The 72,089-nt window shown below is 36.0% G+C and overlaps 1 pseudogene; it reads left to right on the forward strand.

Annotated features, from left to right (window-relative positions):
* The first annotated feature begins 28,094 nt into the window (after positions 1-28,094).
* On the forward strand, positions 28,095-59,445 carry LOC136406564 (patched domain-containing protein 3-like; annotated as a pseudogene).
* The last annotated feature ends 12,644 nt before the right edge of the window (positions 59,446-72,089 follow it).

Consider the following 72,089-nt stretch of genomic DNA (forward strand, 5'->3'; position numbering starts at 1 on the left):
GAAAACCCTGATTACAAATGCCATTTTAACAACTAGATTGCCGAACTCAACAAGAAATTAGGTATTGGTTCTGCCAAATCAGTGTGAACTGGATAAATTACATCACTGGATATATAAGAATAAGCAAATTACTTATTTTCATTCTATGACCATTAAAGAACATGCAACCATCATTTGTCCTTAGGGAAATGCAAATAAAAATCACTATGATACCACTTCATACTCACTGGAGTAGCTAGAGTTAAAATAAGTTATATAATAGCCACTGTTACATGTGTGGAGAAACCAGAATAATAATATTCTGGTCCTAGTGACAGCTCCTAACAGACTGAACTGGGGTTGGGTTGCATTTTTCAGGGATTTGGCATGGTGTTAGGGCCTACTTGGACTTGGTGAACATGTTAAGGACACTACTCTTTTATGGATTCTTGCTGCATTGGCCAAGAGTTTGCTTAAAGGCTTTAATCACTGTAAAAAAAAAAATAGAAGACTGGATAAAGAAGATGTGGCACATATACACCATGGTATACTATTCAGCCATAATAAGTGATGACATCGGATCACTTACAACAAAATGGTGGGATCTTGATAACATTATACAAAGTGAACTAAGTAAATCAGAAAAAAACAAGAACTGCAGGATTCCATACATTGGTGGGACATAAAAACGAGACTAAGAAACATGGACAAGAGAGTGGTGGTTACGGGGGCAGGGGGAGGGAAGGAGGGAGAGGGGGAGGGGGAAGGGGAGGGGCACAAAGAAAACTAGATAGAAGTTGATGGAGGACAATCTGACTTTGGGTGATGGGTATGCAACAGAATTGAATGACAAGATAACCTGGATATGTTTTCTTTGAATATATGTACCCTGATTTATTGATGTCACCCTATTAAAATGAATAAAATTTATTTATTAAATAAAAAAAATATTCTGGTGACAGGCCTATAAAATAGGCAACCACTTTGGAGAATGGTATACCAGATTACTAAAGGACTAACACACAGAGTTATCAGGAATTTCACTCTTCAGTATATATTCAAAAGAAATTACACATATACCACACAGAAACTTATACACATATATTTATGATAGCATTACTTATAACAGCCAAAAGATAAAAACAATCCAAATATCCATTAGTGGATGAATGGATAAACAAAATGTGTCAAAGCCATATAATGAATATTACTCAGGCATGAAAAAGGAATGGAGTATTGATAACACACCATAATAGATGAATCTTAAAAACATTATTCTAAGTGAAGAAAACCAGTCTCACACACACACACACATACACACATAGACACACACATACCCACACACACACACACACTATATGATTTCAATAACACAGAAGTTCAGAATAAGTAAATACATAGAGACATAAACTATATTAGTGGAACGATAAAATATAGACTGAAAAAGAGAGGTAAAAGCTGAAGTGTATAAGGTTTATTTTCAGGGGATTAAAACATTTTTAAATTGACTGGTGATGGGTGCACATATCTGTAAATAAACTAAAAACCATTGAATTGTACATGTTTAAGTTGTGAACTGTATTGAGTTACATCTCAATAAAGCTGTTAAATATTTTAATTAAGAAATGAAAAAAGTCATATGACCTATTGCATTTCCCATGATTAAATCAGTTCAAATTTCTGCACAACTTCAGCAAATGTGTAAACTTTATAGATCATATTTTAAAGTACTAATTTCACCCCAGCTTTATTTGAGTCCCTTATCTACAGTATTGTTTCCCCCAGTTTCAGTTAACCACAGTCAATCATTATCTGAAATATTAAATGGAAAATTACAGAAATAAACAAGGTGTAAAGTTTTGCCTAACCAGGAGGTAGTGCAGTAGATAGAGCATTGGATGGGGGTGCAGAGGATCCAGGTTCAAAACTCCAAGGTTGCCAGCTTGAGTGTGGGTTCATCCGGCGTGAGCACAGGCTCACCAGCTTGAGTGTGAGGTCACTGGCTTGAGCAAGGGGTCACTCACTCTGCTGTATCTCCCCACCCCCCGTCACGGCACATATGAGAAAGCAATGAATGAATAACTAAGGTGCTGCAATGAAGTATTCATGCTTCTCATCTGTCTCCCTTCCTGTCTTTCTGTCCCTATCTTTCTCTCTCTCTAACTCTCTCTGTCTCTGTTAAAAAAAATTTTTAAAACGTTGTAAGTTTTAAATTGTGCACCATTCTGAGTAGTGTGATTAAACTTTATGTTGTCACTCTCCATCCCACCCAAGACATGAATCATTCCTCAATCCAGCTGCTCCCCACTATATATACTCCACACATTTGTCACTTAGTAATGATCTTGGTCATTAGGTTGACAGTCACAGAATTGCAGTGCCTCTGTTCAAATCATCCTTATTTTACTTAATAATTGGCCCTGAAGTGCAAGAGTAATGACATCGCCAACTCAGTTACGCCAAAGAGAATCCATAGTGTGCTTCCTTTAAGCAAAAGTAAATACAGCACAGGGTGTTTTGAGAGATATATTTTTATTACAGTATATTATTATAATTGTTTCATTTTATTATTAGTTATTGTTTTTAGTATCTTACTGTGCCTAATTTAAAAATTAAACTTAATTTTCAGCATTTATGTACAGGAAAATACATGGACTACAGGGTTTTGTTCTATCAGCAGTTTCTGACATCCACTGGGATCTTGGAACATATCACCCGCAGATAAAGGGGCACTACTGTATTTTCCATTTTCTTGCCCTTGTCTTTTTTCTCTCCTACCACCCATCTTTTAAACTTGATTTGTTTATTTATTTTGCATCTGTTTATTTTCTAGGTAAACTTGTAGTATACTGTCTCTTTTTTGGCCTGGAATAATTATATCATTATTAGTTAAAGTTATTAATTTAATTAAAAATTCTTCTTTTAACTAGTTGGTTTGGGCAAGTTGCATGTAACAATGAATACCAGATTTACACTTCTTTTAAAAAGAAAACAAAAATAAATTCATATAAAATTTTATGTGTTGTTTTCCCTATTTAAAAATCTCATCTCAGTTTAATTACAGAGTAATATTTTTCTTTGTGACTAATATTTTAAGAGCACTGATTATGTCTGTGCTATCTCGGGGAATTCTGTACATTTAAAATGGGAGGACTATTAAAACATTTACTTGAAGCAACTATTAACTTGAAGAGAAGATTGTTTAAACTACAACTATTTTTACTGTATTCTTAAATACATTCAAATTTTGTAAGATAAAAGATAACTTTATAATTTTGATTTTTTACTCTATGATGGTAAAGCTTTTTATATTATTCAGCCACTTGTGTGAGAAATGTTAACACTATTGAAAGTCCAGTTATCATACTCCCTTGGCTGGTTTATAGCTGTCTTCTTCAAATGTAAAGCCATGCAAGTTCATCATTTTTTATCTCTTCCTCTTACATGTGGTTCCGTTACACATCTGATTTTCTATTTTTGCTTCCTTACAGAGATCCAAGTTACCTGAATAAGCTATGAAATGAATAAGTAAATGAAAAACACTTAAAACCACAGGTTTTTATTGAAGCTGTTATATATAAAACCTTACTTTTTGACAAATTCTAATCATTCTGAAGAATTTGATAGCTCTGTCATATTTTTACCTTCTCCCTTTCATCTCCTACAAATTAATATGATGAAAAATACTATTTTTTTTTTAATTTACAATAGCCAAGTCTTAAAGCTCGTACTAAAGCCTTTCTGCTTCTAGGATAACTAACTACATAATTTCTGATATCGTAGAATTCCTCCTAAAATATTTGAAATATTAAATATAAAATTAAAATGCACACAGAAAATTATTCATTGCATTCTAATTATTAAAAGAAAATTGTTAATTAATAACAAATTACTTTATTTTATAGTTTTAATCTTCATTCTTACAGTTGTCTTCCTAGTCCCAGTCATCTTCATTTCATATCCACATTCTTGATTCCAATTATTCTAGTTACATTAATAACAGAAAAAATTTCCTTAGTCAGAAAAATGTCCCTAAACCCAATGTAATAATTTTATTCCCCTCCTTATAAATCTAAATAGTCATTTTGAAACAAACCATTTATGCTTTATTTACTCCATTACCTTTAAGCAACCTGTAATCCCTAAAATTAAATACAAAATTTTGCATTTTTATACATATGCATTGTTCTGGAGAAAGATTGGCACAGTCTTCATGAGCTTATCAAAAGAATTCATGACATCACCTCCAAAAAGTAGTTCACTACTTGTATATGTCTCTATAGTCCCCGCACCTCTACACATATATTAATGTATACCCCACATGGCCCCATTGTTCTTCTTGGTCCCACACCTAGAATGGCCTCCGTTCCCACTCCTCTATGCAAGTTCTTTCTTCCTCCAGGACACACAGTAAAGCACCGCCTCCTGCATGAAGCTTATTCCAACTGATTCTCAATTTCTATTACCCTTTAAATAGCAGCATTCTAGTCGACACTTAATTATTCCACTTATGATCAAATTATCACTTTCTAATATTTGAGACATGTATATTGGTTTTATTTTACCAACTAGATTGCATTATGCCTATTTAATTGCTTAGCATACCTTTTTCAAGCAGTCAGATGAACAGGTGAACTCCCAGATAACAGTAAGCATGTTACTTCTATGTCCATTTCCAATGTCTGGTATCATCCCTAGTGTCTAGAGAGTGTAGAGATGCCTTAAATGTGTGATACATAGAACTATAAATGTCTTAAAAGAAATAAAACATCTCATTATTTTGCTTCCTTAAATTATATAAGGATCCCAAAATACATGTATTTATAAATTCTTTAAAATTGTTGAGAAAATACTATCTAAGCAATTTCTTACATGAAAAACAAATAAAGACTAAAAGGATCTTACTTCAGTCATACTGTAGTATATCTCAGAAGTTATAGGCCTAAATGCTTCAGTCTTAAAGAAGGTGCATATTTCACAAAACATTTGAAATTGTAAAGAAAAATATGGATGGCAAAAAACAGCTCAAAACCTTGGTTTTGTGGAGACTGTATCCACATTCCTCACTGATGATATCAGCCTGGTATAAGTGCCAAGTTACCAGGCACAAAAGAATGTTTTTCACACTGTTTTCTTTTTGACCTGCACGGAACATTTGGCCATCTCAAAAATGTTGCTGTAGAGTTCTACAGCTTCCCAGGTGTTGAAGCTTGAGGTCTACTGGCCCTTCAAAAGACCATTTAATTAAATTGTCTCATAAATTCTTTCCTTCAAAGTCCCTTGAAATTTAGATGAGAGGTTCATAAATACTGCTGAGTCATCAGATTCAATTTAGTGCCTTTGTTTGTCTGTTGTTGTTGTTTTTTTTCTTTTAATACAGATTTCTAGTCCCATCTCCAATTGCTTCTGATTCAGTAAAATTGAAGTGGGTTTCAAGAGTGTATTTCACAGAAATTTTCCCAGGCACGTCACAGTCAAGATTGAGAACTGCTGATCTAGATTACTAGGCAATAGAGTGCTAGTGTGCCCATTTCAGGGATCCTCAAGTAGACCTTGTTCAAAATACACACATTCAGGCTCAACCCAAAGAATAGTCATATAACAGGCAAAGAGTTTGGGTGAAAGTATCATATTTGTATGTTTTAAATAAAGCACTATAGGTAATATGGAAACACCCAAAGTTAAAAACCTCCATCATAAAATTTCAAAAAAATAGTTGTTGAATAAATCAAAGAATTATTAGGTACAGATTCCTGTGTCTTTTGCCTCCTTCTAGTCTTGCTTTTGATTTGTAACAGTGCTTTCTCTCTATTTCTTGTTTCCAGTACAGAATGTTCCTGCACAAGTACTGGTCTCTTCATTCCTTGGAATATGATGACAACAGAGACCACAGTTTGACTTCCATAGATATTTCCTTCATGAAGCCAGAATTTTAAATGTTAGTGGATAATGCCATGCTTTAGTCCTTTCTCAAAGGTATACTGTATTCTTCAATGAAAGCATTGAGGGACCTCAGCTTTAGAAGATATCTTGGAAAAAAGGTATGGCTTAATCCTCCCTCAAGTCCAGCATCAGTAAGCAGGTACTTAAATAATATACACCCTTACCATATCATCCACTTATCAAATGACAGTCTTAAGATTTGGAATGGGGCAGGGAGGGGAGATTGAGCAGAATATTCTGGAATTGTGTATTTTTAACAAGAATTTTCAGGTGATTCTATGATTAGAAAACACTGAGCAAGAGGAAAATTAAAGTCAGGCAAGATATAAAGAGAATGTAGAATAAATAACTGGTCTTTAATCCAATAGATAAGGAAAAGCAAAGAATTACCACATTACTTAATACAGATTGTAAGTCATTAAAACCATGCCTAAGATGTAAAAAAAAGGAAGATAGAATTTCTCCAGAGCATATGGAATTGCAGTTAAGAAGCACAGCTTTGCCTGGCCTGTGGTGGTGCAGTGAATAAAAATGGTGGGCCAGGGTGCACTGGTGCGCCCTAGAAGATTTTCAGGTGAGCCCTATGGTATTACAGAGAAAGATGTGCCTGTTGGGAACAAAAAAAACAACAGGGTTTCTGGAGTTTAGATTTTGGGGGACAGAGGTATGGGGAATTGGCTGTAAGCTGACAGTCTGCCCAACCCCCCACCTCACTTGCCTAATTAGGTTGCAAAAGGCTGTTAAGCTGTGGATTGTTTACACTAGACCCCATGTTCCCCAGAAAGACTGGAGGCAAGTTTCTTCTATCCTTTATTTGTGTAAAGTTAAGATGATATGTATGGATTTTCAGGAAACTTGTCTGCAGAAAGATCAATTCTTAGGTTTGAAGATAAAGAACTGCTATTACTGAGACAGTTGTGGATAATGGCGATGGAGTAGGTTGATGTTACAACTCCCACCTCTCGGAACCAAAGTGGATTACAACTTAACTTAGGAAGAATCATCTTGAAAAACCAACTTTGGACTAAATTAAAAGGAATCTGTAACCAAGCATTACTGAAGGAACCACACTGAGCTGGTAATAAAGGGGGAGACTCAGAAAGGGCTTCCCTGCTCCCAGGAGTGAGCAATGGCATGGTGTGTCTCTCACGGCAGTGGGGGGAGTTCCCGGAAAGTTGTGGACCCCCAACTCTAGAACCAGAACCCAAGTCTGGAGCCCCAGAGATTACAGGAGGTATACAGACAGCACTTAGCTGAAAGGAGCACCAGGTTATTGTCAGTGAGAGAAAGAACTCTCATACCCAGCATCCGTCTTAAAGGGACTACGCAGAAAACCTCATTCACAGCCACTTACCTGGGGGAGCGGGAAGCACCGAGAGAACTGGAGTTGCAAGAAGAGAGAGTAGTCTTGAGGGCACAGGGAGAGACTGTGGGGGACAGCCACACTGACCCCTGTACTGAGTCACTCCCCAAACCTAAATTGCCCATTCTTCCTGGGAGAACCAAGCCAGCAAAAGGAAGCAATTACCCCTGCTTACCAAAGGCTCTCATGCTCCAGTCAGTGCAGAGAGAAACTTAGAAGCAGAAGATTAATCAAGAACACAGGATTTGAGTGCTGAGGTCTCAGCTACCTAGCCCCCTTAACCTAGTGAGTACCCTCCGAAGGGCAGGAGGGCCTGGCTGTGGCCGCGGTCATGGAACTTGGCCTGCGTGGTGGCTGGGGGCAGAGCCCAGCAAGGCAGCCCACGGGCGGTGGGGGGGAACGAAGCCTGGCAGCCTGCACTATGAAGGAGAGGGGAACTGTCCCACACACCCGTGGTAGTGGAGCCCAAAAGCAGTCTGCGTCCGCCTGCGGGTGACAGAGCCCAGTGAGGCAGGAATTCCCCCGTGCTCATGCAGTAGCCCAAGCTGTGGCCCAAGAGCCTGTGCTGGTGGTTGAGTGTCTGAGGAGGTGGAGGCATAAGGGACCAATAGAAATACCTCACCTCAGGAATACAGAGGCTACACACACTGGCCTGTTGTAAACAGAACAAATGGGGGAAAGAATCTATCTAGTAAAAGAGAAATGTAAATTTAAAGAATAAAATGGCAACTACATGTCAATAATAACCTTAAATGCAAATGATTAAATGATCCAATCAAAAGACATAGGGTAGCTGCATAAATTAAAAAACAAACAAACAGGACTTGTACATATGCTGTCTACAAAAGACCCACCTCAAAACAGAAGATGGACATAGACTGAAAGTAAAGGGATGGAAAAAATATTTCATGCAAATATAAATAAAATAAAAAAGCTGGGGTAACAATACTTATATCTGACAAAATAGACTTTAAAACAAAGGCTATAGAAAGGGATAAAGAAGGTCACTACATAATGATAAAAGGAGCAATCCTACAGGAGAATATAACCATTATAAATATCTATGCTCCTAATATAGGAGCATATATATATATATATATATATATATATATATATATATATATATATATATATATATAAAGCAGATTTTGATGGATATAAAGGGCAAGATTTACAGCAATACTATAATAGTATGGGATTGCAATACCCCACTAATAGCACTAGATAGATCCTCAAGAAAGAAAATTAACAATAAAACAGCAGCCTTAAATGACACACTAGAGCAACTGGATTTAATAGCTATCTTCAGAACCTTTCAACCTAAAAGAGCAGAATATACATTCTTTTCAAGTGCTCATGGTACATTCTCTAGGATAGATCACATGTTAGGACACAAAAGGAGTCTCAGTAAATTTAAGAAGATTGAAATTATATCAAGCATCTTCTCAGATCACAATGGCATGAAACTAGAAATCAACCACAATAGAAAAACTGAAAAACACTCAAACACATAAAAACTAAACAGCATGTTATTAAATAACAAATGGGTTAGCAAGGAGATCCAGGAAGAAATAAAAAAATTCCTTAAAACAAATGAAAATGAACATACAACACTCAAAATTTATGGGACACAGCAATAGCAGTCCTGAAAGGGAAGTTTATAGCATTACAGGCATACATTAAGAAGCTAGAAAAAGTTCAAATAAACAATTTACCCCTGCACCTAAAAGAACTAGAAAAAGAACAGAAAGTAAAGGACAGAGAAGTAGAAGAAAAGAAATAATAAAAATTAGAGAAGAAATAAATGACCTAGAGGCTAAAAAAAATACAGAGGATCAATGAATCCAAGAGCTGGTTCTTTGAAAAGGTAAACAAGATCGATGAACCTTTAACTAGACTCACCAAGAAAAAAAGAGAGAGGACTCAAATAAATAAAATTAGAAATGAGAGTGGAGAAATAACAACTGACACAACAGAAATAAAATATATTGTAAGAAGATATTATGAAGAACAGTACGCCAAAAATTTAGACAACCTAGGTGAAATGGACAAATTCCTTGAAACATATAATCTTTGAAAAATCAATCTGAAAGAATCAGAAAACCTAAACAGAACCATTACAACAAATGATACCAAAACAGTTATCAAAAAACTACCAAAAACAAAAGCCCTGGGCCAGATGGCTGCATAGGAGAATTCTACCAAATATTCAAAGGAGAACTAATACCTATTCTTCTCAAGCTATTTCAAAAAATTCAAGAAGAAGAAAAACTTCCAAGCTCCTTTTATAAGGCGAGCAAATTCTGATTCCAAAACCAGGCAAAGACAATACCAAGAAAGAAAGCTATAGGCCAGTATTACTGATGAATTTAGATGCCAAAGTTCTCAACAAAATATTAGCAAACTGGATCCAGCAATGTATGAAAAAATCATACATACATTATTTTTCTTGTATTTTTTCTTTTTTTTGCTTCCACCTTGGTCACTTTATCCTCTTTCCATTTTATTCTTTTTCTTTTCATTTTGAACATTGTTACCCATAGGTGTTACATGCTCCATTCTTTATTTTTTTCTATGAGTGTTACATTCCAAAAAACTTAGCTCAATTATTTATCTCTCTCTCTTTTTGTTTTTTCTTTTCTCTTTCACTTTTTCTCTCATTTAAATCTCACCCACAAATTATTTTATTATGGATTCAAATTTTTTCTTTGTGGCATTTTGTGTGCTTTTTACTTCGTTTTTTATCTCTTTAAAATTTCCTCCAATTCTGGCTCTCCATTCTACAGTTTTTGTGCCACTTAATACAATAGAATTTTTATTTTTCACTGTATTTCTTTTCTTTTTTCTTTTTCTTTTTTTCTCTTACACTATTTATCTCCTTTAACCATCATTTACAAACAAATTATTTTATTCTTGATCCAAATTTCTTCCTTGTGGCATATAGTGGGTTCTCACCTCGTTTTTTGCCTCTTTGTCACTCCCGCCAACCCTGACCCTCAGTTTTATGTATTTTTATTCCACTTATCACAACAGAATTTTCAGTTTTTCACTGTATTTTCTTTAAAAATATTTTTACTAATAATTATTAGTGTTATTAACAATACCACTCTCAAATGCCATTAAAGAAAAAGAAATCGAATATCGCAGATACAAGAGACAGTGATGTAACTCAGGTAAATGAGGAAAAATTTATATAAAAAAAATTTTTAATTGCTTGGAAACCTTGGAGTTAAATGACAGAGAATTTAAAATTAAAGTCCTGAAAATACTCAGGGATATAAAAGAAAACACAGAAAGGCAATTTAGGAAGGTCAAAAAACAATTCAATGAACAGAAAGAATAATTCACTAAAAAAATTGAAATGATGAAAACAAATCAAACAGAGAAAAAAACTCAATTCATAAACTGAAAAATGAGGTAACAAGTTTAGCCAATAGAACAGGCCAGAAAGAGGAGAGAATTAGTGACATAGAAGACAGGCAACTAGAGGTGCTAAAGTGAGAACAGAAGAGACTCATGAATTAAAAAAATAAGGTAACACTACAGAAATTGTCTGACTCCATCAGAAAAGTAACATAAAAATAATGGGTATAACAGAGGAGAAGAGAGAGAAAATGGAATGAAGAACATATTCAAACAAATAATAGACAAGAACTTCCCAAGCCTGTGGAAGAACTAAAACCTCAAATTCAAGAAGCAAACAGAACACTGAGTTATCTTAACCCTAACAAACCTACTCCAAGGCACATCATATGAAATTGGCACAAACCAATGAAAAAGAAAAAATTCTCAAGGTAGACAGGGAAAAGAAGAATACAACATATAAAGAAAGGCCCATTAGGTTATCAACATATTTCTCAGCAGAAACTCTACAAGATAGAAGAGAGTGGATCCCAATATTTAGAGTTATGAAAGAGAGGAACTTCCAGCCAAGAATACTATACCCATCAAAGCTATCTTTCAAATATGAAAGAGAAGTAAAAATATTCACAGATACAGAAAAGATGAGAGAATTTATCACCAAAAAAACCACACTTCAGGAAATACTAAAGGAGGTTTTCAGACCAGACACAAAGAACAAAACAAAACAAAACTAGAAGTAAAAGTTCCATCAAGATCGCAATAAAAAACAAGATTAATCTGTGACAAAGAAACAAAAAAGGGGGGAGGACAAAGATTAACAGTCACAAAAAAGGATGGAGTGCAGAAGCACTCATGAGATAATGTACTACAATGAGCATGATATGTATGCACTCCATTACTTATTGGTAAACACCCCTGAAAAAACCATGGCAAAAGTACATGGCTTGAAAAAAGAAGTGAGAGAAAAAAAGTATAGATTACAACTAAACAAAAACAAATGATAGAAAAGTAAAAGAGAAAAACCAAACAAGACACAAAACTAACAGAAAGCAATATATAAAATGGAAATAGTACACTCTCAAATGTTAATAATTACACTAAACATAAATGGATTGAACTCACCAATAAAAAGACACAGAGCAGCAGAATAGATTTTTAAAAATAGATTTTTAAAAACAGTAAGCTGCCTATAAGACACACATCTAAGCTACAGGAATAAAAACAAATTCAAAGTGAAAGGTGGAAAAACAATACTCCAAGCAAATAACATCCAAAAAAATGCAGGTGTAGAATACTCATATCTAACAATGCTGACTACAAAACTGCAAAGGTAATCAGAGACAAAAACAGTCATTTCATAATGATAAAGGGGACATTGAACTCAGAAGACATAACATTTCTTAGTATATATGCAGAAAACCAAGGAGCACAAAAATATATAAGACAGCTACTGACGAACCTAAAAACAAAAACCAACAAAATGACAATCATACTTGGAGACTTCAATACACCGCTGACAGCTCTAGATCATTCATCCAAACAGAAAATCAATAAAGAAATATTGGCCTTAAATGAAACACTAGAGCAATTGAATATAAAAAACATCTACAGGACATTTTATTCCAAAATGCCAGAGTATACATTTATCTCCAGGGTACCTGGAACATTCTTAGAAATTGACCATATATTGGGCCACAAAAATAAGATCAACAAATTCAGAAAGATTGAAATTATACCAAGCATATTTTCTGATCATAAAGCCTTGAAAATAAAATTCAACTACAAAAAAGAGGAAAAAAACCCACAAAAATATGGAAACTAAACAACATGCTTTTAAAAATGAGTGGGTCAAAGAAGAAATGAGCTCAGAGATCAAAAGATACATACAGGCAAATAAAAATAACAATACAATGTATCAGAATCTCTGGGATGCAACAAAAGCAGTAATAAGAGAAAAGTTCGTATCACTCCAGGCCTATATGAACAAACAAAAGAGACCACAAGTAAACCACTTAACCCCACATCTTAAGGAACTAAAAAAAAAAGAACAAAGACAACCCAAAATCAGCAGAAGAAATAAAATAGTAAAAATCAGAGCAGAAGTAAACAAAATAGAGAACAGAAAAACTATAGAAAAAATTTATAAAACAAGAAGCTGGTTCTTTGAAATGTTCAACAAAATTGACAAATCCTTGGAAAGATTCACCAAGGTAAAAAGAAAAAGGGCTCATATAAACAAAATACAAAATGAAAGAGGACAAATCACCACAGATATCAAAGATATACAAAGAATTATTGTAGAATACTATGAAAAACTATATGTCACCAAATTTAACAATATAGAAGAAATGGATAAATTCCTAGAACAATACAATCTTCCTAGACTGAGTCATGAAGAAGCAGAAAACCTAAACAGACTCATAAGCAGGGAGGATATAGAAACAACTATTAAAAACCTTCCAAAAAATAAAAGTCCAGGCCCAGATGGCTATACTAGTAAATTCTATCAAAACATTCAAAGAAGACTTGGTTCCTATTCTTGCAAAATATAGAAGAAGCAATACTGTCAAACACATTTTATGAGGCCAACATAACCCTCATACCAAAACCTGACAAAAATAACACAAAAAAAGAAAACTACAGACCAATGTCTCTAATGAATACAGATGCTAAAGTACTAAACAAAATACTAGCAAATCAAATACAACAACACACTAAAAAAAAATTCATTATAATCAAGTGGGATTAATCCCAGAATCACAAGGATGGTTCAAATACATAAAATGGCTAACATAATAAACCATATCAACAAAACAAAAACCAAAAACCATATGATCTTATCAATAGATGCAGAAAAGGCACTCATACTATACAACATCATTTTATGTTTAAAACACTTAACAAAATGGGTTTAGAAGGAAAACTTCTCAACATAATAAAGGCCATCTATAATAACCATCAGCTAACATCATATTAAATGGCATAAAACTAAGAACTTTTCCCCTAAAGTCAGGAACAAGACAAGGTTGTCCACTCTTTTCACTCTTATTCAACATAGTGCTTGAAGTTCTAGCCAGAGCAATCAGACAAGAGAAAGAAATATAAGGCATTCATATTGGGAAAGAAGAAGTAAAGTTTTCACTTTTTGCAGATGATATGATACTGTGCATCAAAAACTCCAAAGACTCCACAAAAAGACTACTAGAAACAATAAACCAATACAGTAAGGTCGCATGGTTCAAAATTAATATATAAAAATCCATTGCCTTCCTATATGCCAACAACAAAATATCAGAAAACGAGCTCAAAAAAACAATCCCCTTCGTGGTTGCAACAAAAAAAATAAAATACTGAGAAATAAACATAAGAAAGAATGCAAAGGACCTATATAATGAAAACTACAAAGCATTGTTAAAGGAAATTGAAAAAGATATAATGAAGTGAAAAAATATTCCTTGTTTTTGGATTGGAAGAATAAATATATTACAAATGACTATATTACCCAAAGCGACATACAAATTTAATGCAATTCCCATCAAAATTCCAACTTCATTTTTTAAAGAAATGGAACAGGCCCTGGCTGGTTGGTTTGGTGGTAGAGCATCAGCCTGGTGTGCGGAAGTCCTGGATTTGATTCCCGGCCAGGGCACACAGGAGAAGCACCCATCTGCCTCTCCACCCCTCCCCCTCTCCTTCCTCTCTGGGTATGGCTCCATGGCCTCTGCCTCAGGCACTAGACTGGCTCTGGTCACAACAGAGTGACACCCCGGATGGGCAGATCATCGTCCCATGGTGGGTGTGCCAGGTGGATCCCGGTCAGGCGCATGCGAGAGTCTGTCTGACTACCTCCCTGTTTCCAGCTTCAGAAAAATACAAAAAAAAAAAATGAAATGGAACAAAAAATCAACAGGTTTATATGGAACTATTAAAAACCTTGAATAGCCAGAGCAATTCTAGGAAAAAAAGAATGAAAATGGGGGCATTACAGTACCTGACTTCAAATTATATTATAGAGCCACAATAATTAAAACAGCATGGTATTGGCCCTGGCCAGTAGGCTCAGTGGTAGGGCATTGGCCTGGCTTACAGGAGTCCCAGGTTTGATTCCCAGCCAGGGCACACAGGAGAAGCACCCATCTGCTTCTCCACCCCTCCCCCTCTCCTTCCTCTCTGTCTCTCTCTTCCCTTCCCGCAGCCGAAGCTCCATTGGAGCAAAGTTGGCCTGGGCACTGAGGATGGCTCCGTGGCCTCTGCCTCAGGCACTAAAATGGCTCTGGTCGCAACAGAGCAATGCCCTAGATGGGCAGAGCATTGCCCCCTGGTGGGCATGCCGGGTGGATCCCGGTGGGGCACATGCAGGAGTCTATCTGACTGCCTCCCCGTTTCCAACTTCAGAAACATACAAAAAAAACCCCCAAAAAACAGCATGGTACTCGCAGAAAAATAGACACTCAGACCAATGGAACAGAATAGAAAGCCCAGAAATAAAACCACATGTATATGGTCAAATAATTTTTGATAAAGGGGCCAACAACACACAATGAAGAAAAGAAAGCCTCTTCAACAATTGGTGCTGGGAAATCTGGAAAGCCACATGCAAAAGAATGAAACTCGACTACAGTTTTTGGCTTTGTACTAAAATTAATTTAAAATGGATCAAAGATCTAAATATAAGACCTGAAACAATAAATTACATAAAAGAAAACATAGGTACTAAACTCATAGACCTTGGTTACAAAGAGCACTTTATGATTTTGACTCTAAAGACAAGAGAAGTGAAGGCAAAGATAAATAATGGGATTACATCAGACTGTTTTTGCACAACAAAAGAAACTGACAACAAAATAAACAGACAGCCAATTAACTGGGAGATGATATTTTCAAACAACAGCACAGATAAGGGCCTAATTTCCAAAATATACAAAGAACTCATAAAAGTCAACAACAAACAAGCAAACAACCCAATAAAAAAATGGGAAGAGGACATGAACAGACACATCTCCCAGGAAGAAATACAAATGGCCAACAGATATATGAAAGGACTCTCATTTTTATTAGCTATTAGAGAAATGCAAATCAAAACTACAATGAGATACCACCTTGTATCTGTTAGATTAGTTATTATCAACAAAAAGGTAATAAGTGTTGGAGAGGCTGTGGAGAAAAAGGAACCCTCATCCACTCTTGGTGGGATTGTAAAGTAGTACAACCACTATGGAAGAAAGTAAGGTGGTTCCTCAAAAAGTTAAAAATAGAGCTATGATATGACTCAGCAATCCCTCTGCTGGGAATATACTCCCATAACTCAAAAACACTGGTATATAAAGACACATGCAGCCCCATGTTTATTGCAGCATTGTTCACAGTGGCCAAGACATGAAAACAACCAAAAAGCCCTTCAACAGATGATTGGATAAAGAAGAGGTGGTGCATATATACTATGGAATACTACTCAGCCATAAGAAATGATGACATCGATTATTACAACAACATGGATGGACGTTGATAACATTATACTGAGTGAAATAAGTAAATCAGAAAAAACTAAGAACTATATGATTCCATACATAGATGTGACATAAAAATGAGACTCAGGGTCATGGACAAGAGTGTCGTGGTTACCAGGAGTGGGAAGGAGAATGAAGGGCATGGGGAGAGAGGAAGGACACAAAGAAAACCAGATAGAAGGTAAGGGAAGACTATATGACTTTGGGTGATGGGTATGCAACATAGTCAAATGTCAAAATAACCTGGAGATGTTTTCTCTGAACCTATGTACCCTAATTGATTAATGTCAGCCCATTAAATATAATTAAAAATAAAAAATTAAAAAAATATTTTTAAATAAGTACAAAAAAAAAAGAAAGGCAGTTGTAGCCATACTCATATCTGACAATGCTGAATTCAACAAAGGTAACCAGAGACAAAGATGGTCATTTTGTAATGATAAAGGGAACAGTGTGTCAAGAAGATATAACACTTCTTAAAGTATTTGCACTGAACCAGGGAGCACCAAAATATATTTATATATAAGACATCTACTAACTGATCAGAAAATAGAAACAGACAAAAGCACAATCATACTTGAAGACTCAACACACCACTGATGACTCTAGATCAATCATCCAAACAGAAAATCAATAAAGAAATATTGGTCTTAAAAGACACACTTGACCAAATGGGCATAGTAGACTTTTACAGGACATTTTCATCCCAGCACTTTAGAGTACACATTTTTCTCCAGTATACATTTAACATTCTCAAAAATAGACCAAATGCTGGGCCATAAAACTAACATCAACAAATTTAGGTGATTAAAATTATACCAAGCATAATTTTTTACCATAAGGCTTTGACATTAGAATTCAACTGCAGAAAGAAGTAAAGAAATCCGCAAAAATGTGGCAGTTGTTCATACTTCTAAAACTGACTGGGTCAAAAGAGAAATAAAAGCAGAGATCAAAATATATATACAAACAAAATAACAACACAATATATCAATATTTGGAGATTCAGCAAAAGCAGTAACAAGAGAGAAGTTTTTATTATTACAGGCTTGTATCAATAAAAGAGAGATCCAAAGTAAATAACCTAACATCACAACTTGAAGAACTAGAAAAAAAAGAACAAATGCAACACAAAGTCAGAAGAAAAAAATAATAAAAATTAGAGCAAAAATAAATGAAATAAAAAACAAAAAACTATAGAAAAAGTTAATACAACAATGAGTTTTTTGTTTGAAAAGATCAATAACATGGACAAACCCCTGCTAGACTAAGAAAAAAAGAAAAAGGACTCATAAACAAAATTTGAAATGAAAGAAATTACCACAGATATCACAGATATACAAAAGATCATAGTAGAATACTATGAAAAATTGTATGCCACCAAATTCAACAACCTGGAAATAATGGATAAATTCCTAGAATTGTACACTCTTCCTAGACTGTCACAAAGTGGAAAACCTAATTCAACCCATAAGCAGAAAGGAAATATAAACATCTAACAAAAACTTTTTTAAAATAGAAGCCTAGGACCAGATTGCCACACTAGTAAATACTACCAAACAAAGATTTGGTCCCTATCCTTCTCAAAGTCTTTCAAAAAATAGAAGAAATATTCCTTAACACATTTTATGTGGCCAATATAACCCTTATACCAAAACTTGGCAAAGACAATACAATAAAGAAAACTATAGACCAGTACATCTAATAAATACAAATGCAAAAATCCTAAACAAAACACTAGAAAATCAAATACAACATATTAAAAAATGATTCATCATGGTCAAGTGGGATTCTTTCCAGGAGCACAAGGATGGTTCAACATACAGAAATAGATCAACTTAATATGCCACATCAACAAAAGAAAAAACAAACAATATAAGCATATCAATTGATGCAAAAAAGATATTCAATAAAGATATAATACCCCTTTATGTTTAAAACACTCAATGAAATGGGTATAGAAGGGAAGAACCTCAATATAATAAAGGCTATGTATGATAAAGCATCAGCTAATGCCATACTAAATAGTAAAAAAGAAAATTTTTTCTTTAAAATCAGGAACAAGGTTGCCCACTCTCTCCACTCCTATTTAACATAGTGCTGGAAGTTTGAGACAGAACAATCAGGCAAGGGAAAGAAATAAAAAGCATTTATATTGGGAAAAAAGTAAAGGTATTACTTTTTGTAGATGACATAATCTTCTATATAAAAAACCCCAAAGACTATACTGGAAAACTATTAAAAACAATAAGCTAATACAGTAAAGTCACAGGACACAAAAGCAATATACAAAAGTCTATTGCTTTCCTATACACCAATCATGAAACTTCAGAAAATGAACTCAAGGAAATAATTCCTTTTACAATTGCAACAAAAATAATTATATACCTAAGAATAAACTTAATAAAGGGTGTGAAGGATTTATATACTGAAATATAGATCTGAAATAAACTACAAAGTACTATTAAAAGAAATTGAAAAAGATACAATAAAATAGTAAAATATTCATGTTCACCAATTGGAAAGATCAACATAGTTAAAATGCCATATTACCTGAAGCAACATACAAATTTGTTGCAATCTGCATCAAAACACCAATGTCATTTTTTTAAAGAAATAGAACAAAAAAAATCACCAGGTTTGTGTGGAACCATAGAAAACCCCAAATAGCCAAAGCAATCCTGAGGAAATAAATGAAGCCGAAGGTATTAAACTACCTGACTTCAAATTATATAATAGAGCCACAATAATCAAAACAGCATGCTATTGGCAGAAATACAGACCAATGGAACAGAATTGAGAACCCAGAAATAAAACCACATATATATGGACAAATAATCTTTGACAAAGGAAACAAAAACACACAATGGAAAAACAAGCGTCTCTTCAATTAATGGTGCTGTGAGAATTGAAAAGCCATATTCAAAATAATAAAAATTAACTACACAAAAATTTATCCTCCTGCAGAAAAATTAACTCAAAATGGATCAAAGAGCTAAATATAAGATCTGAAATAATAAATAACATAGAAGAAAGCATAGATACTAACCTCATGGATGCTGGCCATAGAGAACAATTTATAAATTTGACCTCAAAAGCAAGAGAAGTAAAGGCAATGATAAAAGAATAAAAGAATGGGACTATATCAAACTAAAAAGCGTCTGCATGGCAAAAAAACAACAACTGACAACAAAACAAATAGGCAGCTAACTAAATGGGAGATGATATTTGCAAACAGCTCCAATAAGGGGTTAATATTCAAAGTACATCAAGAGCTCACAAAGCTCAGCAACAAACAAGCAAACAATCCAATTTAAAAAAAGGAAAGGACCTGAACAGACAATTCTCTCAAGAAGACATACAAATGGCCAAGAGATATATGAAAAGAGTCTCATCTTTACTAGCTATTGGAGAAATGCAAATGAAAAGTACAATGAGATACCATCTCACACCTATTAGATCAGCTATTATCAATAAGATAGGTAATAACAAGTGTTAGAGAGGCTGTGGAGAATAAAGAACCCTCATTCACTGCTGGTGTCCCTCAATAGAGGATTGGATAAAGAAGATGTGGTACATATATACAATGGAAGACTACTCAACCATAAGAAATGATGGCATGTTGCCATTTATGACAACATGGATGGAACTTGGGAACAGTATACTAAGTGAAATAAGTAAATCAGAAAAAGCTAAGAACTGTATGATTTCACACATAAGTGGGATATAAAACTGAAACTCATGAATATAGATAAAAGTGAAGTGGTTACCAGGGCAGAGGTCATAGAAAGAGGAGGTGGGGGGAAGTGAGTAAAGAGGAACAATATATGGGGATGAAAAATGATTTGACTTTGGGTGATGGGTACATAATATAAGCAACAGTTCAAGTGCTATATAGATGTTTACCTGAATCCTATGTACTCATAGTGACCAATGTCACCCTGTTAAATTTAATTTTCTAAATTAAATATTTTTAAAAAGGAAAAAAATTTCACATGCAATGTGATTAATGGTAAACAATTACAATGTTATGTAAACAGTCAGTAAATACATTTTTACTATTTCTTTTATAACATATAATTTTTCTTTATAATTTGTGCATATTCTTGTTTTGTTCTGAAGCAATCTTCATTTGAATCTAATAAAACTGTCTTGCACAATAAAATCTATAGCATTTATAATTAACATCAGCACCATCTGTCAAGAAAATGAAAGAATTATATTCTTTATCTAAAATAAATGTTAAGATGAAGAAAAACAATGACAATACACAACACAAGAATACTAGAAATATAGTTTGCCCATGGTTTCACACTGAATTGCTATTCTGGCTGGGTCTCAGAGCTTCTGGTTTTCTCATCCTTCATTCATTTTTTCAACAACCATGTGCTAAGGTTGTCTGACAAGCGTGGGAGTTACAAGATGAAGATGACACACTCCACCCCTAAACAGCCATATACTATAAACTGAAAAGACAGGTGAACCAGTAATTTCTACTCAGAGTCATGTGTATCATGACAGATATAAAATGGGGCACTGTTGGGATACACAGGATGGACATCCCAGTTTTGTGTCAATATTGTCAGCTTTTTGGTGAAGGTGACTTGTAAGTTGATACTTGAAGGACAAAAAAGGAGTATGCCGGGAAGAGAAATAAGCAGACACCCAGACTAGAGGTGAGGGGACATCTATGCTATAGAAGTAGTACGGTGCAGCGAGATGCTAGAGCAGAGGGGAGAGGAGGAGAGGTAGCAGAGAGAAGGATAACTAATTTGGCAGCAACTACATGGATTTCACTGGTTTTACTCCATGAGAAGGTATTTGGAAGTTTTTCCTGGGTATTCAAGGTAAACCAATGACAAAGTCAATGACTATAGATTTAAACATTACCCCTCAGTTGACAGCTACAGAAATAATAACTGCCAGCCTAAGTGTAACTAGATGAGTCTGGTTATTAGGTCTGTGTCACTAGCAAGAACTCGGGAGGCAGTGGAGCTCAGTTTTCTGACCAGAGCTCCGTGTGCAGGTTGAGAGTCCACAGGCGTGGTGGAGGGGAGGAGACAGCAGAAATGAAAAGAGATACATGGACTTTTGAGATTTCTTTTAAAAGCTATGGAATATGATGAATAAATGCGCAATAACTGTATCTTCCTTATGAATGTTTGTGCTTTCATATTTTTCATTTATTATGTGTAAGAAAGTATTTAATACCATATCTGTTATCCAACATGGAAATGGATACAATTTACTATCTAAAGTTTATATCAGAAATCATGCCCTCTAAATTTAATTTTTAAGTTATGGAAACATGCCTTCTTTTACTCTTCTAGTTAGAATTTTTTGAAATTCCTGCTGCATCTGAAGTAAGTCAAATATCATTTGTGGTGTTTAAGTTAAACAAGAGACTTATTATAAGAATTAGATATGACTTATGAAATGTGTCATTTAAAAAACACTTTTATAGTCTAGACCTAACTTGGGAACTGTGTAAATAGAAAAAATAAAATAAAACAAAATCAATTCCTATTATATTAACTTTAGATAATAGAGAACATATACATGTAATGCTATTTAAAATAATTTGATAAAAAATACAATTAATATTGGTCTACTGAATAAACATACCTTCAGGAAAGTGATGTTTGATCCCCTGGTTCAAACAAGTTAAAACAAGTCAAGTCATATTTCACACCAAATGCATTGCTTTGCAATTATTAGACAAACTGCGCTATATAAAAGTTTAATTAGTTCTTTTACTTTAATAGAATTTTCCTTAAAATGAGCTTTCTCTTGTTATACATTTAGAAAATTAAAATGTTAAGGTTTATTCAATGCTGTTAATTTTTTAATCTAAAATAACAAAAGTGGCACTGTCAAAAGGTCATGTGAAAATTCCATCGTCAAAAAAAATCTAAAATTATTTTGCTGTCTGTATTATGACTGAAACACTTTGTTCATGTGGACACAAAGGTTTCAGAAAATCTTTGTTTTGAGGAACAAAAAAACTGTAAGTCCTTAATTATAACTTTATTTACTTTCTAGTAATTTGAATTAACTTTAGAAACAGTCAACTACTTACAATCACAGTCTACTTAATTATGAAACGTGGGAGTACTACAAGTTATATGGCAAGTGTCCCGATCTAGAGTGTTCTTACTTAAACCATTCTTATAAAAGGTATCCTCTTAAACACTGAGACAAGGTTTAAATAGTATACTAAACGCAAAATGCTGTGGTAATAATGATAATGTGACATCCAGTGTCTCTGCAAATTTTAGGTGTGAAGACAAACTTGTGGGATAACATGTTCCCCAGCATTTCCAGAGACTGCTCTCCGTAACACTTTTATAAACAATAGCATGACAGGCAGGCCTTATAAAATGAACAATGTGAAAACAACATTACAGGCAGGCCTTGTAAGATAAATAACTCAATATCAGATAAAGAGAGAGGCCTTTATTAAATCAACTTAATATTACAATTAAGAAACAATATATATAAGGTCTACCGGAAAGTTCTGTCCGTTTCTATCACAAGTTTCAACACATAAGTACGTTTATTTGGCGCATGTGTGCCTTTCTATTTCTATCACTTAATGTATACATATTGACATAGCAAATTAACTAAAACAAAGTTGATTCACGTTAGTCTTATGTGTGAAGCGATAGTGTACCCATGGCTACTGATAAAGTTCATTTACGCCACTGTAATTTTTACGAATTTCAACAAGGAAGAAATGCTACAGAAGCATGTCTGTTGCATCCACCATATTCCCCGGACTTAGCACCCTCCAACTATCACTTGTTTTTGTCCTTACAAAATTTTTTGAAGGGCAAAAAATTCAAAAATAAAGATATCAAACAAGCACTGGTTCAATTTTTCACATCAAAAGATAAAACATTTTTCAAAAATGGGATATACAAATTGCCCTCATGCTGGCAAGAAATCTTTAATAATAATGGCAATTATATTATTTAATAAAGTTTATTGACAGTAAGAAAAATTTGTATTTTGTTTTATTCCAAAAATGAACAGAACTTTCCGGTAGACCTTATATAAAGTAAATCACATTTTTATACAACTTGAATGAAGAAACTTCCAAAGTAACATTACTATCATTCTCCCCAAAAGCTCTTGTTCTAAATGTTTACTGCTGTGACCTTTATGTTATTTCTAAGAAAGGACTGTATTCAGTCAGTGGAAGTACCTTGAAATCTAACGTTAATAAGGAGAATACACCTTCAGTTTTACTTATGTTCTTCCATTTATCAAAAATATAAAAAAGTGAAAACATTATACACAAAAAAAACAATGAATCAACAACTTTTAATTCAAAGGATTTATAATTAGAAAGATTTTCTCATCACTGGAAGTCCCCCAGCTGTGGCCCGTGGGAACCCGTCTCCCCGAGGGACTCCTGCAGAATTCAAGGGCTTCGGGTCTCCATCGCCCCTGCAGCTAGGCAGCTCTGTTCGTCTCTGGTCTGTATAATACTGTTTCATGCAAAAATAAAAAATAAAAGTCTTGTCTTTGAAAATAAAATTTTAAGATATGAAAATCACTAATTTAGTCCAAGCACCTAATTTTACATAAAAGGCATCAAAGGCTCAGAGAGATTACAGATTGCCCGAGGTCACAAAACCAGTGAGCTTGCAGGGCAGAAATGGGATTCATGTCTTCTTATTTCCCCACATTCAGAAAAAATACATAAATTTTTAACTATAAATTAGAGAACATGAGTATGTACAATTTTGTGATATGGCTCAATAATGTTTAGGCATGAGACAAAAAATTAGTAGCTTTCTAACTAAATTATGTTTTAAAGTCATAAATAAAATGAAAGGACAGAAATTAATATAACCCTTATCAGAAGGAGTTAATACACAATTTAGAAAGTACACATTCTTTGTAAACCACAGGACAAAAAACTTGGAGAAAATCTTTTAGTTAAGTAAGTTGAAATTGAGAAAATACTTCCTTAAAAGAACTATTCATTCCCTTCAAATAAAACGTGGTTTCCCAAAATCAATCAACAAATGAATTATTTGAGGTGTGGGTTATCTATAGCAACATTTAAAACATAAAACAGATTTCTTTTTACCTTTAGCATAATTCTTTCTGTCCAACCTCTCTCAGCCTTAGTTGGTGTGCACGAAAGACACGAGCTTAATTTCAGTTATGATTTAAACGCAATCAGAAGTTATAGGAGTACCTTCATTTCTCTGTCCTCCAGTTTCCACAGGAGGATTAGGCTATCCGTACCTTCCTCAGGAGAGGAGAGGAGGTTTACCTGATGAGTGAATTTGAGAGAAGGAACTAAGAATGCTCACCAGGTTCCAAACTTCTCCTTTGAAAAGCCCACAGCACCGTGAATTCGGGTCTGCTCTCCTCTGTACAGTAAGCAGCCTGCCCCGGGACAGGGGCCAAGCATTTCTTTCCTCTGCTGACACCTGTGCACAGAAGTGCCTCCCTTGGGATAAGTGTTCGGAAGCCCACTGTGGCCGCACATGTAAACCTCATGCGTCACTATGTGCTGGTAACCAGGCTACTAAATTCATCTCCATCTGCCTGACTCCTGTGTTCTCATCTCAGAAGGGGAAGAGAGGAGTCATTTATCGTCTACCCCACCCACCACGGCTCCAACAAAAGAGAGACTGCATAACACTTACAGAAGCGCTTTCTCTTCCTTCCCGGTATACTTAATGTTTGTTGTTCAAAACAACCCCCGCTTTAATGAGGGGAAAAGTTACATTTTAGAAAGAGAAATATAGTGAAGCCAATAACAACAACAAAGCACAACAAATACAAATATATGTTCATTCACTCAACGCTCATTTATTGACAGGCTACCCTTAAATTATATTGGAGATTACGGGTTCAAAAATGATGTTGCCTTCTCTTTTCAACACCAATTGGATAAACACAAACTGCACAAACATACACTCTTTCAGATTTAATATATTTTCAGTAGCTATTGATAATTTCAAATTAAAGTTTAATACCATTCTTATTTTACATGTTATAGAAATAAATGTAATATAGAATATAATAAAATAAAGTAAATTTTCCCACTTGAACCACTGTATCCAAGTGTAATTTATCCAAGCGTAAATAGGTTAAATATTAGAAGGAAATACTTATCAGTTTGTAAATATTAAAAACATGTATTTTGCTGCAGAGAAATAAATCAAGGAAATAGTTGTTGATCCAGGAGCTAAAAAGTTAATAACAAAAAAAATGAATGAAGAAAATCGTTGAGCAATTATCTGTATCTTTCAGAAGATAAAATGACTACAGGACATTTGTCTAAGTGGACAAAGTGAAGTGGAGACATGAGGAATTATATAGAGCATATCATTGCTACAATAAACAAGTTTCATAAACTCTGTCTCCGCCTTAGGAGAAAGCAGCATACCAGCTGTGACAGTGAGATTCAAGTTAATATTCCGAATAGAGAAGCACTGCCTTGGGGATGAAACGTGAGGCCGGCTTTCAGTCAGGAGGAAGTGTGACTCACCATTCTGTTGAGACACAATGTTCTGTCTGCCACGTACAGTTTCAAGTCTTAGGAATATTAACTGTGTTAGCTTTTATGTATTTGTATAGAAACAGTTGCTAAACTGAATATTCATTTGAGAAATGTAAAAATAATACTGAAATAAATCCTTAGCAATTTTCTGAAAAGAAATTGATAAAAAGCCCAAAATTAGTCAATGTCAAATTGAGTCTTCCTCTTCATTTAACACTGATTTAAAGGCATTAATTGAGAAAGTAGCATGTCATGCATTGTTAGGAAGATGAATACTGAAACACACTTCAACATAAAAAATTTTGAAACCAGAGAAATTTCATTTGTTATAAAATTGTCTGGCACAAATTTCTAAAGTTTTCAGTTCTAAGAAAAAAAAATCCTATGTGCAAGAAAATCTAGTGTTCTATCTGTTCAAGCCATTTTAACTTCTCTATTTTATGATAACATTATTAAATAACAGTTGAATAAAATGGTAAAGCTTCTTCTGATATACAGGACAAACTTCCCAGATTTAAATTAGAATGAAAACTAAAGGTAAAAATTAGCAAAACAGATATGTAGGAACCTACAGCATTACAGTGGAATCAGTGGGAAAGGCTAAACTTCATGTCACACAGTGAGAGAGGCAATAAATCTAAATAATCTGAAAGTGAAGAGAACTGAAATCACAGATTAGAGCCGTACTTTACTATAATCATTGTCCTTACAGTTAGAAAAGCAATGCTGAGGAAGGTCGACTTTCAGTTGGACAGGAATATTTGAACAGGAAGAGTTCAAAATGTTAAAATCTTGCAAATAAAGGGGATTAATGAACAAATTGAATATTAATGTTATCTTTAACGTTTTAGTCTCTAGAATTATAGTTTATAAATCTGTAACGCCCCATCCCTAAACCTACCCCTTTCTACCTTAGTAAACAGCATGTTACCAATTCTCATAGAAATATTATACATTTTCCTAGTAGTCATAAGTAAATGCCTACAACTCTAAAAAAGTGAAAATAAAATAAAATAAAAATTATATTTTATTTTAATAACCTAAGGTTATGTTAATAACACTAGAAGTCACCATCTTTCTGTAGGTCTAAGAATTCTGGAAACAACACCGCATAGTGAGTCTTTCCAGACATTCTGTAGGAATTTGGATGACTGTCTCTGGATCTTGACAGAGTGGTGCTCCTACTCTCTCTAAATAAGTCTAGCAGGATCTGTGAGCCAATACCCCACAGAGAACTGTGTATAAATTGGAACTACAACATTGTTTAAAATAAACTATTTTCTTTCAATTTATCTAGACATTCTAAAAAGTAAACACCTCATTCCTACAAATAATATTAAAGAAAATATGTCCAGAGAAATCTCCCCTTCTTTATTCTGTAAAATGAGATGGTACCTGATTTTTCTGGTGAGAACTAATGAGAACATTTCAAAGTTGACTCATGTTTAGCAATTTACAGTATTCTTGTGCCCAGTAGTCCAGCTTCGTGAATTTGAAGTACTTAGACCCTATTTGGCCAAAAACATTGTCAAAAATCCTCAGCTTTGCTCTTCTATGGTGCTACAATGAAGCCAAATGAAAAAACAAAGCTAAAGGCTTATTTTTCACAGGCCTGTGCTGTTTTTCTCTGCATTAAGGAGACTAAAAACATTATCAAAGCCACAAATTGATGTGTGCTGACTGAAACAGGTATTTTAGTGAGTGGCGTCCGCATCATGGTGAAGTGGGACAGCCCTGCGTATCTCCCTCTAAATCAGTAACTAGTGAGATAGCTAGAAGCCAACAAAGGTTCCTCTGCTCAACACACTAAAAGGTCCACACACCAGTAGTTGCAAAGGTGGGTGTACTGGATTGTGCAGGGGAGGCAGGCTGGGGCAGAAAACAAGGACAGGCCCAGAGCTGCAGTTCTCCAAGGACGAGGCTGAGCCTGCAGCCCCAGCAGACCAGCAGTGGTGGAGGAGCCAGGGTGCAGCCCCCACACCACAGCGCAGCAGCATCCCCTCCCCCAATCCAGATCCGTCCCCAGCTGCAGCAGTGCTCACACCAGCAGGGACCAGTAGCAGAAGCAGAGACAAGTCTCCAGCCTCCTGGACACAGCACTGTGCTGCCGGGGGGCCTTAGGCATGAGGGGCTCACGGACTGGCTTCCCTCAACTGGCCATGCCCCCTACCACTGTGATGGTACCCTGAAACCCAGGCGACCCAGATACAGCACCAGTGCCCACCAACCTGGTCACCCAGGCCACTATTCCCTTGTCCAGGGCTAAGCCTCCCATACCTGCATTCATCCCTCTCCACCATCAAGCTTAAGTAGTAAAAGTAAGAGAAAGCAAATTCTGTGCTACAGCACCACCTACTGGAAAGCAAAACAGAAACCTAAAATTATCAGCCTGCAGAATTTGAAAAGCAAAATGTCCCTAAATAAGAGACAAGTTCACTACTACAAATGTGTCAGCAGAGGAACAACCCATCAAGCAGCAGGGACCACCAAGGTAACACAGAAAGAAAATGACAATTCTCCAGAGAGAACTCAAAGTGACAGAAGATGATGTTCTAAATGACAGAGATATCAAAATGCCAGTCATGAAGAAGATCAAAGAGATACAAGAAAACTCAAAAGGCAGTACAATAAGCTCAGAAATAAAATTAATGAACAGAGGGAGTGCTTTACCAAGGAAATGAAAATTATAAAAAAGAACCAAAGAGCCTGACCAGGCGGTGGCACAGTGGATAGAACATCAGACTGGGATGCAGGACCCAGGTTCAAAACCTGGAGGTCGCTGACTTGAGCGCAGGCTCACCAGCTTGAGCATGGGGTTGCTGGCTTGAGCAAGCATATCATAGATATGACCCCATGGTCACTGACTTTAGCCTAAAGGTTGCTAGCTTGAAGCCCAAGGTCACTGGCTTGAGCCTAAAGGTCACTGTCTTGAGCCTAAGGTTGCTGGCTTGAGCAAGGGGCCACTCGCTCTGCTGTAGCCCTCATTCAAGGCACATATGAAAAAGCAAGTTATGAATTAAGGAGCCATAACAAAGAGCTGCAACAAAGAATTGATGCTTTTCATCTGTCTTCCTTCCTGTCTGTCCCTCTTTCTTTCTCTCTCTCTGTCAAAAAAAGAACCAAAGAGAAATTCTGGAGCTAAAAAACTCAGTAAAGGCCCTGGCTGGTTGGCTCAGGGGTAGAGCGTCGGCCTGGCGTGCGGGGGACCCGGGTTCGATTCCCGGCCAGGGCACATAGGAGAAGCGCCCATTTGCTTCTCCACCACCCCCCTCCTTCCTCTCTGTCTCTCTCTTCCCCTCCTGCAGCCAAGGCTCCATTGGAGCAAAGATGGCCCGGGCGCTGGGGATGGCTCCTTGGCCTCTGCCCCAGGCGCTAGAGTGGCTCTGGTCGCGGCAGAGCGATGCCCCAGAGGGGCAGAGCATCACCCCCTGGTGGGCAGAGCGTCGCCCCTGGTGGGCGTGCCGGGTGGATCCCGGTGGGGCACATGCGGGAGTCTGTCTCACTGTCTTTCCCCGTTTCCAGCTTCAGAAAAATACAAAAAAAAAAAAAAAAAAAAAACTCAATAAATAAGATGAGGGATGCATATTAGTAACAATGATACACAATGAAAGATAGTTGCTATTTCAAGATTTCCCATCATTGCCATCTTAGTCATCAATCATTCAAGTGCTGGCAAGACTAGTGACCTTCATTTTAAAAATAAAATATTAAAAAATTTGTTAACTTTTATAAAAATTCAAATTTTTGCTTAATTTAACTATTTAGAAAACATACAATTGCTCAGCAAGATATTTTATAAAAATTGAAATAAAAATGCTGTAAATAAAATAATTAAGAATGTTTTCTCATGTAAAAAGATAAAAATTTTCCAATAAAAACAGAAATTTATCCTTTAAGTGTTACAAGTTTTATTCATAAAAAGGATTTATCTTAGTTTCATTTAAATAACAAACATGTCAATCATTCACTTATACTTAGGGGTGGAAAAATCAGGGTGGAGAAAAAATTTTAAATTGTTATGAACCACCACCAAACTAAAATCTATTAGAAAGCAAGCCAAAGCATCTCAAAGTATTCTATTGGTTATTAGAAATTAAATATTATATACATTTTATTTTTATGTTAACTATACATAACAAATACATATAGTACTTATCTGTTTGTTATATTTATATAGTTTATATATTTAAACATATAATATATAACTATGTAATATGTATAATTAATATAATACAGTTAGTGCTCGACTTACGAGCACAATTGGTTTTGACAGACCGGTCGTAACACGATTTGGTCGTAAGTTGAGTAGGCTATATGTACAGTACTGTGAAATGATGTTATAAAAATATTTAAGTCATATTTTATCATAATTTTCTTTCATTATTATACTGAGTCTGGGATAACAGTTGAAATGGTGCACACGGAGATGGTAGTGCTGCCGGAAGCTGGTCCACACTGTTGTACGCCCAGCTGGGCAACACTTGCGCTGCCAGACACAGAGCAGTCCTGGCTAGCGATTGTGGTCGTAAAGTCAAATGGCCGTAAATTGCATAGGTTGTAAGTTGATCAATACCTGTATGTATAATTAATACAGATTAATATACAATATAAACAAATTATATAATGTATATTTTATATCTAACAATATATAAGATAATATTTAAGTTCTAAAATTTAATTAAATGCCGCACTCAAGAAATTTATAATGTCACTTTAGTCACATTTATCAAATAAATTTAACAATAAGTATCTCTTTAAATAAGAGACCTGAGCACTTAAAAATGATTGTGAAATATCTGTCTCCTTTTTGTATTAGTACAAATAATTAAGACTTCTACTTTGTCTGCATTAGTCAATTAACTCAGAATTTCACCAAATTAAAAATAATTATATCAGAAACCTGAAAACCCAAGGAAAAAAATATAATAACTAACCTTGCTCAAGGAAAATAAACTCTCTGGACTTGCACTTGAAGTGAGAATTGTCAAGTTTCCTCTTGGAGCAGAAGTTCTACTGGGAAGAAAACTGGTATTAAGATCTTCCACACAAGGCATCTCCAGGTCAGGCCTCCTATTAAAAGTGCTGAATGGTGTGTTTTGTGGTTTCTACAGGAGAAGGTTGATGTTGGCCTTTGCAAGTTTCCTCTGAGTCCTGTGAAGATTGTAAAACACAAGTGCTCAGTATTTCTTTTTTCCTATAGGGTCTTAACTTTTTTGTAAGTGGCCACAATAGTAAATGGAATTTCCCATTAAAAAGTATTTTAGGAGTAAGAAGGCGACGGAGTAGGTGGACAGATGTTCCACTCTCCTCCTCTCAGGACCAAACTGGAGTAATAACTAAGCTTAAGAAAAATCATCCTGAAAAACCAACTCAGGGCTAAATGAAAAGGAGTCTATTACCATGAGTCACAGAAGAAGCCACATTGAGACTGGTAGGAAGAGTGGAGACAAGAAAAGGACTGCCACACTCCCCGGAGCAAGTGTTGGCTGAGGATCTGAAGAGACAGAGGGAGGTTTGCCCTAAGAAGTATGGGTCCTAAGCCCCAAGCCTAGAGCATCGGGGCCTAGAGCATCGGGGCCTAGAAGAGGTGCCCACATGGCATCGGGAGGTGAAAGGAGGTGAGGTTGCTGTCTGTGAGAAAAAGGCAGTAGACACACGCACACTCTTAAAGGACCAAAACAGAAGATCTCATTCACAGCCACTTTCCCTGGGCTCTGGCAGAGGGAGGCCTGAGAGTTCTAGAGTCACATGAAGAGAATATGAAATTGTGGGCCTGGAGAGTGACAAGGTTGGGGACAGCCATCAGAGTGCCTTTGCTGAATTATTCTTCAATACCATAGTTATCTCTTTCTTGGGTGAAAAAATCTCCTCCATGTGGCATCAGCCTGGGGGAAAGCAACTAGCCCACCTCTCTTGCCTCACTCTATGGAGATCAGGCCTTGCTGAGAAGTGAGCAGCCTTGGCCACAAAGCAGTGGGCTGAAAGTCTCAAGGGTTGACAGTGACTCAGTAGTCTGTCATTGAAGTTGGAACCCCACCCTCTTTTCTGAGAACATGACTAGTACTTCTGCCCCATGATAGGTTCGGTATAAATAGTCCAGACTGTGGGCAGAACAAATCTCTGGGTTTCAGAGGCCACACCCACTGCACTCCTAGTGGCCGCACTCTAACGAGGTTGTGAAGAACTGAGGATAGTCTGACACCTAGGGTCTCGGGGTGGGAATGACACCCACCACCATTCCTAGGGCCTAATTAGCTCTAAGCAGTAAGCAGACATAGGCAACAGGAGGTGGGTCTAAGGGACCCTTGAGTCTTTTGCTGACTTGCCCACAGGTCCGAAGCTATTAAAAGCCAGCCTAAATGTGCAGTCTGATATTCCCATGTGCAACTAAGCCCAGCAGAGGCAGTCACAAACTATACATTGCTTATATTCCAAAAAGGTGGGATAGAGCCAGTCACAGGCAGTGTATTACATTGTTCTGCACCACATTCCCCTAAGAGGCCCAGAACCAACACATCCAGTGGCCAGCTACAGACAACATCAAAGACCCAAAAAAGCATTACTGGCAGCATATTCAAAGGGAGAGTTTGGCAGGCACCAAACAAAGCTGAGGTTAATTCTGCTTTCTCTGGTGAGCACCAGCACAGCAGCTTGCACACACTGGATACAAAAGAGCCTTACAGTCACTGGCCCAGGGCTTATGTGTGCCCTCCAAGCCATTTTGGTCCACCTGGCAGGTGAACAAGAACCTTGACTTTAGACACATCGCCTTCCCTGTCTACACATTAAATGGTCGGCCCATCTCCCTGGCTGGCACCCTTGGAGGAATCATCTGAGGCAACCAGATGGGAACAAACCAATTAATGCTGGAGGCTAAAGCCATGCACCTGCAATATTACCAGAAGACAGGAGGAGAGGATAATGAGTAAAGCAAGACGTGGCTGATCCACTTCCTGAACCAATTTAGCAGTATTGAAGAGAGTCTGCCCTTAAAGATCATCCAGCTATGTGGCAGCTGGGCTTAATAGGGAGGCCAGGAGAAAGTGGGAGAGATAAGCCTTATTCCAAGGACCGCAGATAGCAATAAGACGCCCAGAGTAGTTGATGGAGTCCTTGAATTGAAGCTGAGAGTGTACTACTATATTTAGTACTTAACCCAACATTCTTAAACTAACACACTGAAGATGCCACAAATCTTAAAGCCTGGGTAATAGTCTGATGGAAACTCAAATCCTAAATCCTCAAGGTAGGTCTGTTCAGTGCAGCATTGATCATCAGGTTTAGTTTTGGGGATTGGTTTTCTAGCCAAATTACGTGGCAATCTTTTGTTAAAAAGCCTTTGCTCTTTCCAGGAGCCCACTAAAATTTGATTGAAGTTCACTTGAACAACAACAGCAACAACAAAACCTTTGAGCAAAAGCTCCATTGTGATATTTAAAAAAGATAACTAACTCAACACTTTTTACAAGTAAATTAGAGCATAGTGCCAGGCATATGTTAACTGTTCAGTGATTGTTGGGCCAGCAAACCTACTAATACTTTTGAATAGCCTGGGGAAAGTGAGACACCCATTGGAAAAAGCCTTTGAATACCAGGCCTTCCTAAAATAATATTTATGCAATTAAAATAGTAAAAGATAACAGCCTAATAATTTATTTAGTTTTTAGTGATTTCACAGTTTTATATAAAATTTAGATATTGTATATTCAGAAGTTTTAAACATTGGTGTTTGTAAGAAACTTTGGAAAGAGATTTGTGGAAAGGAACAAATTTATATTTGTTATTCTAAAATTACAATTCATATTTTGACCTTTTAATGAATTTGAACATGTTTATTTTTCATCAATAACTTACTTTCAATAGTGTTTGCAAATATTATAAAAACTCACTTGCAAATATTATAATTAAAGGTTATTTATCTGAGTAATTTTTTTGTGGCAGGTGATCTACTTTACATCACTTTCTAGAGGAGTAGAATTTGAAACAACTTCTAAGACAGTGATCCCTTTGTTTTATGTGGTATAAGTTCTAATCATATTATTTGCGATTATATCATGCTATAGGTAAAACACTTTTATTCGCCTTTTACATATTTAAAATATATATATATATATATTTTGTATTTTTCTGAAGCTGGAAACGGGGAGAGACAGTCAGACAGACTCCCGCATGCGCCCGACCGGATCCACCTGGCACGCCCACCAGGGGCGAAGCTCTGCCCACCAGGGGACGATGCTCTGCCCCTCCTGGGCGTCGCTCTGCCGTGACCAGAGCCACTCTAGCGCCTGGGGCAGAGGCCAAGGAGCCATCCCCAGCGCCCGGGCCATCTTTGCTCCAATGGAGCCTTGGCTGCAGGAGAGGAAGAGAGAGACAGAGAGGAAGGGGGGGGGGGTGGAGAAGCAAATGGGCGCCTCTCCTATGTGCCCTGGCCGGGAATCGAACCCGGGTCCCCCGCACACCAGGCCAACACTCTACCGCTGAGCCAACCAGCCAGGGCCTAAAAAATATTTTATTGTGGTAAAATATATATAAAACATAAAATGTAATTTTAACAATTTTGAGTGTATAATTTAGTAGTGTTAATGATTTTGACATTGTGCAATTGTCGCATCTGTTTCCAAATATTTTCCATCACCCCAAATGGAAATACTGTAACCATTAAACAATAACACCCCATTGCCTCCTCTTAGTCCTGATAAACCTTTAATCTTTCTGTCTCTATGAATTTGCCTATTCTAGAGATTTCATAAGTGAAATTATGTAATATTTGTTCTTTTGTGACTGACTTACATCACTTAGCGCAATGTTTTTAAAGTTCATCCATGTTATACAATGTATGAAAACTTATTTTCTTTTTATGGTTAAATAATATTCTATTGCATGCATATATTACATTTTATTTATCCACATATCTGTTCATGGGCACTTGGAATGTTTATACCTTTTGGCTATTATGAATAATGGTGGAATAAACATTAGTGTACAAATATCTGTTTGAGCCCATTTTTAATTCTTTTCAGTACATACCTAGAATTGGAATTGGTGGGTTGCATGATAATTCTGTTAGGTTGCTGAAGATCTGCCAAACTTTTCCACAGAGGGTACACCATTTATACTCTACCAGCAACTCTCTATTTTCTCACCAACACTCCTTATTGTCTATTTTATTGATTAAAGTCATTCTACTAGGTGTAAAGTGGTATCTCATTGTGGTTTTGATTCTAATTTCCCTTATTACTAATGATGATTATCTTTTGATGTGTTTATTGGCTATTTGTGTATCTTCTTTAGAGAAATGTCTACTTCAGTTCTTTGCCCATTTTTTTATTTTTAAATTTTTTTGCCCATTTTTTAATTGGGTGTTTTTGTTGTTGAGTATTATTGTTAATGAGTAATTGATATATTCTTGATATTAAACCTTTGACAGATAGAAATGAGTTGCAAATATTCTACTACTCAGTGGATCATCTTTTCACTTTCTTGACAATGTCCTCTAATGCATAGAAGTTTTTAATTTTGATAAAATTTAATTTATCTATTTTTCTTTTGCTACTTGTGTTTTTGGTGCTATATCTAAGAGTCCTTTGACAACTGCAAGGTAATGCACATTTACTCTCTTTTCTTCTGAAAGTTTATGGTTTTAGCTCTTATATTTAGGTTGTTAATCAATTTTTAATTATTTCATATATAGAATAAAGTAGGGGTTCAGCTTCATTCTTGCATATGTGGAAATCTGCTTGTGCAAAAAATATTCAATGATGAAAATAATCAGTTGGCTGGTATTGTGCATGGATTTATTTGTGTACTCTCAATTTTATCTCATTGGTCTATATTCCCATCTATATGCCAGTACCACACCATTCTCATTATTGTAGCTTTGTCAAAAGATTTTAAATCTGGAAATTTCAGTCCTCCAACTTTCTTCCCTTTTTCAAGATTATTTTGAAAATCTAGGGCCCCTTACTATTTCATACAAATTTGAAGGCAACCTTTTCCATTTATGAATAGAAAAAAAGGCCATTGAATTTCGATGAAGATTATATTGAATCTGTAACTGCTTTAGATGAGACTGACATTTTAATAATATTAAGTCTTCCCACCCAGGTAAGAAAATGTTTCCATTGATTTGGCTCTTGTTTTGTTTCTTTCATCGATGTTTTGTAGTGTACAAGCCTTTTTCCTCTTGGGTTAAATGTATTCCTAAGTATTCTTCTAGACACTGTTTAAATTTAATCACTTTTGTAATTTCCTTTTGTGATTGTTCACTGCACATGAATAAACACAACTGATTTTTATATGTTGATCTTGTATCCTGTAGCTTTTCTGAATTTGTTTAATAACTACATTTTTTGTAGATTCTTTGGAATTATCAAATACAGGATCAGGTAATCTGGGCAAAGGTTAGTTACTCTTTCCTTTTCCATTTTTATTTCTTTTCTTCCTTCTTTTCTTCCTTCCTTAATTCCTTCCTTCCTTTCTTCCTTCCATCTAACTGCTGGCTATCAACACAATGTTGAATATCGCTGGTGACAATGGATATCCTTATCCTGTTGCTGATCTTAGAGGGAAGCTTTCAGTTTTTCACCACTGACTATGATGTTGACAATGGATATCCTTATCCTGTTGCTGATCTTAGAGGGAAGCTTTCAGTTTTTCACCACTGACTATGATGTTAGCTGTGCAGTTTTTATAAATGCCCTTATCATTTTGATGAAGTTCTCCTCTATTCCTTATTATTGAGTGTTTTCTTTTTAATTATGATTATGTGTTGGATTTTGTCAAATGCCTTTTTTGCATCTATTGAGATGATCCTGTGTTTTTTATCTTTTGTTGTACTAGTGTGGTGTATTACATTGATTAATTTTCTTATGTTGAACTACTCTTGCATTCCTGGGGAAAATTTCACTTGGTCATGGTGTATAATTCTTTTAATATGCTATTGAATTGAGTTTACTAGAATTTTGTTAAAGACTTTTGCGTCTATATTCATAAAAGATATTAATTTGTCTTTATTTGGCATTGATAGCAGTATAATGCTGGCCTCATAGAATGAATTAAGAATTGTTCTGTTTTTTTCAATATTTTGGAAGGATTTGGGTGTTAATTCTTCTTTACATGTTTGGTAAAATTCACAGGTGAAGCCATCTTGTTCTGTACTTTTCTTTGCTGGGAGGTTTTTTTATTACTGATTTACTCTTTTTATTTGTTACATGTTTGTTGAGATTTTCTATTTCCTCTTGAGTCAGTTTAGATCACTGTGTATTTCTAGGAATCTGTGCATTTTATCTACAGTATCTAATTTGTTACCATAAGTTATTTATAGTATTCTCTTATAATCTTTTTTTTATTTCTATAAGGTCAATAATAATATACTCATTTTCATATCTTATTTAGTTATTTCTATCTTTTTTTCTTTGTCACTCTAGATATAGGTTTGTCATTTTTGTTGACCTTTTTAAGTAACCAACATTAAGTTTTGTTGGTTCTTTCTATTTTTTTCTATTCTCAATTTTATTTATCTCTGTTCTAATCTTTATCATTTCTTTTCTTCTATTAACTTTGGTCTTGGTTATCTCTTCTCTTTATAGTTCCACAAGGTGATTTGAGATTTTTTTATTGTTTAATGCAGCTATAAATTTATCTATGAACACTGATGTGGCTATATTTTATAATTTATGCTATGTTTTTACTTGCCATAATATTTTTTAATTTCCCTTGATATTTCTTCTTTCACCAATTGACTGTTGAATAGTGTGCTGTTTAATTTCCATGTTTTGTGTATTTTCCAGTTTTCCCTTTAATATTGATTTGTAACTTTCATTATTAGTTGAAAAGACACTTTGTATAATTTCCATATTTTAAAATTTTCTGACTTGTTTTGCAACCTAACATATGGTCTGTCCCACAGAATGTTTCATGTGCACTTGAGAATAATGTCTATTCAGCTGTTGTTGGATTGAGTGTTCTATACATTTCTGTGGAGTCTAATTGATTTATTGTATTATTCATTCCATTTCTTTATGCATTATCTGCCTAGATGTTTTATCTGTCATTAAAAGGGGTGCATTGAATTCTCCAACTATTATTGTAGAACTATTTCTCTGATAAATGTGTCCCTTTATCAATAATATTCTTCTTTGTCTTTTAAGTTTTTGAAATAAATTCTATTTTGTCTGATACCAGTATAGACATTGTGCTCTTTTTTTATTACTATTTGTATGAAATATCTTTTTCGAATCTATTTATGTCTTTGGATCTAAAGTGAGTCTCTTGTAAACAGCATATAGTTGAATTATGCTATGTTATTCATTCCACCAGTCTCATGTCTCTAGACTGGAGAGTTTAATCACTTATATTTAAAATAATTGCAAACAAAAACTTAAGTTTTGCTATTTTTTCCCCATATATCTTGAAGTTTTTTGTTTTTCATTTCATTCATTATGCACTCTTTTATGTTTAGTTTATATTTTTCTAGTGAGCTGTTTTAATTATATTCTTATTTCTTTGTTTTAGTTCATACATTTTTATTAATTTTAATGGGGTGACATTGATAAATCAGGGTACATATGTTCAGAGAAAACATCTCCAGGTTATTTTGACATTCGATTATGTTGCATACCCATCACCCAAAGTCAAATTGTCCTCCGTCACCTTCTATCTGTTTTTCTTTGTGCCTCTCTACTCCCCTCATCCCCTCCTTCTCCTCCCCCTACCCCAGACCTTGATAACATTATACAGGCTGAAATAAGTAAATCAGAAAAAACTAAAAACTGTATGATTCCATACATAAGTGGAACATAAAAATAAGACTCAGAGACATGGACAATTATTTTCTTATTTCTTATTGTAATGATTTTTAGAGATTTTCTTTGTGGCATATGAAATCCTAAATTTAAAAGAATCTAGGCCCTGGCCGGTTGGCTCAGTGGTAGAGCGTCGACCTGGCGTGCAGGAGTCCTGGGTTCGATTCCCGGCCAGGGCACACAGGAGAGGCGCCCATTTGCTTCTCCACCCCTCCCCCTCTCCTTCCTCTCTGTCTCTCTCTTCCCCTCCCGCAGCCGAGGCTCCATTGGAGCAAAGATGGCCCGGGCGCTGGGGATGGCTCTGTGGCCTCTGCCTCAGGCGCTAGAATGGCTCTGGATGCAACAGAGCAACGCCCCAGAGGGGCAAAGCATCGCCCCCTGGTAGACATTCTGGGTGGATCCCGGTCGGGCACATGCGGGAGTCTGTCTGACTGCCTCCCCATTTCCAGCTTCGGAAAAATGAAAAAAAAAAAAAAAAAGAATCTATATTAAATTGATACCTGGTACCAACTTAAAAAAACATACAAATGTTCTTTCCATATATCTCTGTACTCCCCCCACCATGTTTTTGTTGTCACAAATTATATATTTATACTCGTATGCCCTTTAATATATATTTATAATTACATTTATGTATTTCTCTTTTAAATTCTGTAGAAAATAAAATGTAGAGTTACAAACCCAAAATACAATAAATAATACTTGGTTTTATATTTGTCCATGTACTTACTTTTACTGGAGAACTGTATATTTTCATATGACTTAGAGTTAATTTTTATTGTTCTTTTATTTCCCCCTAGGGATTCCCTTTAGCACTTTTTATAGTGGCATGCCTAGTGGTAACAAACTTGGCTCTTTTTTATCCTAGAAGATCTTAATTTCTTTTTTTTTTTCATGGGAGAGAGATGGAGAGAAGAACAAACAGGATCAGACAGGAAAGGAGAGAGATGAGAAGCATCAACTCAGTTGTTGCACCTTGACTGTTCACCGAGTGCTTTCTCATATGTGCCTTGACTGGGGGGCTCCAGCTAAGCCCATGAACCTTGCTCAAGCAAGCAACCTTGAGCTCAAGCCAGCAACCTTGGGCTCAAGCTAGTGACCTTGGGCTCAAGCTAGTGACCTTGGGTTTCAAGTCAGTGACTTCTGTGCTCAAACCAGTGACCATGGGGTCATATCTATGATCCCAAGTCAGTGACCCCACACTCAATCTGGTGAGCCCATGCTCAGGCCAGATGAGCCAGTACTCAAGCTGGTGCGTAAGCAGGCCACCTTGGGGTTTCAAAACTGGGTCCTCAGCATCCCAGGTTGATGGTCTATCCACTGCACCACTGCCTGATCAGTCTCTGCTTGACTTGAAGGACAGTTTTGCTGAATACAAGATTTTCAGCTGGTGGTTTTCTTTTTTTTCACTTTAAGTATCAATCAACTATACCTTGGCCTTTATGATTTCTGATGAGTAATCAGCTTTTTTGCTTATTATGGATCCCTTGTATGTGGTGAGTTGTTTCATTCTTGTTGCTTTCTAGATTCTCTCTTTATCTTTTAACAGTTTCACATTATAATGTGTCTCAGTCTAGATCTTTTTTACTTCATTCTATTTGAAGTTTACACAGCTCCTCAGAAAAAAGCTGAGAAAACCTTAAGCTTTCCCTGGGGCTGATCCCTGGCTAATTCTTCTATCAAATTTGGGAAGGTTTCAGCCATTATTTCTTCAAATACTTTTCCTGTCTCTTTTTCTTTTTCTGAGGCTCCCATATTGTATATTTTGTGCTTGCTGATATCCCACAAAACTTTGAGGTTCTTTTCACTTTTCTTCATTCTTTTTTTTCCCTGCCTAAACTCAATAATTTCAATTATCCTGTCTTCAAGTTCCCTGATTCTTCTGCCTGCTAAAACTGCTGTTGAACACCTCTTCTGCTTTGATTTTTAAGTTACTGTGTTTTTTAATTAACGAATATGTTTGGATCCTTTTTTAAAAAAATGTCTTTTTATTTCTATTGCCATTTGGTTCATAGACTGTTTTCCTTATTTTCTTGTCAATGCTGCTTTCCTTTAGCTCTCTGAGCATGCTTGAGACAGTGTTTTATAGTCTTTATAGTCTTTCTCTAGTAAATTCAATCTCTCTTTCCTCAAGGACGATATCTGTTCATTGCTTTTGTTCCTTTGTCTGAGTTATACTGTCCTGTATTATTTCTGTATGCCACAAGATTTCTTTTGTTTTTGTTGAAAACTGGACATTTCACTATTAAAATGTGGTAACTAGAAATCAGATTCCCCAGTTTTCCAGGGATTTCTGTGGTTTGCTTGCTTGTTTAAGGCTATAGTAATCCATCTTCTTAGTGACTGTTCCAAAATTACTACAAGCGCTGTATTCTTTGTTTATATGGTTACTGACATCTCTGTTCCTTAGCTTTTGTTTTTCTAATATTTTGACAGAGATTTCCTTGGGTGCCAGAAGCTCTTCTAGTCTTTGAAAAATATTTGTGTGCCTGGAACTTCTTTGAACACTTAGCCAGGCTACATTATGCCTGGGGATCAGCTCCAGGGGGAAGTTTAGGGTTTTCTCAGGGCTTTTTTTTTTTTTCCTAAGTGTATACTTGCTCTGAGTGACTTTCTAAAATCTTCAATGTATACTGGTGCTTTTGAACATCCTACATTCTTAAAGAAATACTCCCCACCTTTTGCTTTAGGTAGTCTTTTGTATATTTGAGCTGTAATCTTTTACATATATGAAGGTTAATTCAACTTATAGTGTTTCTAACTTTCTCACCTTGAGTTTTGAGTTAGAGAAAACAGAGAAGTGCCTTGCATCAGTCTTCCTCGTAGCTGCTAAACAGGTTAGAACAGACATTTAAATATTTTACATATAAAGTCTTTGCTCTGTCCATAAATGCAAATAGTACCATACTAGTTACATGGCTGTTGCTGTTCTTTAATACTATTGCTCCTTTAAGACTCTGGCCATTTTAATACACCTGCCACTATAAGGTAACTTGTACCATACCAGAGAGGGGGTGAGATAGGGCATGTAAATCGTCCTATTTTGAAATGTACCCCTTTTATTTTTCACTGTTTTTTCTAGTTCCTAGAATAGGTTCTGAAGATTTATGCTTGTTTGTCTATGTTTATGTGGGAGATGAGAATTTGAAAACTCTCACTCCATCCTTTGCTACTAAACTTTTACTTTTTAAACTTGATATTTAAAAAAAAATTTACCCATTAGGAACAGTATGCACCTAAATGGAATAGTAAAAAGAAAATTTTACCAGTCCTGATTGATTTGGCATATGTTTTTTACCTGACATATTATAGTAATTATGACTAACTGTTCCATTTGGAAAAAGATCTTCTAACAGAATTAAGAAACAAGTTCTTATTTCTACTATAAATTTAAACAGGTGCTTCTAGTCATATAAAAAAAATTAAATTGACTTGGGTGTCCCAATTGTACTTATGTGGGGTTTATCTTGTTAAGTACTTAAAAATTGTTATTTTGGAATAACATAAGGGTACTTTGAGCTCTTATGATCAGTAAGCTAAAATGTCAGCAAACAACAGAATTTACATGTAGAAGGAATCATAAAGGTTATATTATTTCAAAGTTTCTCAAGACAGAGTTTCAGAGAGAGCCTCAAAACCACATATTGTAAAGATTAGTCCTATTAAATTAAAGATCTGGGGCTTAAATCTGAGAATATACATTTCAGATTTTTTCCTAATTGATTCTTATGAGTAAATACATTTGGGAACAATTTATACAATATAATTCTCTGGATTTAAGGCAGAGAAACATAAGTTCCCAGTAGGTAAAGAGACTTAAACACAGTGGGTACCTCTTTAGAACCAATAAACTAATTACATCTTAACTTTGTTGTTCTGAAAAGGAAAACTACATTCCTTAGCAAACAAACAAACAAAAAATAAACAAATAAAGGAAAGAAGAAAGAAAAAAGGAGGAAAGCAAGAAGGATGATGGAAGAAAAGAAGGAGAGAAGGAAAGAAGGAAGAAAGGAAGGAGGAAGGAGGAAAGGAAGGGGAAAAAGAAAACAAAACTCAGTATTAGTAATATAAAGAATTTTTTAAAATGAGTATGTGGTCTACCAATAACTGGATTGACAAAACTTTTCTACTAGGTATTTGTTTTTAAAGATACAAATTTGTATAACTTCTTCTGCATCTTTCAAATAATTGGGACAGTAATGCAGAAAATTTTGTATTGAAGGCAACTATAAAGTGATTTATATTTGTCTTTGAAAACTTTTTAATGCTTATGTGACTAACATTTTAAATACACAGCATTCATGAGGTACAAACACAAAGCCACTTTATGTTTTCCCTCATTCTCTTATCTAGAGCATGCTTTTCCGAAAACCCTTAATAGGGAATAAAGGATTGCCACTCTATTCTATTACTTTTCCTTTTCTTCTTTATCTTAAGCCAGTTCCTGGGTTGGAGTATGTCCAAGGAGAAGAGTATAAAGATTTTTTTTTTTTGCACAATTCTTAAGTCACAGATGCTACCATGATGGTCTCTCGTACATGCCTTCTCTGAGCTTAAATATACAACTAATTCTTCTGTGAGTGACATTGCACATTCCTTGGACATCTCTTGCCCCTACTTCTTTTTTATCACTGAGAATCTTTTATCTCTTTTCTGGATAGGGCCTTCTAGAGAGTCCCTCAGATGTTCGCATCCTACCTGTATCACACACACTTAAAAAAAATTCTTTTTAATTGAGAGAGAAAAAAAAACATTGATTTGTTGTTCCACTTATTTATGCATTCATTGGTTGATTCCTGTCTGTGTCCTGACTGGGGATAGAACCTGCAACCTTGATATACTGGGACTATGCTCTAACCAAGCTACCTGGCCAGGGCATCACACACACTTATATTAAATATATGTTTTTTCTTGCATCCATGCACTTACCTAGGCAGATCTTTATTCAAATACATTTTGGAGTTCCATATATATTCCCCTGAAGTGAAGTTATTTGAACAAGACTAAAACTTTTTTAAAAGTTTATGCTCCAAATTGAACTTTATTCTATAGCATGTAGTGTTATGTATATTGACTATTTCAAAAGTTTCTGACATTTTGGAAATGACAAAACTTACACCAAATTTATGATAAAATATAGAAAATCTGTCCCTTTCTAAATCCACTGTAAACTATTCCTTACTTATGGCCCCTGTCAAGAAAGATGTGAATTCCTCATCAGGTATATAGATTGTTATCTAAATGTTATTACTTCTAATTTAGTCCTTTCCTGCTAAGTGAATAAAAATTTCAGAAAATTGACCATTTTGCTGCCAGTGATGCCCAAATCTGCCTGAGCATTGGAATCATATCAGGGAATTTTTAGACACATTGATTATGCAGCTGTACTACAACCATATTGAATCAGAATTTACAGAGCTGGGGTCCAGGAAATCTAAAGTTCTAAAATTCTCCTAGGTCATTTGGAAAACAGCTTAAACGGGTCCTTCTTGGGGACTGGCATATCTGCAAGTATATTCACCCAACTCCTACAGTGTTCTATGTTCAAATTCTTTCATTGTCTACCAAACATTAAAATAAAGGTCATTTTAAAAGTCAACACAACCAGTCAATGTTACTGTAGCCAATAATATACATTTCTTTCTCAATCCTCTGAAAAACTTTCACCAAAAATCCAAAATTTAAAAGAGAAAATGGAAAAAACATAAGTAACATTTATCCACATTATCCTTTCTGATTTCAATGTTCATCTTTGTTACTCTTTTAAAAAAAATTTTAGCAAGAGAGAGGGAAAGGGAGAGTGGAACAGACAGTGACAGACAGAAAGACAGATATGAAGCATCAACTTGTTGCAGCACTTTATTTGTTCATTGATTGCTTTCTCTTATGTGCCTTGACTGGGGGGCTCCAGCTGAACCAGTGACCCTTGCTCAAGCCAGCAACCTTGAGTGCAAGTCAGCAACCTTGGGCTCAAGCTAGCTACCTTGGGCTTCAAGCTAGTGACCTTGGGCTTCAAGTCAGTAAACTTTGGGCTCAAGCCAATGACCCCACTCTCAAGCTTATGAGCCCATGCTCAAGCCGGTGCTCAAGCAGGATACCTTGGGGTTTCAAACCTTGGTCTTTAGCATCTCAGGTTGATGCTCTATCCACTGTGCCACTGCTGGTCAGGCCTTTGTTACTTTCTTATCTTAAACTTTTATAAACCAACAGTGTTGTTTGTAAAAGTTTCATTTTAATGAAAATTTATTTGTAATTTATTTGTAACAAAAAATTTACTTTTATTCCTGGAATTTGTGAATTTAGTGTTGATTTTAGGCCCTGAATTTAATTCATAGCACCAGTAGGTTGAGAAATATTAAAATACAGGTTTCTGGCCAAGTCAGCGAGTAGGTAAATGTGGTATTCTCATTCTCCAACAACCATGTCAAAATTACTTTTGAACTATAGAACAACCATCATTCAGAATCTGAAATCACATTGAAAAGAAGTCCTATAACTGAGGATTATTAAAAAAAAAGTCACCTTGAGAGTAGTAGAAGGGACAGAGATGAGGAAATGGGCTGGTCCTATAACCACATGTGGTGGTTAAAATTGGGAGGTATACCTTGGCTGCAGAAGTTCACTCTGAGGAACAAGGGTTCCCAGCTCCATACCAGACTCCCCACCCAGGGTTCCAGTGCTGGGAAGAGAAGTCCTCATAATTTCTGGCTGTGAAAATCAGATAGGATTGAGGCTGAGTGACACAAAAAAACTACTGGAGTTGCAGGCAATTCCTCTTAAAGGGCCTGTGCATGGACTTACTCAGACTCACTTGCTCTGAGCTCCAGTGCTGGGGCAGCAGCTCAAAGCCTCCAGAAATATACAGGGAGAAACTGAGTTATCCAGTGAAGGCTGCAGGGGCAGCTTTATCTCAGACAGAAGTGTTGGCAGAGGCCATTGTTCCTTTGCTGATTCCTCCTCCACAGAGCCAGCAGGTGGGTGCCATATGAGTATCCATTAACCTGGCTCACAATGTTATCCTCTTCTGATTTACTAAGACCCCACTACCCCCAACTTATAGATACACCCAAGCAATTTTGAGTGTTTTTTTTTTCCATAAAACAACCTGTCTTGGCTGATGCTGTGAATTTTCTTCAGTCAGGGCACAGGTAGCTGCCATTGGCCTGAACTTTTTGGGGGGCCCCTGATGGCCAGCTTCAGACCATGCTGGAGCAGCACCCAACCACCTCCATGAGCAACACACCAGAGACCTGCTAAAGTGAGTCTTGCTCAGTGGAGTCAGTTCCTGCATAGCAGATTGGCCTGGGGGGGTGTCAATTCCTCCCATTGGTATGCCAATAGCAATCAAAACTCAACTACAACAAGATAGTACATACAGCTCACTCAGAGTAGTACCCAGGTCTAGTGAATAGGGAGGTTTCCCACTGGGCCCTACAAAACAGTCTACAATGACCAGGAGATGTAGCAGCTCTGTCTAATGCATAGAAAACACAAGGAGGCTACCAAAATGAGGAGACAAAGAAATATGTTCCAAATGAAAGAACAGAATAAAAACTCCAGAAAAAGAACTAAAATGAAGACAATTTACAGATGCAGAGTTCAAAACACTGCTTATAAGGATGCTCAATGAACTTAGGGGAAATATAGATGAACTTAGTGAAAACTTCAACAGAGAGATAAGAATCATAAAAAAATGCATCAGAAATGAAGACAAGTTACATGAAATCAGCAGTAAAGTAGATGAAGCAGATGACCAAATCAGTGATTTAGAAGACAATGTAGTAGAAAACATCTAATAACAATAGCAAAAAGGAAAAAAAAATCCAAAAAACAAAACAAGGAAAGTTTAAAAGAAGAAGTTCAAGTGTAACATTTGCATCATGAGGGTGCCAGAAGGAGAAAAGAAAAAGCAAGTAATTGAAAACCTATGTATTTGAGAAAATGAGAAGAAATTAAAAAAAAAAACCCACAGAGAAAACAGAAACTTTTTCTAATCTGGTATAGGGAATAGATATACAAGTCCAAGAAGCACAGAGTCCCAAACAAGATGACTACAAAGAGGCCCACACCAAGACATATCATAATTAAAATACCAAAGGTTAAAGACAAAGAGCATCTTAAAAGCAGAAGGAGAAAGGCAGTTACCTATAAGAGAGCTCCCATTAAGACTGCGAGGTGATTTCTCAAAGAAACTTTGAGGGCCAAAAGGGACTGGCACAAAATATTCGGTGATGGCAAGCAAGGGCCTATAGCTAAAATTATTCTACCCAGAAAAACTACCACTTTGATTCTAAGGACAGATAAAAAGCATCCCAGATAAGAAAAAGCTGAAGGAGTTCATCAAAACCAATTCAGTATTACAAGAAATGTTAAAGGGTCTTTTTTAAGAAAGAAAAAAATAAGAAAAATATGAATAATAAAATGGTAATAAACACATAACTATTGATAATTACTTAAAATGCAAGTGAATTAAACACTTCATTGAAAGACATATGGTGGCTGAATGGATAAAAAGACGAGATCCTTACATATGCTGTTTACAAATGACTAATTTCAGATTGAAAGACACACACAGACTAAAGTAAAGGGATAAAAAAAGATATTTCAAGAACATAGAAACAAACAAAAAGCTTGGGTAGCAATACTTATACCAAACAAAACAGACTTTAAAACAAAGGCTATAACAAAAGACAAAGAAGGACCCAGCAATTCCCCTTGTGAGTATTCTTCTGATGAAACTCAAAACACTAATTCAAAAATATATGTGCATCCATATGACCACTGCTGCATTACCTACAACAGGAAAAATATCACAGCACCCTAACTATACATCAATAGCCATATAAAAGAAAAAGAATAGAATCTTGCCATGTGCAACAGCACAGATGGACTTAAAAAGTAAGTCAAGTCAGACCCAGAAAGTCAGATGCCATGATTTCACTTATACATAGAATCTGAAAATAAATGAATTAGCAAAACAGAAACAGACTCATAGATACAGAGAATATTTTGACGATTGCCAAATCAGAGGGGGGTTAAAGGCATGGGAAAATAAACTTAAAGGATTAAGTACAAATTGAGAGTTACAGAATAGACTTGGGAATGTTAAGTACAGCATAAGAAATATAGTCAATAATACAGCAGTAGCTATGTATGGTGTCAGATGAGTTCTAGATTTATTGAGGTGATCACTTTGTAAGTTATATAAATGTCAGATCACTTGGATTCTACCATCTGAAACTAATATAATATTGTATGCTATGGACCAGCGCAGCTCGTAATTCTGGGTCTTGAGGGAGAATGGTGCAGAATTAAGAAAATAGACTCATTGAGAAAAGAGTATGGGATCAGGAGGCCTCTTCAATGCTGATGGCAATATCCGAGTGCCTCATAGCCCCAGTTTGCTTTATTATATAGCCATATGCAAATCAAGGAAGTCCTTGATACAAAGTTACACATCTGAGGCTAAAACAGGAACTCTCCCAAGGAATAAACAGGAATCCCCCTACCATGCATAAGTGAAATCAACCAACATCTTGAACAAACAAAGAGTGAGAGGAAGGGCATGTAAATTGCTTCCAGCCACTTAAGCAAGTAAGTGAAGTGAGTGCAAATACTCAGCATCATAGCCAATATGGAGGTGGAGGGGGGAGAACTTAGCCTTTTGCTAAGCCTCAAATTTACAAAGGATTTTTGCCACTTGCAGTCTACAACAATTGTACATTAGGACAATTAAAATTTATAATCTGTAGCATTTTAGTGTAACTATGAGGTTCTGAAATATCAGCCAGTAGATCAGCATTTGACTAGCTATGTAGTAATCACCCAGGGAAGTTCGGTAAAAGTAAAGATTTCCAACTTTTCTGCATCCTCTTTTTTCCCAGTTGGCTTTCATAGTGCATGGGAATTAAAGGTCTCCATTAGGCAGGTAGGGAATTATTGCCCAAGAGGTTTCTCAATACATGTCCAAGTCAACAATGTTATGAATTGATGGATTTTCAGTATGAAAGTTATCACTACAAGTTCCATTTTTTTCCTCCAAATTTACAGGTGCAACTGTGCATGAAACAAAATGTGTGTTGGAGTCTTCAGAATGACTTCTATTGCCTTGGCAGTAGTGAGTGGCTTTGACCTGATGTTGTACTGTGGGGTGCCATTTGTGACCATAGTTGCAAATTCACTATTTCTTGTTCTAGGTAAGTAAAACAAAATGTAAGGCTACACATTATGTATGTGGGGGTGTAGGATAGATAAGGTGCTTATGTCAGATAAGGGAAAATAACTATAGTTAGGTGGTTCTACAGATCCAAAATGAAGTGTCAGAAAAAGAAATCTCAAAATGAATTATATATATTTAGAGTTGGAAAATCTAATACTTCAAATGGAAATATAAGGAAAATGAACAGGTAGTACAGACTACACACGCACACAACACATGCACACATCAAAAATCAAAAATATAAGTCACTGAAAATATAAGAAAAATAATTCAATCTCTCAATTAATCAGGGATTCTAATGAAACTAAGAGTGAGACACCTTGTTTTCTTACTAGGTTAATGAATATTAGCAAAATTGAAGGCTTGGGGAAAAGTTATGTGAAAATGAACACTCATACTTCACTGGAAGAAAATTTTGAAATGATACACACTTTTATTTTTTAGCACAACTTTGCAACAAATCAAAAAGCTTAAAAATATCTTTGACCTATCAATTCCACTTCTAGAAATTTGTCTTATTAATTGGACAAGTGCTCAAATGTAGAACAAGTATGTTCATTCAATGTGATTTAGAATAGAAAAATATTGAAAACAACCTCATCCCATATCAACATGGGATTGGTCAATTCAATATAGCATATTAAAATTTTAGAATAATTTTTAATCTAAAAAGAAGTAGATATAGAATATTAAATTAAAATACTAGTTATGAAGTAAGATGCTTGAAATAAGAGTGGTACAGTTACATCTGTATATTTGTATAGAACAAATCCTGGATAGATAAACATCAAAATGTTAGCAGAAATTACCCCTGAAGAGAGAAATTACAGTTATTTAAGTTTTTCTTTGAATTTTCCTATAATTTCAGAATTTATTTTATAATAGCATAAGAAAACAAAGATGTTTATATTTTGGAAAGTAAGCAACTTGGAAAAAATAATATTTGGTTTCCTGGGGGAGATGAGCAGATGAGCTGTAGACTGGATGTTATTTATTCTGGTTCCTCAGGGCACATCTTCCTCATATACACCCACATTTAATCACTCAGTGTCACCAACAGCTGTAAATAACTATAGTTAAAGTGTGTATAACTGACTGATTTAATATAAACCATTTTTATATAGTCTGTGCATAGGAGTATGAGTGTATGTTTGTGAGTGTGTGTGATTGCAGCAACTCAAGAACTATGTGCAGGTTATTTCTTATCAATGTTCTATAAGTAATAAAACCAGTTTTTAAATATCTAATAGTAAATATCAGTGAGTTCATTCTTGGTTCTTAGTACTTTTGATTCTTTCCTTTTGTCCAGGTGAGTATAACTGAAATCTTCAAAAGTGGTAGCTGTGGGAGTTGATAACAGAGTGCATAAATTAATGTCAATTTAGATTCCCTACTTTGTTTATAACTATAGAACATCTGAATTAGAAGCAAAGTTGAAGTTCCTAGTATCCTCCCATGCAATCCATAGGGACAATTCCCCAAAATTTAAATTAAGATTAACGTTTTAGTTCTAAGTATTGACTATATCAGTACACATGGAAACAAAGGTGTGCATGAGTGAAAGCAGAGTCAGCTCTGGCAGAAAATTTTGAAGAGATATTTATCTATAACGGGCTCATGCTATTCTTTCTAATCCCTTTTTCTTTGTAGTCCTTCTTTCCCAGTCTTTAGAAGATTTCAAAGTCTGCTTTATTTCAAACTGATCATGAAATGTCTTTGTGTAAAAGAACTAATTAAATAGTAGGCATTAGTATCTAAAGGATCCTTGAGATTTACTTTGGTACATATTTCTGATATCAAGAGAACTTCCATTTTAATGAGATAAGGCCTTAAACTGGGCAAGTGAAGTTTAAATAATAGCATTCTAGCTATCAAAAACAGAGCAGCAGTAAAACTGTATGTGTGTGTGTGTGTGTGTCTGTGTGTGTGATCATACCACATTGATAGCTAGATGCTTACTGTGGAATACTTAAGTTTAACTTATATTTTAAGCAACAGAATATTGGCTTAATGTGTTTGTGCATTAGTGTGAAATGGCTTATGAGAGAAAGTGGTCTCACATAAACTAGTAAAATCAAAAATGCATTGCTAATTCTGCTTTGACTAACATCCAGATACCCAGGTTTCCTGACTCATTGTTGAAACACCCTAAATAAAGACTTAGAAGTAGAATATACTGTGCTGCATGCAAAGAATAGGAGAATGTACAAAACACAGTTATTACAAAAGAAGGAGTGATGAGTTCTGTTGTGGATTCAGAGACAGAGAAAGAATCAGAGAAAGCAGTATGAAAGCACAGATTGGGCAAGATAAATAAGACCTTAAGAGATGAACAAAAAAATTTGGTTGATCTGTTTAATTTTTAATGGATATTAATATTTATGAAAATTGTTTCTTTTTTTAACAGGTGTTGGGGTCGATGACATGTTTATCATGATTTCTGCCTGGCACAAGACCAACTTCACAGATAGCTTAAAACAATGACTGTCTAGTGCAGCAGTTCTCAACCTGTGGGTCGCAACCCCGGCGGGGGTCAAACAACCAAAACACAGGGGTCGCCTAAAGCCATCAGAAAATACATATTAATTATTATTAATTATACAATACATTTTTAAATAAAATATGTATTTCCAATGGCTTTAGGTGACCCCTGTGTTTTGGTCATTCAACCCCCGCTGGGGTCGCGACCCACAGGTTGAGAACTGCTGGTCTAGTGTCTATTAAAAAGTTGCAGTGGCCATTACAATCACCACCACCACTAACATCCTGGCTTTCTATACAGGGGTTATGTCATCCTTCAGGTCCGTACAGTACATTCGCATTTATACAGAAGCAACACAGCTCTTTTGTTACTTTTAGTGCATCACCTATTTTGGAGCAATTATGGCCCTGGATGGTAAAAGAGAAGCAGTCTGTCTACGTTGGTTAAAAGAGCCAGATATACTTGACCAGAAATGTTCCTCATTAAAAAGATGCTTCTGTCTCCCATTTGATTCTCTCCCGGATGAAGAGTAAGCTGATATCCATCCAATGAATGTGTTCTTTAGAGATCATTTTGGGCTTTTTCTCACAAATACTAAGTCCCAGATTTTTGTAGTTCTTTTATACATTTTGTATGTTATAAGTAGTATATATGCCTGTTTCCAAGTGCAGGAAGGTTTAGATCTTCGAAATTTGGAAAGTGATAATTCCTACATTATACCATATTTTAATGTAGAGAAAAAAACATTTTTCAGATTATGGTTCCAGGGTTATGGTTATTGTTACCAAAACTGTTGACTACTAGGATAAAGATGCTAGGCAAATATTGGAAAAATGTCTGACAGATTTTATTATTATTATTAATTTTAATGCAGTGATATTGATAAATCAGGGTACATATGTTAAGAGAAAACATCTCCAGATTATTTTGACATTTGATTATGTTGCATACCTCTCATTCAAAGTCAAATTGTCTTCCGACACCTTCTATCTGGTTTTGTGTCCCTCCCTTCTTTCCCCTCCTTCCTCGCCCCCCCCATTACCATCACATTCTTGTCCATGTCTCTGAGTCTCATTTTTATGTCCCATCTGTGTAAGGATTCATATAGTTCTTAGTTTTTTCTGATTTATTTATTTCACTTCGTATAATGTTATCAAGGTCCATCCATGTTATTGTAAATAATCCAATGTCATCATTTCTTATGGCTGAGTAGTATTCCATAGTATATATGTACCAGGGCTTTTTGATTCAATCTTCCACTGACGGACACTTGGGCTATTTCAAGATCTTCGCTATTGTGAACAATGCTGCCACAAACATGAGGGTGCATTTCTCCTTTTGGAACAGTTCTATGGTATTCCTAAAAGTGGGTTAGCTGGGTCCAAAGGAAGTTCGATTTTTAATTTTTTGAAAAATCTCCATACTGTTTTCCACAGTGGCTGCACCAGTCTGCATTCCCACCAGCAGTGCAGGAGGGTTCCCTTTTCTCCACATCCTCGCCAGCACTTAGTCTGTGTTGTTTTGTTGATGAATGCCATTCTGACTGGTGTGAGGTGATATATCATTGTGGTTTTAATTTGCATTTCTCTAATGATTAGTGATGTTGAGTATTTTTTCATATGCCTATTGGCCATCTGTATGTCCTCTTTGGAGAAGTGTCTATTCATTTCTTCTGCCCATTATTTGACTGGATTGTTTGTCTTCCTGGTGTTGAGATTTACAAGTTCTTTATAAATTTTGATATTAACCCCTTATCACACATATTGTCAAATATGTTCTCCCATTGTGTAGTTTGTCTTTTTATTCTGCTCTTATTGTCTTTAGCTGTGCAACAGCTTTTTAGCTTGATATACTCCCATTTGTTTATTCTATCTTTTACTTCACTTGCCCGTGGAGATAAATTGGCAAATAAATTGCTGCGAGAGATGTCAGAGAGCTTACTGCCTATGTTTTCTTCTAAGATGCTTATGGTTTCAAGGCTTACATTTAAGTCTTTTATCCATTTTGACTTTATTTTCTGAATGGTGTAGGTTGGTGGTCTAATTTCATTTTTTTGAAGGTAGCTGTCCAATTTTCCCAATACCATTTATTAAAGAGGCTGTCTTTACTCCATTGTATGCCCTTACCTCCTTTGTCAAATATCAGTTGTCCATAGAGCTGTGGATTTATCTCTGGGTTCTCTGTTCTGTTCCAATGATCTATATGCCTGTTCTTATGCCAGTACCAGGCTGTTTTGAGTACAATGGCCTTGTAGTATAACTTGATATCAGGAAGTGTGATACCTCCCACTTTATTCTTATTTTTTAAGATTGCTTAGGCTATTCATGTTCTCTTTTGGTTTCATATAAATATGTGGAATATGAGGGGAAGGAAGGGAGGGACACAAAACCAGATAGAAGGTGTCAGAAGACAATTTGACTTGAGTGAGAGGTATGCGACATAATCAAATGTCAAAATAATCTATATTTTTAAAGTATGTCATTGGTATTTTAATTGGTATTGCATTGAATTTATAAAATGCTTTGGGTAATACAGACATTTTAATGATGTTTATTCTTCTTAACTATGAGCATGGTATATGCTTCCACTTGTTTGTATCTTCCTTGATTTCTTTTATCAATGTTTTATAATTTTTCGAGTACAAGTCTTTAGACTCCTTGGTTAAATTTACTCCTAGGTACTTTATTTTTTTGGTTGTAATAGTGAAAGAAATTATTTCCTTAATTTCTCTTTCTGACTGTTCATTGTTGGTGTATAAAAATGCCTCTGATTTCTGTGTATTAATTTTATATCCTGCCACTTTGCTGAATTTAGGTCCAGTAGTTTTTTGATTGAAACTTTAGGGTTTTTTATATACAATATCATATCATTTGCAAATAATAATAGTTTTACTTCTTTTCCAATTTGAATGCCTTTTATTTCCTCTTCTTGTCTGATTGCTGTGTCTAGGACTTCCAGGACTATGTTGAATAAGAGTGGTGAAAGGGGGCAACCCTGCTTTTTCTTCCTGATCTTAAGGGGATTGCTTCTAATTTTTGCCCATTGAGTATGATGTTGGCTGTGGGTTTGTAGATGGCTTTTATCATGTTGAAGTATGTTCCCTGTATTCCCACTTTGCTGAGAATTTTGAACATGAATGGATGCTGAATTTTATCAAATGCTTTTTCTGTATCTATTGAAATTATCATGTGGTTTTTGTCCTTTCTTTTGTTTATGTGATGAATCACATTGATTGATTTGCAAATATTGTACTAGCCTTGCCTCCCCAAAATGAATCCCACTTGATCATGGTATATGATTTTTTCCATATATTGTTGGATCTGGTTTGCTAACATTTTGTTGAAAATTTCAGCATCTATATTCATCAGGGATATTGGCCTATAATTTTCTTTCTTTGTGTGTCTTTGCCTGGTTTTGGAATCATAATTATGCTCGCTTCATAGAAGGAGCTTGGAAATCTTCCTTCCTCTTGAATTTTTTGAAATAGCTTGAAAAGGATAGAAGTTAGTTCTTCTTTGAATATTTGGTAGAATTCACTTGTGAAGCTATCAGGCCCCGGACTTTTTTTTGGGGGGGGGAGCTTTTTGATAACTGTATCGATCTCATTTGGTGTAATCGGTCTGTTTAGGTTTTCTGATTCTTCCAGATTGATTTTAGGAAGATCGTATGTTTCAAGGAATTTGTCCATTTCATCTAGATTGTCTAATTTTTTGGCATACAGTTCTTCATAGTATTTTCTTACAATATTTTGTATTTCTGTTGTGTCAGTTGTTATTTCTCCACTCTCATTTCTAATTTTTTTTATTTTAGTCCTCTTTTTTTCTTGGTGAGTCTAGTTAAAGGTTCATCAATCTTGTTTACCTTTTCAAAGAACCAGCTCCTAGTTTCATTGATCCTCTGTATTGTTTCCTTAGCCTGTATGTCATTTATTTCCACTCTGATCTTTATTATTTCCTTCCTTCTACTACATTTGGGTTTCACTTACTGTTCTTTTTCTAGTTCTTTTAGATGCAGAGTTAAGTTGTTTATTTGAGCTTTTTCTAGTTTCTTAAAATGTTCCTGTAGTGCTATGAACTTCCCTCTCAGTACTGTTTTTGCTGTGTCCCATAAATTTTGAGTTCTTGTATGCTCATTACATTTGTTTCTAGGATTTTTTTTACTTCTTCTTTGATCTCAGTCTTAATCCATTCATTATTTAACAACCTGCTATTTAGTTTCCATGTGTTTGAGAATTTTTGAGTTTTTCTGTTGTGGTTGATTTCTAGTTTCATGCTGTTGTGATCAGAGAAAGTGCTTGATATGATTTCAATCTTCTTAAATTTGTTGAGACAACTTTCATGCCCTAACATGTGGTCTATCCTAGAGAATGTTCCATGAGCACTTGAAAAGAATTTATATTCTGCTGCTTTAGGGTGAAAGGTTCTGAAAATATCTATTAAATCCAGTTGATTTAGTGTGGCCTTTAAGTCTGCTGTTTCTTTGTTAATTTTCTTCTTGAGGATCTATCTAGTGATGTTAGTGGGGTATTGAAATCCCCTATTATTATAGTATTGCTGTTGATCTCACCCTTTATATCCATCAAAGTCTGCTTTATATATTTAGGTGCTCCTATATTAGGTGTGTAGATATTTATAATAGTTATATCTTCCTGTTGGATTGCTCCCTTTATCATTATGTAGTGGCCTTCTTTATCTCTTATTATATCCTTTGTTTTAAAGTCCATTTTGTCTGATATAAGTATTGCTACCCAGCTTTTTTAATTTCCATTTGCATGAAATTATTTTTTCATCCTTTTACCTTCAGTCTATGTGCATCTTTTGTTTTAAGGTGTGTCTCTTGTAGACAGCATATGTATGGGTCTGTTTTCTTATCCCTGCAGCTACCCTATGTCTTGATAAAATCAATTAATTCATTTACATTTAAGGTTATTATTGATATGTATTTATTGCCATTTTATTCTTTAAAGCTGTATTCCTTTTTTGCTATATTCTTTTATCACTTTAATCTGTTTACAACAGGCCCCTTAACATTTCCTGCATCATTGGTTTGGTTTTAATGAATTCCTTGAGTTTTTGTTTGTCTGTTTGTTTGTTTGTTTTTTGTCTGGGAAGCTTTTTATTTCTCCTTCAATTTTAAATGATAGCCTTGCTGGATAAAGTAGTCTTGGTTGTAGGTTCTTGTTCTGCATTACTTTGAATATTTCTTGCCGTTCCCTCTGGCCTCAAGTGTTTCTGTTGAGAAGTCTGATGTCATTCTTATGGGGGCTCCTTTGTAGTTGTTAGCCTTTTTTTCTCTAGGAGCTTTTAATATTTTCTTTTTACTGCTTAGCTTTGGTATTTTATTATGATGTGTCTTGGTGTAGTTTCTTTGGGGTTTTTTTTTTTTTAATGGAGTTCTCTGTGCTTCTTGAATTTGTGAGAGTTTCTCCTGCACTAATTTAGGGAAGTTTTCAGCTATGATATGATTGAGCAAAGTCTCTATCCCTTGTTCTTTCTCTTCTTCTTCAGGAACTTCTATGATGTGGATGTTATTTCTCTTCACGTTGTCACAGAGCTCTCTAAGAGTTTGCTCAGACTTTTTGAGTCTCTTTTCTTTTTTCCTCTCTACTTTCATTCCTTCATTCCAGTTGTTCTCCAACTCACTGATTCGATCCTCAGCTCCATCCATCCTGTTTTTAATTCCATCCACTGTGGTCTTCATTTCTGATATTGTATTTGCCATCTCCGACTGATTCTTTTTTAATATTTCAATATCCATTTTTAACTTGCTATTTATTTAGGTGTTCGTAATGACCATCCATTGTTGTTCTATGATCCCTAAGCATCCTTACAATCATTATTTTGAACTTCGCATCTGGAAGTTTGGTTATTTCCATATCACTCAGTTCATTTCCTGGATGTTTCTCTTGTGGTTTCATTTGAATTGCACTTCTCTGTCTTCTCATTTTGTCTCTGTGTTTTTGTGTGTTGTTTGTAGAGCTGGTTGAGCCTAGCCTTGGTGTTGTCTGCCTCCAGTTTTCAATTGTGTTATTTCTAGGTCTTCTTGGGTTGGTATCAGCTATTATTTGTAATCCACTTTCGGATTTGGGCTGCTTTGAAGTCTTGATTTGTTTGTTTTCTTAACAGGTGATAGTCTTGTTTACTGATCTCAGCAAGGGGCTTATTTGAAACTGTATCCAGGAATTCAGTGGATGTAACTTGAGACTCTGAAGGCCTCTTCTGCCAGTTTGTCTCTCTTTGGGGCAGGGTGTTTTCTCAGCTTCAGTAAGGGGAGGTGTATCTCAGATCTCCATGGAGACCTGAGTTACTGCCCCTCCTCCCCACTTCTTGTTTTCAGCTGTATCTTGCTGCACTGATTGGAGCTGGAGAGATGTCTGGTGATCTGTGACTTGGAAGCACTTTATTTTGTTTTGTGGTAGGATCAGCCCCTCCCCCAGCTATGGCCACCTCCAGCACTGGATGAGTCAGCTTCTCAGGTCATCCCCTGCATTCCTCTGCCCCTCACCATCTGTCTCTTTCTCTCCCCTTTCTTTTTAGAAGACAAGCCAGCCCTTTCAACACACCTCATTCCCTGGTCACCAGGCAAGTGGCTGTGAGCAGTATTTTCTGCTCTTTTCATTGGAGTGAGAGCCCTTCTGGGCTCTCAGCCTCACTCCTCCCCGCCCCGTTCCTGTAAGCAGGGAAGATTGAGGTGCTCCCTACCAGGTTTGTTGTGGCTTCTTCTTTGCTCCTTGGTTTTTGAAAGCTGTTCTTGTAGTCCAGAGTTTGTTTTTCATGCTGATTTTTCCTAAATTAGTTTCTTATCCAGTTTGGTGGTGTGAGCTGGGAGTCTGTGCATCTGCCTACTCTGCTGCCATCTTCCTGAGCAGCTAAACACTTATTGTAGCTTTTTACAAAAAAAATTAAGTAAAAGGTGAGGAGGTCAAGACAGACTCCCACATGCGCCCCAATTGGGATCCACATGGCAAGCCCCTGCCAGGGATGCTCTACCCATCTGGGTTGCAGCTCTGTTGCTCGGGAACTCTGTCTGACAGATTTTGAAAACAATAAGTATGTAGATAAAAGTCTTACAGAGTTTTGGTTATGAGAATATGTGCAATATATGAAATGTAACAAACAAGATGTAAATGATAAGAATACTTTTATAAACAGTCTTTCCAATTTTCTTGTGGATTTTCCACATTTTACACACGATATTAATATCTCATCATCACATGAAATCATTTCTTTCCGGGCCTTTATTCAGACCATGGGTATTACTTCTTCAGTCAATAAAAAGAAGATGTTAATCCAGTTATGAGACTTGGCTGAAAACTGTGAAGTTCCCCTAATGGTGAACAACCCAACATTCATATATTTTGATCAGTATACTGTAATATTAGAAAATACTATTTGAGCCTTGGCCGGTTGGCTCAGCGGTAGAGCGTCGGCCTGGCGTGCGGGGGACCCGGGTTCAATTCCTGGCCAGGGCACATAGGAGAAGCGCCCATTTGCTTCTCCACCCCCCCCTCCTTCCTCTCTGTCTCTCTCTTCCCCTCCTGCGGCCAAGGCTCCATTGGAGCAAAGATGGCCTGGGCGCTGGGGATGGCTCCTTGGCCTCAGCCTCAGGCGCTAGAGTGGCTCGAGTCGCAACAGAGCGATGCCCCAGAGGGGCAGAGCATCGCCCCCTGGTGGGCAGAGCCTCGCCCCTGGTGGGCGTGCCGGGTGGATCCCGGTCGGGCGCATGCGGGAGTCTGTCTGACTGTCTCTCCCCGTTTCCAGCTTCAGAAAGATACAAAAAAAAAAAAAAGAAAAAAAGAAAGAAAATACTATTTGAAATGTCATTGTTGCATCAGTAGCTATGTTAATTCTTTCCTTATTGTTAATTTCTCATCCAATGTGTGCCTTTTAGGAAAGTTTTGCTATTGCTTCTGTGATTAGAAGTAACAGGTTTCATGGCATACCGGAACATCAATCTTGATTCCATATCCATGATTAATCTTGCCATTTGTATAAGGTTTTCTTTAGATTTTTCTGCACACACTTCTTAAGCATTTGTTTCCAGTTCTAATCCCTCAGTAAACCAAAAAGCAATTGAGGCATCGTATATGCTAGGCTACCTTGTGTTGCAAAGTGCATTTTCAACAATAGGAGTGTCTGTTTTATCTGCAGCTAAAGCACACATCTTCAGGACATTTTTTAAGGTTATGTTTCTTGTTATGGTGTTTGGGGCTGCTCATGGTCTAATTTTTATTCCAGTATTCTTAACCATTTTTTGAAAGTTTTTTTAAATATCCACTAGCTAATCAAAGACCAATTACAAAATTCCTGATTTCCTCAACTCAATCTGAAAAGATGCACTACTAGCAACAGTCAATAAACTAAAAACAATGGTATATTTCCTTCACTTCAAAATGCCATTTAAAATTTTATTTATCATAAAATATCCTGAGAAAAATTAATTAGTATTACATTAAAATATCATTACTAAATTAGAAAGTGTTGTCATCTTTATTTTTATCTATACAATCAAGTATAAAATATAAATTTCTAGCAATTATTTTTACTTTTTAAAAAATTATTTAGACAATTTTAATGGGGTGACTGACATTAACTAGAGTACATAGATGTAGAGAAAACATCTCCAGATCATTTTGACATTTGATTATATTGTATACCCATCAACCAAAGTCAAATCGTTCTCTATCACATTTTATTTGGTTTTCTTTATGCCCTTCCCCTCCCCAACTCCCTACCCTCTTTTCCCTTCTACACCCCCTGGTAACCACTGCACTCTTATCTATGTCTCTGAGTCAATTTTTAGAACCATCTATGCATGGAATCATACAGTTCTTATTTTTTATGATTTACTTCTTTCACTCAGTATAATGTTATCAAGGTCCATCCATGTTGTTGTAAATGATCCTATGTCATCATTTCTTATGGCTGAGTAGTATTCCACAGTATATATGTACCAGATTTCTTTTATCCAATCATCTATTAAAGCGTTTTTTGGTTGTTTCTAAGTCTTGGCCACTGTGAATAATGTTGAGATGAACATGGGGCTACATGTGTCTTTATGTACCAATGTTTTTGAATCTTGGGGGTATACACCCAGTAGAGGGATTGCTGGGTCATAAAGTAGTTCTATTTTTAATTTTTTGAGGAACCACCATACTTTCTTCCATAATGGTATTACTAGTTTACATTCCCACCAAGAGTGGATGAGGGTTCCTTTTTCTCCACAGCCTCTCCAACACTTGTTATTACTTGTCTTGTTGATAAACGCTAATTTAACAGGTGTGAGGTGGTATCTCATTGCAGTTTGATTTGCAATTCTCTAATAGCTAGTGAAGATGAGCATTTTTTCATATATCTATTGGCCATTTGTATTTCTTCTTGGGAGAAGTGTCTGTTCATGTCTTCTTCCCATTTTTTTATTAAATTGTTTGCTTATTTATTGTTGAGTTTTGTGAGTTCTTTGTATATTTTGGATATTAGGCTCTTATCTGAGCTGTTGTTTTAAAAATACCATCTTCCATTTAGGTGGCTGTTTGTTTTGTTATCAGTTTCTCTTGCTGTGCAGAAACTTCTCAGTCTGATGTAGTCCCATTCATTTATCTTTGCCTTCACTTCCCTTGCCTTTGGAGTCAAATTCATAAAATGTTCTCTATGACCAAGGTCCATGAGTTTAGTACCTATGTATTTTTTCTATGTAATTTATTGTTTAAAATCTAATATTTAAGTCTTTGATTCATTTTGAATTAATTTTAGTACAAGGGGACAAACTGTTATCAAGTTTCATTCTTTTGGATGTGGCTTTCCTGTGTTCCCACTACCATTTATTGAAGAAGCTTTCTCTTCTCCATTGTGTGTTTTTGGCTCCTTTATTAAAGATTTGACTATATATATATGTGGTTTTATTTCTGGGCTCTCTATTCTGTTCAATTGGTCTGTGTGTCTAGTTTTCTGCCAATACCATGCTGTTTTGATTACTGTGGCTGTGTAGTATAGTTTGAAGTAAAGTATTGTAATGCATCCAGCTTTGTTTTTCCCCTCAGGATTACTTTGGTTATTCAGGGTTTTTTATAGTTCCATACAAACCTGATGGTTTTTTGTTCCATTTCTTTAAAAAAAAAATGACATTGAAATTTTGATGGGAATTGCATTAAATTTGTATATTGCTTTGGACAATATGACCATTTTAACTATATTCTTCCTATCCAAGAACAAGTAATATTTTTCCATTTCATTGTGTCTTTTTCAATTTCCTTCAATAGTGGTTTGTAGTTTTCATTATATAGGTCCTTCATATTCTTTGTTATATTTATTCCTAGGTTTTTTGTGTTTTTCTTTGCAACTGTAAAAGGGATTATTTTTTTGAGTTAATTTCCTGAAGTTTCATAGTTGGCATATAAAACAGCAATAGATTTCTGTATATTAATTTTGTATCCTGTAAACTTACTGTATTGGTTTATTGTTTCAAACAGCACTTCTGTGGAGTCTTTAGGAATTTCTATTTACAGAATCATGTCATCTGTCAAAAGTGAAACCTTTACTTCTTCTTTCCCAATATAAATGCCTTTTATTTCTTTCTCTTGTCTGATTGCTCTGGCTAGAACTTCCAACACTATGTTGAATAGGAGTAGAGAGAGTGGTCAGCCTTGTCTTTTCCTGATTTTAGAGCAAGGATCTCAAACTCGCGGCCCGCGGGCTGCATGCAGCCCGCCGAACAATTTTGTGCGGCCCGCAGACTAATCCACGAAGTTCAAAATATTTTGGATAAAATTAAGTAAGCCTAGGGGCCTACTTGTATTTTTTATTTCTCTAGCATCCTAGCTAGATATTAGATAGTTAACAGCAGTTGTGATGCGAACTACAGTTTCTGGTCGCTTTGTGACACTGAAAAGTGTTGCGTAACAGTTGCCTTTTGTGGACCTAGTGCGGCCCGCCGAATGGCTGTGATCTTGCTCTGCGGCCCACATGCTGAGTTGAGTTTGAGACTCCTGTTTTAGAGGAAAAGTTTTCAGTTTTTTTCCATTTAATGTGATGATAGCTGATGGTTTGTCATGAATGGCTTTTATTATGTTGAGATATTTTATCCTTCTATACCCATTTTGTTGAGTGTTTTAAACATAAAATGGTGTTGTATTTTATCAAATGCCTTTTCTGCATTTATTGATGGTATCATGTGGTTTTTGGTCTTTGTTTTGTTGATCTGGTGTATTATTTTGTTTGACATATGTTGAACCATCCTTCTGATTCTGGGATAAATCCCACTTGATCATGGTGAATTATTTTTTTAATATGTTGTATTCAATTTTCTAGTATTTTGTTTAGGATTTCTGCATCTGTATTCATTAGAGATATTGGTCTGTAGTTTTTTGTTTGTTTGTTTGTTTTGCATTGTCCTTGCCAGGTTTTGGTAAGAGGGTTATGTTGGCTTCAAAAAATGTGTTTGGAAGTATTGCTTGTTCTCCAACTTTTTGGAAGATTTTGAGAAGAATAGGAATCAAATCTTATTTGAATGTTTGATAGAAGTCACTAGTATAGCCACCTGGCCCTGGACTTTTATTTTTTGGGAGATTTTTGATAGTTCTTTTTATATCCTCCCTGCTTATGAGTCTGTTTAGGCTTTCTACTTATTCATGGTTTAGTCTAGGAAGATTGTATAGTTATAGGAATTTATCCCTTTCTTATAGATTGTTGAATTTGGTGGCATATAGTTTTCCATAGTATTCTACAATAATCCTTTGTATATCTATGATATGTGGTAATTTCTCCCCTTTCATTTTGAATTTTGTTTATATAAGAATTTTTTCTTTTTTTCTTAGTAAGGGTTGCCAAGATGGTGTCAATTTTGTTGATATTTTCAAAAAAATAGCTCTGTGTTTTCTTAATTTTTTCTACAGTTTTTCTGTTCTCTGTTTCATTTATTTCTGCTCAAATTTATATTATTTCCTTTCTTCTGCTGGTTTTGGGTTGCCTTTGTTCTTGTTTTTCTAGTTCCTTAAGATGTGATGTTAAGTTTTTTACTTGGGCTCTCTCTTGTTTATTTATATAAGTCTGTTATGATATGAACTTTCCTCTTACTACTGCTTTTGCTGTATCTCAGAAAATCTGATATGTTGTGTTGTCATTTTCATTTGTCTATAGATATCTTTTGATCTCTGCTTTTATTTCTTCTTTGACCCAGTCATTTTTTAGAAGAATGTTGTTTAATGTCCACATTGTTGTGGATTTGTTTACTTGCTTTTTGAAATTAAATGTAGTTTCAAAGCTTTATAGTCAGAGAATATGCTTGGTATCATTTCAATCTTTCTGAATTTGTTGATGTTAGTTTTGTGGCCCAACATATGATCAATTTTTGAGAATGTTTCATGTACACTGGAAAAAAATGTATACTCTGACATTTTGGGATGAAATGCTCTGTAGATGTCTATCATATCCAATTGTTCTAGTGTTTCTTTTAAGGCCAATATTTCTTCGTTGACTTCCTATTTGAATGAACAATCTAGAGCCATCAGTGGTGTATTGAGGGTTCTAAATATAACTGTATTTTTGTCAGTTTTTATTTTTATATCAGTTAGTAGGTGTTATATACTTTGGTGCTCCTTGGTTTGGTGCATATATATTAAGAAGTGTCTACTTGATTCAATGTCCTTTTATCATTATGAAATAATCATCTTTGTCTCTGATTATCTTTGTTGTCAGCATTGTTAGATATGAGTATGCCTACACCTGCTTTTCTTTGGACATTATTTGCTTGAAGAATCATTTTCCAACCTTTCACTTTGAATATGTTTTTATTCTTGTAGCTTAGATGTGTTTCTTGAAGGCAGCATATACTTGGATTTTTTTTTTTTGATCCACTCATTACTCTGTGCCTTTATTGGTGAGTTCAATTTATTTACATTTAATGTAATTATTGACACTTGAGGGTTTCCTATTGCCGTTTTATATATTGCTTTCTGATAGCTCTGTTTCTTGTTTGGTTCTTCTTTTTTGTGTTTCTTTCATTTGTTTTTGTTTGTTTGTATTCCATACTTCTATCTTCTGGTTTTTTTTGTAAGCTATGTGTTTCAAAAGTGGTATTTTCAGGAGTGGTTACCATTAGGTACTTAAAAGAATATATATCATATTCATTGTAGTCCATCATCTCATGGGTGCTTCTAAACTCCATCCTCCTTTGCTACTGCTAATCAATCATTGTCCTTTCCCCTTTCTGTTATTGTTTTTACAGATTATCCTCAGTTTTATTGTGATTTTGTTGAAGCTTTTACTTGTGATTTTGTTTTTTTGTTTTTTTTGTATCTGGTCAGAAAACCCCCTTTAGTATTTCCTAAAGTGGGGGTTTTCTGGTGAAAATTCCCTCATCTTCTCTATATCTGTGAATGTTTTTATTTCCCCTTCATATTTGAAGGATAGCTTTGATGGAAATAGTCTTCTTGTCTGAAGACTATACTTTCAGGGATCATTTCTATACTTTGTTTGTATTCTTGTCTGGAAGTTCCTCTCTTTAATATTTTAAATATTGGGGTCCACTCTCTTCTGGCTTGTAGAGTTTCTGCTGAGAAATCTGATGATAGCCTAATGGGTCTTCCTTTATATGTTCTATTCTTTTTTTTCCTGGCTGCCTTGAGGATTTTTCTTTGTCATTGATTTGTGATTATTTCATTACAATGTGCCTTAGAGTAGGTCTGTTTGGGTTAATGTAACTCGGTGTTCTGTTTGCTTCTTGGATTTGAGGCTCTAATTCATTCCACAGGCTTGATTATTTGTTTGAATATATTCTCCATTCTTTTTCTCTCTCTTCTCCTTCTGATATACCCATTATTCTAATATTGCTCTTTCTGATAGAGCTAGACAATTCCTGTAGGGCTTTCCCATTTTAAAAAAAAATTCTCATTTTCTCTCTGTAGTATCTCTAGTTGTGTCTTCTTTTTATTTTATTTTTTATATTTTTTGTAATTTTCCAAAGTGAGAAGCAGGGGTCGGGGGTAGACAGACTCCTGCATGCGCCCAACTGAGATTCACCCAGAATGCCCAACAGGGGGTGATGCTTGGCCTCTCTGGGGCATTGCTTGGCCTCTCTGGGGTGTTGTTCCACTGCAATCGGAGCCATTCTAGTGTCTGAAGCAAAGGGTCATGGAGCCATACTCAGTGCCCAGGCCAACCTTGCTCCAATGGATCCTTGGCTGTGGGAGGGGAAGAGAGAGATAGAAAGGAGAGGAGGAAGGGTAGAGAAGCCATTGGTGCTTCTCCTGTGTGCCCTGGCTGGGAATTGAACCTGGGACTTCCACATGATGGGCCAACCCTCTACCACTGAGCCCACCAGCCAAGGCCTAGTTTTGTGTCTTCTATGTCACTAATTCTCTTCTCTATCTGGTCTGCTCTATTAGCTAAGCTTGTTACCTCAGTGTTTAGTTCATGTATTGAGTTTTTCATTTCTGTTTGGTTTCTTTTTATAGTTTCAATTTCCTTGGTGAAGTACTCTTTTTGTTCATTAAATTTTTAGTGCTCGCTGAATTGCCTTTCAATACTTTTTTGTATTTCATTGAGTGTTTTTAGAATTTCAATTTTCAATTCTCTGTCATTTAACTCCAAGGTTTCTAAGTAATTAAAATTTTTCTAGAGATTTTTTTATCACCTATTTGAGCTATGTCTGTGTCTTTTGTATCCATATGTGATTTTTTTCTTTAATGGCTTTTGAGAGTGGTATTGTTAATAACACTAATAAGAGAATTAAAATAATAAAATAAAAATTGAAAACATACAGTGAAAAAATGAAAATTCTATAATGATAAGTGGAACAATAACTATAGAGAACAAGGAGCAGGAATTAAGAAAAAATGAAGAAAGAGAGAAAAAATAAAATAAAAAACAAGCAAAATGACATGAATAAAAATGAGTCCAAAATATAATAATTTGATGATAAATGCGGTTTAATTGAGAGAAATAAAAAACAAAACAAAAAATCAAAGAAAGAATAAAAAGAGAAAGGAGAAAAAATAGAGAGAAAGAAAAGGGAAGATAAAAAATAAAATAAACAAACAAAAAAAGTCAAGATTTCTGAATTGAAACCCTAACAAAAAACAAAAATAAAAAATATAACAATTATGGATAATGAAGTTCAAAAGGAAAAAAAAGAAAAATGGCAAAAAGCATTAAATAAAAGTAATTTTTTTCTGGTTTTTGAGGTAACTTCTTACTTTTATTGGTGGGTGGCACTGTACTACAAGTTTTACCTCTGTGGAGCTCTTGGGCAGGGGTCTGTTGGTGTGTCACTGTGGTAATTACACAGGCTGTGCCTCAATCCTGTTTGTAGGTAGGCTTGTTAGGGCTTTAAAGCTCTAACAATGGAGTCTCAGTCCTCCAGGTGCCTCTCCCCACGTTCCTCCCACTGGAGACAGCAGCCTGGGGAATTAGCTGTGAGGTTCACCTCAGTAACAGTTTGCAGAGCAAGGGGACCTATGCACAGCCAGATGCTTCCTCCAGTATCCCTCAAAGCACAGTTCTGGACAAGACAGTGGCAATGAGAGCCACCAGTGAGAGCTGGCAGGGCAAGGTGCAGATGGCAGATTGTTGTGGACCGTTAATGGCAAAAAGCCATTATAGATTAGAGGCTTGGCAGGGGGCTAAGTTCTCCCCCCTCCATCTCCATATTTGGCTTTGATGCTGAGTATTTGCACCCACTCCACTTGCTTCCTTGGGTTGTGGGAAGCATTATACATGCCCTTCCTCTGACTCTTTGTTTGTTTCAGATGTTTGTAAATTTCACTAATGTATCCTGTTTTTGCCTTGGGAGAGTTCCTGTCTTAGCCTTGGATGTGCAACTTTGTATCAGGGTCCTTGATTTTCATATGTCTATATAATAAAGCGAACTGGGGCTATGGGGCACTCAGATACTGCCAGGCAGTTTGAGGAGTCCTCCCAGTCCCATCGGTTTTGTTCTGACAAAGTGTGTTTCCTTAATTCCGCACCATTATTTGGAGCCGCGCTGGTCCATGGCAGCAGATCAAGAGCCTTTCTGCTACACACAGACAAAATTCTATGGGCCAGCAATCAGATCTAGCACACCTCAGCATGCATGCTGTTTGACAGCCTGTGGTAGGCCATGTGTGTGTCCAGTTCCCACAACTCCAGCAATGTACACAGATGCTTGCAATGGCCGGCTTTGGTGCCCAGCTCCTGTGATCTCAGGCAGAGCTGGGAATGCACACAGACACTTGCATGTGCCCAGCTTGGGCAATCTCAAGCTAAGGATTTTAGCCCATGCACGCACCCAGCGACAGTGATCATGGAGCCCGGAATGCTCAAAGATACTTACATTGGCCCAGACAGGTGCCCAGCTTCGATAATCTTGGGCTAAGCAATCTGATCCGTGCACGTGCCCAGCACTGGTGATGTTAGATGGAGCTTCTCACACAGCGCCACTGCTGATCATGGAGCCAGGAATGCACAAAGACAGTCGCACAAGCTGATGCGAGTACTGTGTTGGTAATTTTAGGTGGATCCCACTGCCCATGTGCGGGCCCAGCATTTGCGATCTCAGAGCCAGTGTGTTCTTTCTTTTGTTTGAGCACCTACCCTAACTTAGCTCCTTCCCCTCTATCTCAGTCTCTCCACTTTGCCCAGCTCCAAACAAAAGTGCCCCTTCCTCAGATCAGTGAGGAAAATGAAATAACCCATCCTCTGTCTTATTTTCTTCTGAGTGAATTATATTTTCACCCACCTTTTCACCCAATCATACCTTTGTCTGGTGTGTGTATGTATATTTCAGATGCTCCTCAGATTTTTCCCTGTGTTTAGTTGTTGAAATTTCAAGGGGAGAGATGGGGAGTATTCCTTATGCCACCATTTTTTCTTTTTTCCTTTTAGTTCATCATTAGAAGTTCATGCCTAGAATTCAAGTATTTTCTATATTATACCATAAATAAATATTATTTTCATTGTGCATTATTATGTAAAAGTTCAACTTATTTATTCTCCCAGTCTGGGGTTAGTCAATGTGATTTCATAATGATATGATGAACTGAAGCTTTTAAAGTTCTGACATCCAATTTATTTATTTATTTATTTTTGGTTAGTGGTTTCTGTGTCCTCTCTAAGAAATGTTTGCCTATTCCAAGATTATAAAATATTCACCTCTGCTTTCATCTCAAACCTAATAGTTTTAACTTTACCATTAAGTCTATGATCCATAGACCTATGTTTGTTGGGAAATATGAATAGAGGTTCATTTTTCACTCCATATAATTATCCAGTTGCCCCAACATCATTAGTGTAAAAAACTACCCTTTCACTAACTCGGATTACCTAGGCCTCTCTGTCAAAGAATCAACTGATAATTTATATGTGGCTTTATTGCTGTTAATTGATCTGTTTGTCTATACTAAGTCCACTACCACACTACCTTGATTACTGAAGCTTTGTATTAATTCTTGAAGTTAGGTTGTGTAAGTAGTTCAATATTTTTCAAATTGTTTTCCTGTTTTAGGTTCTTTGCATTTAGATACTAATTTTATAATAACTTATTATAAAAAGGCTTCTAAGATTGTGATGGGTTAATGGTGAATCTATAAGTCAACTTGGGGAAAATAGGTATCTTAGCAATATGAAATTTTCCAATATGAACATTGTTTCTCTTCATTTATTTGTCTTCTTTAAATTCTCTCAAGAATATCTATCTATTTATTCATTTTTTAATTAATTAATTTTTAGTAAGAGAGAGAGAGAGAGAGAGAGGGACAGACAGACAGGAAGGCAGAGACATGAGAAGCATCAACTTGTAGCCATGGCAACTTAGTTGTTCATTAGTTGCTTTCTCATATGTTCCTTGACCAAGGAGCTCCAGCCAAGCCAGTGACCCCTTGCTCAAGCCAGCCACCTTTGGCCTCAAGTGAGTGACCACGGGGTCATGTCCATGATCCCATGCTCAAGCTGGTGAGTGAAAACCCAAGCCGGCAAACTCAGGATTTTGAACCTGGGTCCTAAGGATCTCGGGGCAACAGTCTATCCAATGTGCCACTTCCTTGTAAGGCTCTCAAGAATATCTTACAGACTTAGGTGGTTTTACTTCTAAGTATTTTTATTTTTATGGAATTTTAAATAATTAAAAAATTATTTTCCTTTTTACTAGTCCATAAAAATACAATTGATTTTTGGTATACTTACCTAATAAAGTGATATCTTGTTAGGTTTATTAATTCTTGTAGATTACTGCAGTTTCTTTATGCAATTATGTAAGGGTCACATAAGATCCATATTACTTTTTTCCATATAATATTTATTTCTTACTTGCCTCACTGCAAGTTTTACCCGGGACCTCTGGAGAGACAGGGATCCAGGGAACCCAGACCTGGTAGAAGCCCTGAACTGTGCAGGCTCGGGCACCTTCCCCGCGGTGGCCCAGGAGACCGTGGCCCCGGAGGCAGTCAGGGCCCGCCACCCGAGTAGGGACTGCCGACCCCTCTCACCTCCATATGGCCAAGCCACTCCCCCTGATGATGAGGCTCTTCAGGGTAGTCAGCACGTCCTCCTTCATCCTGACCCTTGTCGCCTCCGAGCCCAAGTGCGCAGGGTGGGCTCTCCATCCTGCCCTAGGGAGAACTGCCCCTGCATGTGCACTGCCCAGCGGCGCCACCTCCTCTTCCCGGCAGGTATACAGACGCTGAAGCCTTCAGGTGGTTCTGCGTCTGCACACAGCTAGAGCCCCAGGTGGCTTTCCTCCCTTGTACAAGCGCAGATGAGGGGAGCCCTGTGGGTTTTCAGACTTAGCTGGCTCTTCCTCCTCCCCAACCCTAAATTAACCTTGTTCTGTGGTGCACTCGGGAAAGAGCTGAGTAGTGTTATATCCCAATGAACTAGGTTGCCGGCAGCTCCTCGCAATAAAGAGACGGTCCTGGACTGAATGTATAAGAGTGTCTTTAATTCCGGAATACCAGTACCTTGAGAAGGCAGGGGAGCCCTGTCCAAAAAGTTGCCTTAACACTCTCTTGATGTTCCTGGCCTATTTGTGCTGAATAAATATTTATCGAAGAAATTGATTGAATAAATGTTCTAGAGTTCATTCCTAACTATGGAAGGTGATGCCAACCAAGACAACTTCAACCTCTTAAAAAATAATTCTTGCAACCTTGGTCAAGTATATCCAAGCTATAGCATCAAGAGCATATTTGTGAGGTTCATGGTATTGCCATGCTCTTCCACTCTAGGGAAGTTAAGTTGGGGTGGGAGAGGAGATGGAACAAAGAGAAAAAAATGTGAGGAAGGACGATTTGACTTTGGGTGATGGGTATACAGCATAATCAACTGTCCAAATGATGTGGAGATGTTTTCTTTAAATCTATGTACTCTGGTTGACCAACGTCACCCTGTTAAAGTTAATTGTTTAAATTAAAATATAAAATCAAAAAAAAAGAAAAGGGCACAGAAAAAAAAAGTTAAGTTAAAATACATTGTTATAATCATAAAATGTTTGATGTAAGCTTTCTGGTAACCACAAAGAAAAAAACCTCTAAAAGATTCACAAAAATATCAAGAGAAAAGAATCAAAACATACCACTACAAAAATCAACAAACCACAAGGAAAATATCAAGGTAGAAAGGAAAAAAGAAACTATAAAACATTCAAAAAACAATTAACTAAAAGGTAATAGTAAATTGTTACCTATCAATATTTACTTTAAATGTAAATTGATTAAACTCTTCAATTAGAACACATAGAGCAAATGAACATATTAAAAAAGGCAAACCCACCAATATGATGTCCACCAAAAGACTCATTTTATCTTTAAGGGCTCACACAGACAGAAAGTTAAGGGTGAAAATAGATATATTCCATGCAAATGGAAACCAAAAGTCTCATTTCTATGTGGAATCTAAAAAGTCACATTCGAAAAAGCAGAAAATAGAATGATGTTTGCCACGGGATGGATGATTGGGAAAATGGAGAAATGTTGGCCAAAAAGTATAAAGTTTCATTTATGCAGGATAAATTAATTCTGGAGAGCTGGTGTAGAGTTAATAAACTATATTACATATTTGAAATTTGCTAAAAGAGTAGATCTTAAGTGTTTTTTCCATCTTCCCCCCCAAAAAGATAGTGAAATGATAGTGAAAGATAGTGAAATTGAGGAGCCACTGAGCCATTTCACCTGCAGATGTTGTAAAGTACCAAAAGGCTACAGAATTAATATTAATATTTTAAGAGGCTTGGAGAACATTTTATTAATTTGGGTTAAGGTGTGCAGAGAAATTGTGAGAATAGTCTCTGTACTGTGTGATTGGCATAACCAGGATGGCTCTTGCTATTGTATTGTAAATGAAAAGGGAAGGAAAGCATAGATTCCCTGACATTCCACCACACCTGTGGGGAAAGGAGTGAATGACTAGCCAGGTGCAGGAAGGGAAAAGCCAAAATAAACCTTTTCTTATAACTATGAGCCATTTGCGGGCATTTGTCCCCACAGAAACTACCTCTCTTATGTAAATGAATGTGGTTAATACTTCTGACTCTGGACAGAGAGATGGCGGATGAACACTAGAAAATATAGGAAGGCCTTTTAATATGTAAAGAGATATCTTTCTACCATTGTGTTGACTTGTAAATTTTTTTTTCTCCAAAATGATGTATGGTTTGCAAATTGAACGTGGTCCTATCATGTTAAAGGACATATGACTATAACCAATAGCGGTAAGGGGCTCCTAATTACAATTTTTGCTTCTGTACTTCCCACTTACAAAACTATAAAAACTAAGTAGAACAAAGGGACAGCGCGCTCTCCGTCAGATTTCTGTCGGAGTTCCCGCCGCTTGGCCAAGCTAGACAATAAAGCTTTAATGTGTAAACGACGGACCTTGCTCCTGTCTTCCATAATTTGGGTCCCTCTGAATTTGGATGAACAAAATGATAGATGTG

The sequence above is a fragment of the Saccopteryx leptura genome, chromosome 5, assembly GCF_036850995.1.
Source record: "Saccopteryx leptura isolate mSacLep1 chromosome 5, mSacLep1_pri_phased_curated, whole genome shotgun sequence".
Taxonomy (NCBI): Eukaryota; Metazoa; Chordata; class Mammalia; order Chiroptera; family Emballonuridae; genus Saccopteryx; species Saccopteryx leptura.